Source organism: Oncorhynchus nerka, linkage group LG4 (assembly GCF_034236695.1).
Source record: "Oncorhynchus nerka isolate Pitt River linkage group LG4, Oner_Uvic_2.0, whole genome shotgun sequence".
In the NCBI taxonomy this organism is placed as follows: domain Eukaryota; kingdom Metazoa; phylum Chordata; class Actinopteri; order Salmoniformes; family Salmonidae; genus Oncorhynchus; species Oncorhynchus nerka.
In genome coordinates, this window is record NC_088399.1 from 103,673,499 (window position 1) to 103,740,593 (window position 67,095).

At 45.4% G+C, this 67,095-nt stretch overlaps 1 protein-coding gene across 1 annotated transcript; it reads left to right on the forward strand.

Moving 5' to 3' along the window:
* The first annotated feature begins 23,102 nt into the window (after positions 1-23,102).
* On the forward strand, positions 23,103-50,835 carry LOC115121417 (melanocortin receptor 5-like). Its single transcript, XM_029650505.2, has 2 exons — positions 23,103-23,387; positions 48,792-50,835. The coding sequence occupies exon 2, from the start codon at positions 48,866-48,868 to the stop codon at positions 49,874-49,876; it is 1,011 nt and encodes a 336-aa protein (XP_029506365.1). The 5' UTR covers positions 23,103-23,387; positions 48,792-48,865; the 3' UTR covers positions 49,877-50,835.
* The last annotated feature ends 16,260 nt before the right edge of the window (positions 50,836-67,095 follow it).

Genomic DNA, 67,095 nt, shown 5'->3' on the forward strand with positions numbered 1-67,095 from the left:
TATAATTGAATTAGTATTGGGTATTCATAATTATATTACCCAATGAATAGGCTTCTATGCGCTGTGGCCTCAGGCGTTGTTGCCCAGCCAGGCCATGCATCATGTGTCACATGTTGTTACCCATCATTAGAGGTCCAAAAAGCCTGTCATTGTTTGTTACATACAGTACACTATTGGTACACTATGGGGCATTCATACCCGGATCTCACAGCTAGCTAGCTGCTATCCGTGTGACTCGGCTTTCGTCGATTCCGGAGCAAACATCAATTACTCCGGAGCTAGCCAGCTCCGTCAATCACTCCTGGGCTGCAGTCACCTATCCGGACCCGTTTTACAGCCTACGCGGAGCCCCACCGGGCCTTCACAACTGGACTGCCGACGTTATCTACCCGAAGGAGATGCGGCTGGCTCCTCCGTCGCGACGTTACCTGAACGCCCATCTGCGGCCTGCTAACCGTTAGCTGTCTTACCGGCTGCTCTCAGAATAGACAATCGGACAATTTATTTATTTTTATTATTATGTTTCTTCTTGGGCCTCTATAACTATATCTATTGTTTTTATTTTTGTTGTGTGATTTGGATTAATCCCCTCTACCACACGATACCCCACTAATCTACTGACGGAATGCAAGAGGTGGCTAACAACAGACCTCCATCCTATGCTAGCTTGCTACCGATGGCCTGGCTAGCTGTCTAAATCGCCGTGACCCCCAACCAATCCTCTCCACTCACTGGACCCTTTTGATCACTCGACTAAGGATGCCTCTCCTTAATGTCAATATGTCTTGTCCATTGCTGTTCTGGTTAGTGTTTATTGGCTTATTTCACTGTAGAGCCTCTAGTCCTGCTCACTATACCTTATCCAACTTATTAGTTCCACCACCCACACATGCAATGACATCTCATGGTTTCAATGATGTTTCTAGAGACAATATCTCTCTCTTCATCACTCAATACCTAGGTTTACCTCCACTGTATTCACATCCTACCATACCTTTGTCTGTACATTATACCTTGATGCTATTTTATCGCCCCCAGAAACCTCCTTTTACTCTCTGTTCCAGACGTTCTAGACGACCAATTCTTATTGCTTTTAGCCGCACCCTTATTGTTCTCCTCCTATGTTCCTCTGGCGATGTAGAGGTGAATCCAGGCCCTGCAGTGCCTAGCTCCACTCCTATTCCCCAGGCGCTCTCTTTTGATGACTTCTGTAACCGTAATAGCCTTGGTTTCATGCATGTTAACATTAGAAGCCTCCTCCCAAAGTTTGTTCTATTCACTGCTTTAGCACACTCTACCAACCTGGATGTTCTAGCTGTGTCTGAATCCTGGCTTAGGAAGACCACCAAAAATTCAGAAATTTTAATTCCAAACTTCAACATTTTCAGACAAGATAGAACTGCCAAAGGGGGCGGTGTTGCAATCTACTGCAAAGATAGCCTGCAGAGTTCTGTCCTACTATCCAGGTCTGTACCCAAACAATTTGAACTTCTACTTTTAAAAATCCACCTCTCTAAAAACAAGTCTCTCACCGTTGCCGCCTGCTATAGACCACCCTCTGCCCCCAGCTGTGCTCTGGACACCATATGTGAACTGATTGCCCCCCATCTATCTTCAGAGCTCGTGCTGCTAGGCGACCTAAACTGGAACATGCTTAACACCCCAGCCATCCTACAATCTAAACTTGATGCCCTCAATCTCACACAAATTAGCAATGAACCTACCAGGTACCACCCCAATGCCTTAAACACGGGCACCCTCATAGATATCATCCTAACCAACTTCCCCTCTAAATACACCTCTGCTGTCTTTAACCAAGATCTCAGCGATCACTGCCTCATTGCCTGCATTCGTAATGGGTCAGCGGTCAAACGACCTACCCACTAATCAGTGTAAAACGCTCCCTGAAACACTTCAGCGAGCAGGCCTTTCTAATCGACCTGGCCGGGGTATCCTGGAAGGATATTGATCTCATCCCGTCAGTTGAGGATGCCTGGATATTTTTTTTAAATGCCTTCCTAACCATCTTAAATAAACATGCCCCATTCAAGAAATTTAGAACCAGGAACAGATATAGCCCTTGGTTCTCCCCAGACCTGACTGCCCTTAACCAACACAAAAACATCCTATGGCGTTCTGCATTAGCATCGAACAGCCCCCGTGATATGCAGCTGTTCAGGGAAGCTAGAAACCGTTATACACAGGCAGTTAGAAAAGCCAAGGCTAGCTTTTTCAAGCAGAAATTTGCTTCCTGCAACACTAACTCAAAAAAGTTCTGGGACACTGTAAAGTCCATGGAGAATAAGAACACCTCCTCCCAGCTGCCCACTGCACTGAAGATAGGAAACACTGTCACCACTGATAAATCCACCATAATTGAGAATTTCAATAAGCATTTTTCTACGGCTGGCCATGCTTTCCACCTGGCTACTCCTACCCCGGTCAACAGCACTGCACCCCCAACAGCAACTCGCCCAAGCCTTCCCATTTCTCCTTCTCCCAAATCGATTCAGCTGATGTTCTGAAAGAGCTGAAAAATCTGGACCCCTACAAATCAGCCGGGCTAGACAATCTGGACCCTTTCTTTCTAAAATTATCTGCCGAAATTGTTGCCACCCCTATTACTAGCCTGTTCAACCTCTCTTTCGTGTCGTCTGAGATTCCCAAAGATTGGAAAGCAGCTGCGGTCATCCCCCTCTTCAAAGGGGGACACTCTTGACCCAAACTGCTACAGACCTATATCTATCCTACCATGCCTTTCTAAGGTCTTCGAAAGCCAAGTCAACAAACAGATTACCGACCATTTCGAATCTCACCATACCTTCTCTGCTATGCAATCTGGTTTCAGAGCTGGTCATGGGTGCACCTCAGCCACGCTCAAGGTCCTAAACGACATCTTAACCGCCATCGATAAGAAACATTACTGTGCAGCCGTATTCATTGATCTGGCCAAGGCTTTCGACTCTGTCAATCACCACATCCTCATCGGCAGACTCGACAGCCTTGGTTTCTCAAAAGATTGCCTCGCCTGGTTCACCAACTAATTCTCTGATAGAGTTCAGTGTGTCAAATCGGAGGGTCTGCTGTCCGGACCTCTGGCAGTCTATGGGGGTGCCACAGGGTTCAATTCTTGGACCGACTCTCTTCTCTGTATACATCAATGAGGTCGCTCTTGCTGCTGGTGAGTCTCTGATCCACCTCTACGCAGACGACACCATTCTGTATACTTCCGGCCCTTCTTTGGACACTGTGTTAACAACCCTCCAGGCAAGCTTCAATGCCATACAACTCTCCTTTCGTGGCCTCCAATTGCTATACCAGTAAAACTAAATGCATGCTCTTCAACCGATCGCTACCTGCACCTACCCGCCTGACCAACATCACTACTCTGGACGGCTCTGACTTAGAATACGTGGACAACTACAAATACTTAGGTGTCTGGTTAGACTGTAAACTCTCCTTCCAGACCCATATCAAACATCTCCAATCCAAAGTTAAATCTAGAATTGGCTTCCTATTTCGCAACAAAGCATCCTTCACTCATGCTGCCAAACATACCCTTGTAAAACTGACCATCCTACCAATCCTCGACTTTGGCGATGTCATTTACAAAATAGCCTCCAATACCCTACTCAACAAATTGGATGCAGTCTATCACAGTGCAATCCGTTTTGTCACCAAAGCCCCATATACTACCCACCATTGCGACCTGTACGCTCTCGTTGGCTGGCCCTCGCTTCATACTCGTCGCCAAACCCACTGGCTCCATGTCATCTACAAGACCCTGCTAGGTAAAGTCCCCCCTTATCTCAGCTCGCTGGTCACCATAGCATCTCCCACCTGTAGCACACGCTCCAGCAGGTATATCTCTCTAGTCACCCCCAAAACCAATTCTTTCTTTGGCCGCCTCTCCTTCCAGTTCTCTGCTGCCAATGACTGGAACGAACTTCAAAAATCTCTGAAACTGGAAACACATCTCCCTCACTAGCTTTAAGCACCAACTGTCAGAGCATCTTACAGATTACTGCACCTGTACATAGCCCACCTATAATTTAGCCCAAACAACTACCTCTTTCCCAACTGTATTTAATTAATGTATTTATTTTGCTCCTTTGCACCCCATTATTTTTATTTCTACTTTGCACATTCTTCCATTGCAAAACTACCATTCCAGTGTTTTATTGTGCTATATTGTATTTACTTTGCCACCATGGCCTTTTTTGCATTTACCTCCCTTCTCACCTCATTTGCTCACATTGTATATAGACTTTTATACTGTATTATTGACTGTATGTTTGTTTTACTCCATGTGTAACTCTGTGTCGTTGTATCTGTCGAACTGCTTTGCTTTATCTTGGCCAGGTCGCAATTGTAAATGAGAACTTGTTCTCAACTTGCCTACCTGGTTAAATAAAGGTGAAAAAAAAAATATATATATATATACCTCAATCAGCCCGACTAACCAGTGGCTGTATGTAGCCTCGCTACTGTATATAACCTCTCTACTGTATATAGCATCAATAATGTTAATAACTTGCTACTGTATATAGCCCCTCTACTGTATATAGCCCCTCTACTGTTAATGCCTCGCTGTTACGAATCCCTTTTGGCCCGACAGTCTAGGGGGGATGGTAGTGAGACCCGTAACATAACTCATGCAAATTATAATTGTGACAAAGTAAAAGTGAGAACGAAATAACCAGGACAACTGAAATCTACCGTCAAACTCAGGGTTTATTGTAAAACACACGGTAATGGGGGGAGCAGGAAAAGGGGCTGAGCTGGACCCAAGGAAAGAAACAATAAGTATTCAAAAACACCCCTAAGCTAGACTAGCCTACTTTAACTACAGCTAACTAACTAACCAAAAATACAGTGGGTGGTCCGCCCAGTTCTAACTAGTGTATTTAACAAAGTCTACCTACGGGTAGTGTATGCCCATGGGCGACTTGTCTTGGTTTCTCCTTTTCCCACCATCAAACAAACACCATAACCAAAAACAATACTCACAGGTGATGACAAAGTGCTATGGAGGTGCTCAAACAAAAGAGAGGTTAATACACAACGAGAGCGTGAAACACAGAGACCTACAGACATGTTATTTACAGAGAGATTGAGCTCTAGAGCAAACAACTGATGGGGTTTTTAAACCAAGGGAAAGGAACTGTGATTGGGTAGGAAACAGGAGGAGGTGTGTCTTCTGATTGATGATTGATTGTTGACTGATTGGGGAGTGATGATTTTCACCTGTGAGGGGAGAAGGAGAGAAAACACAGGATACATACACACACACCCACAGGATACCTGTATCCGTAACCTATCTACTGTATATAACCTGTCTACTGTATATAGCATCAATACTGTTAAAGCCTCGCTACTGTATATAGCCTCTACTGTATGTAGCCTCTCTACTGTATATAGCCCCTCTACTGTATATAGCCTGTCTACTGTATGTAGCCTCGCTACTGTATAACCTCTCTACTGTATATAACCTCTCTACTGTATATAGCCTCTCTACTGTATATAGCCTCTCTACTGTATATAGCCTCTACTGTATATAACCCCTATTCTGTATATAGCCTGTCTACCCTATGTAGCCTCGCTACTGTATAACCTCTCTACTGTATATAGCCTCTACTGTATATAGCCTCTTTATTTAAATTTTTTATTTTTTATTTCACCTTTATTTAACCAGGTAGGCTAGTTGAGAACAGGTTCTCATTTGCAACTGCGACCTGGCCAAGATAAAGCATAGCAGAGTGAACAGACAACACAGAGTTACACATGGAGTAAACAATTAACAAGTCAATAACACAGTAGAGAAAAAAAGGGGAGTCTATATACAATGTGTGCAAAAGGCATGAGGAGGTAGGCGAATAATTACAATATTGCAAATTAACACTGGAGTGATAAATGATCAGATGATCATGTACAGGTAGAGATATTTGTGTGCAAAAGAGCAGAAAGGTAAATAAATAAAAACTGTGGGGATGAGGTAGGTGAAAATGGGTGGGCTATTTACCAATAGATTATGTACAGCTGCAGCGATCGGTTAGCTGCTCAGATAGCTGATGTTTGAAGTTGGTGAGGGAGATAAAAGTCTCCAACTTTCCAGTCACAGGCAGCAGAGTACTGGAACGAAAGGCGGCCGAATGAGGTGTTGGCTTTGGGGATGCTCAATGAGATACACCTGCTGGAGCGCGTGCTACGGATGGGTGTTGCCATCGTGACCAGTGAGCTGAGATAAGGCGGAGCTTTGCCTAGCATGGCCTTGTAGATGACCTGGAGCCAGTGGGTCTGGCGACGAATATGTAGCGAGGGCCAGCCGACTAGAGCATACAAGTCGCAGTGGTGGGTAGTATAAGGTGCTTTAGTGACAAAACGGATGGCACTGTGATAAACTGCATCCAGTTTGCTGAGAAGAGTGTTGGAAGCCATTTTGTAGATGACATCGCCGAAGTCGAGGATCGGTAGGATAGTCAGTTTTACTAGGGTAAGCTTGGCAGCGTGAGTGAAGGAGGCTTTGTTGCGGAATAGAAAGCCGACTCTTGATTTGATTTTCGATTGGAGATGTTTGATATGGGTCTGGAAGGAGAGTTTGCAGTCTAGCCAGACACCTAGGTACTTATAGGTGTCCACATATTCAAGGTCGGAACCATCCAGTGTGGTGATGCTAGTCGGGCAAGCGGGTGCAGGCAGCGATCGGTTGAAAAGCATGCATTTGGTTTTACTAGCGTTTAAGAGCAGTTGGAGGCCACGGAAGGAGTGTTGTATGGTATTGAAGCTCGATTGGAGGTTAGATAGCACAGTGTCCAATGACAGGCCGAAAGTGTATAGAATGGTGTCGTCTGCGTAGAGGTGGATCAGGGAATCGCCCGCAGCAAGAGCAACATCATTGATATACACAGAGAAAAGAGTCGGCCCGAGAATTGAACCCTGTGGCACCCCCATAGAGACTGCCAGAGGACCGGACAACATGCCCTCCGATTTGACACACTGAACTCTGTCTGCAAAGTAATTGGTGAACCAGGCAAGGCAGTCATCCGAAAAGCCGAGGCTACTGAGTCTGCCGATAAGAATATAGTGATTGACAGAGTCGAAAGCCTTGGCAAGGTCGATGAAGACGGCTGCACAGTACTGTCTTTTATCGATGGCGGTTATGATGTCGTTTAGTACCTTGAGTGTGGCTGAGGTGCACCCGTGACCGGCTCGGAAACCAGATTGCATAGCGGAGAAGGTACGGTGCGATTCGAGATGGTCAGTAACCTGTTTGTTGACTTGGCTTTCGAAGACCTTAGATAGGCAGGGCAGAATGGATATAGGTCTGTAACAGTTTGGGTCCAGGGTGTCTCCCCCTTTGAAGAGGGGATGACTGCGGCAGCTTTCAATCCTTGGGGATCTCAGACGATATGAAAGAGAGGTTGAACAGGCTGGTAATAGGGGTTGCGACAATGGCGGCGGATAGTTTCAGAAATAGAGGGTCCAGATTGTCAAGCCCAGCTGATTTATACGGGTCCAGGTTTTGCAGCTCTTTCAGAACATCTGCTATCTGGATTTGGGTAAAGGAGAACCTGGAGAGGCTTGGGCGAGGAGCTGCGGGGGGCCGGAGCTGTTGGCCGAGGTAGGAGTAGCCAGGCGGAAGGCATGGCCAGCCGTTGAGAAATGCTTGTTGAAGTTTTCGATAATCATGGATTTGTCGGTGGTGACCGTGTTCCCTAGCCTCAGTGCAGTGGGCAGCTGGGAGGAGGTGCTCTTGTTCTCCATGGACTTCACAGTGTCCCAGAACTTTTTGGAGTTGGAGCTACAGGATGCAAACTTCTGCCTGAAGAAGCTGGCCTTAGCTTTCCTGACTGACTGCGTGTATTGGTTCCTGACTTCCCTGAACAGTTGCATATCGCGGGGACTGTTCGATGCTATTGCAGTCCGCCACAGGATGTTTTTGTGCTGGTCGAGGGCAGTCAGGTCTGGAGTGAACCAAGGGCTGTATCTGTTCTTAGTTCTGCATTTTTTGAACGGAGCATGCTTATCTAATGTGGTGAGGAAGTTACTCTTAAAGAATGACCAGGCATCCTCAACTGACGGGATGAGGTCAATGTCCTTCCAGGATACCCGGGCCAGGTCGATTAGAAAGGCCTGCTCACAGAAGTGTTTTAGGGAGCGTTTGACAGTGATGAGGGGTGGTCGTTTGACTGCGGCACCGTAGCGGATACAGGCAATGAGGCAGTGGTCGCTGAGATCCTGGTTGAAGACAGCGGAGGTGTATTTGGAGGGCCAGTTGGTCAGGATGACGTCTATGAGGGTGCCCTTGCTTACAGAGTTAGGGTTGTACCTGGTGGGTTCCTTGATGATTTGTGTGAGATTGAGGGCATCTAGCTTAGATTGTAGGACTGCCGGGGTGTTAAGCATATCCCAGTTTAGGTCACCTAACAGAACAAACTCTGAAGCTAGATGGGGGGCAATCAATTCACAAATGGTGTCCAGGGCACAGCTGGGAGCTGAGGGGGGTCGGTAGCAGGCGGCAACAGTGAGAGACTTATTTCTGGAGAGAGTATTTTTCAGAATTAGTAGTTCGAACTGTTTGGGTATGGACCTGGAAAGTATGACATTACTTTGCAGGCTATCTCTGCAGTAGACTGCGACTCCTCCCCTTTGGCAGTTCTATCTTGACGGAAGATGTTATAGTTGGGTATGGAAATCTCTGAATTTTGGTGGCCTTCCTGAGCCAGGATTCAGACACGGCAAGGACATCAGGGTTAGCAGAGTGTGCTAAGGCAGTGAGTAAAACAAACTTAGGGAGGAGGCTTCTAATGTTGACATGCATGAAACCAAGGCTTTTCGATCACAGAAGTCAACAAATGAGGGTGCCTGGGGACATGCAGGGCCCGGGTTTGCCTCCACATCACCCGCGGAACAGAGAAGGAGTAGTATGAGGGTGCGGCTAAGGGCTATCAAAACTGGTCGCCTAGAGCGTTGGGGACAGAGAATAAGAGGAGCAGGTTTCTGGGCATGGTAGAATATATTCAGGGCATAATGCACAGACAGGGGTATGGTGGGGTGCGGGTACGGCGGAGGTAAGCCCAGGCACTGGGTGATGATGAGAGGTTTTATCTCTGGACATGCTGGTTGTAATGGGTGAGGTCACCGCATATGTGGGAGGTGGGACAAAGGAGGTATCAGGGGTGTGAGGAATAGGACTAGGGGCTCCATTGTGAACTAAAACAATGATAACTAACCTGAGCAATAGTATACAAGGCATATTGACATTTGAGAGAGACATACAGCGATGCATACAGTGAACACAGGTGTTGAATTGGGAAAGCTAGCTAAAACAGTGGGTGAGACAACAGCTAATCAGCTAGCATAACAACAGCAGGTGAGATGGCATTGACTAGGCAACTCGGCCGACAGATAAAACAAACAAGCAGAATGGAGTACCGTGATTAATGGACAGTCCAGCGTGCATCAGCTATGTAGCCAAGTGATCAGAGTCCAGGGGGCAGCGGTGGATGGGGCAGGGGGGCTGGGCTGGCGAGTGTTATCCAGGTTAAGAAAACTAACAATGACTAAATAGCTTGTAGCTAGCTAGCTGGTTAGCTTCTGGAGGTTCTTGAGTGTGTTCTAAAAATAAAGATAATAGCGATTCCGTATCACATTGAGTGAGGCAAGTTTCCGGAAGGTATAAACAATTTTTTTTTTAAAGTCGGGAAGAGATAGAGTACATATGGGCCACTGCGTTTTTGGGACGCGGCGGGACGGTTAGCAGGCCTGTGCTAACAAGCTAACAGATTAGCAGGCCGGGGTAAACAAGGTAGTAGTTAGCGGACCTGGGCTAAACAAGCTAGCAGTTAGCGTGCCGAACTAGCAAGCAAGGAGATAGCGAGGGCTAGAGAGTTAGCCTTTGGAGGACGTCGCGATGGGGTGAGTCTGTTTATTCCTCTTCATGCAGTGATATCGATAGACCGGTCGTAGTCAAGGTATTGTAGCCCAGGAGTATGCTAGGAGCTCTGGCCAGGCTAGCTTCAAGCTACGTGGGTGGAAACGCTAGCCAGGAGTAATCAACCAGGGTTGCTGTTTAGCTCGATAGCTAGTTGCGAGGATCCAGCTGAAGAATGTTCTGTTTGTGGTGGGAATCCGGGGGTAAAAAAAAATAATTAGGTTCGTTATGCTCTGGTTAGTTGATGACCGCTAGCATAGCTGGTAGTTAGCTGGCTAGCTTCAGTTGAGAGGGTCCGGTTCCGAAGTAAATATAACTACTTTAGGAAAGTAGCTACATTGGCGGGTTGCAGAAGATTATTTGGAAGCTTAGGTTTAGCAAAATGTTTTTAAGGATATGCGAAGAAAAAAATATCTAAAAAATATCTAAAAGGAAAAAGAGACGATATTTACAGAGAGACGATACGACAGGACAACTACTGCTACGCCATCTTGGATCCAATCAAGCATCTACTGTATATAGCCTCTCTATAAAGAGACGATATTTACAGAGAGACGATACGACAGGACAACTACTGCTACGCCATCTTGGATCCAATCAAGCATCTACTGTATATAGCCTCTACTGTATATAGCCTCTACTGTATATAGCCTCTCTACTGTATATAGCCTCTACTGTATATAACCTCTACTGTATATAGCCTCTCTATAAAGAGACAATATTTACAGAGAGACGATACGACAGGACAACTGCTGCTACGCCATCTTGGATCCAATCAAGCATCTACTGTATATAGCCTCTCTATAAAGAGACGATATTTACAGAGAGACGATACGACAGGACAACTACTGCTACGCCATCTTGGATCCAATCAAGCATCTACTGTATATAGCCTCTACTGTATATAGCCTCTACTGTATATAGCCTCTCTACTGTATATAGCCTCTACTGTATATAACCTCTACTGTATATAACCTCTACTGTATATAGCCTCTCTATAAAGAGACGATATTTACAGAGAGACGATACGACAGGACAACTACTGCTACGCCATCTTGGATCCAATCAAGCATCTACTGTATATAGCCTCTCTACTGTATATAGCCTCTACTGTATATAACCTCTACTGTATATAACCTCTATACTGTATATAACCTCTATACTGTATATAGCCTGTCTACTGCATGTAGCCTCTCTACTGTATATAGCATCAATACTGTTAGCCTCGCTACTGTATATAACCTCTCTACTGTATATAGCCTCTACTGTATATAGCCTCTCTACTGTATATAGCATCAATACTGTTAAAGCCTCGCTACTGTATATAACCTCTCTACTGTATATAGCCTCTACTGTATATAGCATCAATACTGTTAATGCCTCGCTACTGTATAACCTCTCTACTGTATATAACCTCTCTACTGTATATAGCCTCTACTGTATACAGCCTCTCTACTGTATATAGCCTCTACTGTATATAACCCATATACTGTATATAGCCTGTCTACCCTATGTAGCCTCGCTACTGTATAACATCTCTACTGTATATAGCCTCTACTGTATTTAGCCTCTCTACTGTATATAGCCTCTCTACTGTATATAGCCTCTCTACTGTATATAGCCTCTACTGTATATAGCCTCTCTACTGTATAAGCCTCTACTGTATATAACCTCTATACTGTATATAACCTCTATTCTGTATATAACCTCTACACTGTATATAGCCTGTCTACTGCATGTAGCCTCTCTACTGTATATAGCATCAATACTGTTAGCCTCGCTACTGTATATAACCTCTCTACAGTATATAGCCTCTACTGTATATAGCCACTCTACTGTATATAGCATCAATACTGTTAAAGCCTCGCTACTGTATATAACCTCTCTACTGTATATAGCCTCTACTGTATATAGCATCAATACTGTTAATGCCTTGCTAATGTATTTAACCTCTCTACTCTATATAGTCTCTCTACTGTATATAGCATCAATACTGTTAAAGCCTCGCTACTGTATATAACCTCTCTACTGTATATAGCCTCTACTGTATATAGCATCAATACTGTTAATGCCTTGCTAATGTATTTAACCTCTCTACTGTATATAGTCTCTCTACTGTATATAGCATCAATACTGTTAAAGCCTCGCTACTGTATATAACCTCTCTACTGTATATAGCCTCTCTACTGTATATAGCATCAATACTGTTAATGCCTTGCTACTGTATATAACCTCTCTACTGTATATAACCTCTACTGTATATAGCCTCTACTGTATATAGCATCAATACTGTTAAAGCCTCGCTACTGTATATAACCTCTCTACTGTATATAGCCTCTCTACTGTACATTTACATTTACATTTAAGTCATTTAGCAGACGCTCTTATCCAGAGCGACATACAAATTGGTGCATTCACCTTATGACATCCAGTGGAACAGTAGTGCATCTAAATCTTTTAAGGGGGTGAGAGGGATTACTTTATCCTATCCTAGGTATTCCTTAAAGAGGTGGTGTTTCAGGTGTCTCCGGAAGGTGGTGATTGACTCCGCTGTCCTGGCGTCGTGAGGGAGTTTGTTCCACCATTGGGGGGCCAGAGCAGCGAACAGTTTTGACTGGGCTGAGCGGGAACTGTACTTCCTCAGTGGTAGGGAGGCGAGCAGGCCAGAGGTGGATGAACGCAGTGCCCTTGTTTGGGTGTAGGGCCTGATCAGAGCCTGGAGGTACTGAGGTGCCGTTCCCCTCACAGCTCCGTAGGCAAGCACCATGGTCTTGTAGCGGATGCGAGCTTCAACTGGAAGCCAGTGGAGAGAGCGGAGGAGCGGGGTGACGTGAGAGAACTTGGGAAGGTTGAACACAGACGGGCTGCGGCGTTCTGGATGAGTTGTAGGGGTTTAATGGCACAGGCAGGGAGCCCAGCCAACAGCGAGTTGCAGTAATCCAGACGGGAGATGACAAGTGCCTGGATTAGGACCTGCCGCATCCTGTGTGAGGCAGGGTCGTACTCTGCGGATGTTGTAGAGCATGAACCTACAGGAACGGGCCACCGCCTTGATGTTAGTTGAGAACGACAGGGTGTTGTCCAGGATCACGCCAAGGTTCTTAGCGCTCTGGGAGGAGGACACAGTGGAGTTGTCAACCGTGATGGCGAGATCATGGAACGGGCAGTCCTTCCCGGGAGGAAGAGCAGCTCCGTCTTGCCGAGGTTCAGCTTGAGGTGGTGATCCGTCATCCACACTGATATGTCTGCCAGACATGCAGAGATGCGATTCGCCACCTGGTCATCAGAAGGGGGAAAGGAGAAGATTAATTGTGTGTCGTCTGCATAGCAATGATAGGAGAGACCATGTGAGGTTATGACAGAGCCAAGTGACTTGGTGTATAGCGAGAATAGGAGAGGGCCTAGAACAGAGCCCTGGGGGACACCAGTGGTGAGAGCACGTGGTGTGGAGACGGATTCTCGCCACGCCACCTGGTAGGAGTGACCTGTCAGGTAGGACGCAATCCAAGCGTGGGCCGCGCCGGAGATGCCCAACTCGGAGAGGGTGGAGAGGAGGATCTGATGGTTCACAGTATCGAAGGCAGCCGATAGGTCTAGAAGGATGAGAGCAGAGGAGAGAGAGTTAGCTTTAGCAGTGCGGAGCGCCTCCGTGATACAGAGAAGAGCAGTCTCAGTTGAATGACTAGTCTTGAAACCTGACTGATATGGATCAAGAAGGTCATTCTGAGCGAGATAGCGGGAGAGCTGGCCAAGGACGGCACGTTCAAGAGTTTTGGAGAGAAAAGAAAGAAGGGATACTGGTCTGTAGTTGTTGACATCGGAGGGATCGAGTGTAGGTTTTTTCAGAAGGGGTGCAACTCTCGCTCTCTTGAAGACGGAAGGGACGTAGCCAGCGGTCAGGGATGAGTTGATGAGCGAGGTGAGGTAAGGGAGAAGGTCTCCGGAAATGGTCTGGAGAAGAGAGGAGGGGATAGGGTCAAGCGGGCAGGTTGTTGGGCGGCCGGCCGTCACAAGACGCGAGATTTCATCTGGAGAGAGAGGGGAAAAAGAGGTCAGAGCACAGGGTAGGGCAGTGTGAGCAGAACCAGCGGTGTCGTTTTGACTTAGCAAACGAGGATCGGATGTCGTCGACCTTCTTTTCAAAATGGTTGACGAAGTCATCTGCAGAGAGGGGGGAGGGGGGGAGGGGGAGGAGGATTCAGGAGGGAGGAGAAGGTGGCAAAGAGCTTCCTAGGGTTAGAGGCAGATGCTTGGAATTTAGAGTGGTAGAAAGTGGCTTTAGCAGCAGAGAGAGAAGAGGAAAATGTAGAGAGGAGGGAGTGAAAGGATGCCAGGTCCACAGGGAGGCGAGTTTTCCTCCATTTCCGCTCGGCTGCCCGGAGCCCTGTATATAGCCTCTCTACTCTATATAGCATCAATACTGTTAAAGACTCTCTACTGTATATAGCCTCTCTACTCTATATAGTCTCTCTACTCTATATAGCCTCTCTACTGTACATAGCCTCTCTACTGTACATAGCCTCTCTACTGTACATAGCCTCTCCTGTATATAAGCTCTACTGTATATAGCCTCTACTGTATATAGCATCAATATTGTATATAAACTCTCTACTCTATATAGCATCAATACTGTTAATGCCTTGCTACTGTATATAGCCTCTCTACTGTATATAGCCTCTCTACTGTATATAGCCTCTACTGTATATAGCATCAATACTGTTAATGCCTCGCTACTGTATATAACCTCTATACTGTAAATAGCCTGTCTACTGTATGTAGCCTCGCTACTGTATAACCTCTCTACTGTATATAGCCTGTCTACTGCATGTAGCCTCTCTACTGTATATTGCATCAATACTGTTAAAGCCTCGCTACTGTATATAACCTCTCTACTGTATATAGCCTCTCTACTGTATATAGCATCAATACTGTTAATGCCTTGCTAATGTATATAACCTCACTACTGTATATAGCCTCTCTACTGTATATAGCATCAATACCTGTTGTATTCGGTGCTTTGATTTACGTATATGATAGAGTTTACATTTACCAGACACTCTTATTTAGAGCGACTTACAGTAGTGAGTGCATAGATTTTCGTACTGGTCCCCCCGTGGGAATTGTACCCACAGCCCTGACATTACAAGTGCCATGCTCTTCCAAGTGAGCAACACGGGACTATATATGTAGTTTTATTCAAGTAACTAACTTGAAGTCCTGCAGGCTCCATTCAAGCTATCATTAAGGAAATACTGTTGAGCAGTCTTGTGTAGCTAATTTGTTTACTCTATAAGTCGCCATCCCTATTGGATTTCTTGTTGCAAAGTGGGATTAAAATAGGTTCATTGTCAACAGTCTACACAAAGTACTCTGTAATTCCAAAGTGGAAGAAAATGTGACAATTTTAATGAATTAAAAATAAAATATATACTGTATGTTAGAAACACATTTGGAAGCGATTACAGCTGAGCTGTTACGGTTTTCTTCTGGTGAAAGAGAGAAGGACCAAAATGCAGCGTGGTTATCTTTATTTTCTTCTGGTGAAAGAGAGAAGGACCAAAATGCAGCGTGGTTATCTTTATTTTCTTCTGGTGAAAGAGAGAAGGACCAAAATGCAGCGTGGTTATCTTTATTTTCTTCTGGTGAAAGAGAGAAGGACCAAAATGCAGCGTGGTTATCTTTATTTTCTTCTGGTGAAAGAGAGAAGGACCAAAATGCAGCGTGGTTATCTTTATTTTCTTCTGGTGAAAGAGAGAAGGACCAAAATGCAGCGTGGTTATCTTTATTTTCTTCTGGTGAAAGAGAGAAGGACCAAAATGCAGCGTGGTTATCTTTATTTTCTTCTGGTGAAAGAGAGAAGGACCAAAATGCAGCGTGGTTATCTTTATTTTCTTCTGGTGAAAGAGAGAAGGACCAAAATGCAGCGTGGTTATCTTTATACATCTTTAACAAAAGATGAAAAATACAAACAACATACAAAACAAGAAACGTGAAAAACCGAAACATTATTATTATCTTCAATACCATTCATTCTTTACAACTCATAATGTTCATACATACTCAAATAATTGTATTTTAATTAAACTAATTTAACTAAACATAAACCCCAAACAAAACCTCAGGGGAGCATCTTCCCTCCCCGTCACACTACAAAATACCTTTCCCTATCTCCCCGTCCCTAATCTATCCCCTTACAAATCTAAATGACACCCAGCCCTAAACCCCCCTTCCACCTCTCCCGAGCAGCATGCTGCCCCCACTTCCTCTCCTCCCTCTTCATCCTCCCCCTCAAATCTCCTTCCACCGTCCTCACTATCCCTTCCACCCCCCAATCACTCCCTGTCTTCACCATGTTCTGCCTGGCTTCCCACAGCCCCCGTTTAAAGAGACTCATGAGAAGCCAGAGCAGAAACCTGTCCCTATCCGTCCCTCTCGCTCTCCCTACACCCCTCTCTAACCTGGCCCACGTCAATACAAAATCCCCCCTTACCAAACCTAACAACACCCGTGCCCTAGCCCATACTACTCCGGCAAAGGCACAGTCCCAAAAGACATGGCGCACAGTCTCCTCCCTGCCACAAGAGGATCTTGGACAGGTGGAGGATTGCACCAAACTATACCGGTACATGATGGAACGTACCGGCAAGCACTTATGGAGGCTCAACCAATTCAGGTCCTTGAGCCTGTTGTCCAGATCCCGCGCCTGCACTCCCTCCTAGACCACTTCCGAGATGCCCACTACAGGCGCAGGACTCCCAGCCTTTCTGACCTCCTCGTACAGGTGCCTGTGATCTAAACCTACTCGGGCAACTTCAACCTCAGGGTGCGCACGCAGCCACTTGGCCGCATGACCAAAGTGCCACGGCAGCTGTTCCGCCCGAGGACCCGTGTTAGACCACACCATTACGCTTCTCGCCTGATACGAGAAGAACACCCGCAGGAGGTAACCGGACGGGTGTATCACTGGATGAGTAAGCTCCGTTAACAAGAAAGAAACAAAAATTGTGTCCAGCTTGAGGGGGAAATGTGGTACCCCCCTACCTCCCTCCCCGATGGGACAGATCATGCGTGCCCTGGTGACCCACTCGCACCTGCCACTCCACATGAACTGAAACACAAGCCTCACTAGAGGCCTCCTCAGACAAGCCGGCAATGGGTAGATGTACGCCAAATACAAAAGAGACGGCAACACATCCACCTTTAGGACCAGGACTTTGCCCATAAAAGACAAATACCTAGCCTTCCACATTGCTAGCTTCCTCTGTACCACTGCGATACGCATGTTCCAGTTTAGCGTCGCTGAGCCGGAGGTCTCAAAATGGACCCCGAGAATCCTCAGGGCCCCCTCACAGAGAGAGAACCCCCAGGCACATCCGTTCTACCGCGCCATCTTCCGAAAAACTTGACGGAAGACTTTGCATGGTTCAGAACTGCTCCAGACGCTCGGGTGAAATCCCCAAAGATAGCAAGGGACCTTGTCAGACACGAGTCCTTGCACAGCAGCAAGGAAGTGTCGTCGGCGTACTGCGTCATCTTAACACGCAGCCCACCACTTCCAGGGATCAACAAGCCTTCCACCCCTGTGTCTGCCCTAATGGCAGCCCCCAGAGGCTCCATGTACAGAACGAAGAGGAGAGCCGAGAGTGGGCACCCCTGCCTGACCCCAGACGAGAGGTCAAAAACGTCACCCAAGTGACTATTTACACTAACTCGGCACCCCGCTCCGACATATAATGTACGAATCCATCCTATGAACTTCTCCCCAAATCCTAATCGACCTAACACTCTGAATAAAAAGGATCTATTCACACGATCAAAGGCTTTCGCCTGATCTAGCGCTGCTACCATTAAAGGCAGTCCTCTATCTTCAACCCAAGCGATGGAGTCCCTGATTAACTATAGGTTCCATCTAATAGAGCGGCCCTCTACCCCGCACGTCTGATCCTCATGGACAACGTAGGGAAGGGCTGTGTGCAACCGGTCTGCTAAAACCTTTGCAAGTAGCTTGTAATCTACACACAGCATGGTCAACGGCCGCCAGTTGCCAAGGTCTGTTACTTCCCCCTTCTTATATAAAAGTGACAGCACACCAACAGCCATTGACCCCCCCGGGACCCCCGTCTCAAGGATGGCCTTCAAGACTTTGAGGACCACTGGACCAAGTATACCCCAAAACTTGAGATAAAACTCAGCCGGCAGCCCATCCATCCCAGGCACCTTCCCTTTTCCCATCCTCCTAAGAGCGCTCTCAGCCTCTTCTAGTGAAATCTGGGCCTCCATCACTTCTCTAATGTCCTCCGGCAACCGCCTGGACAAGTGTTCTAAAAACACATTTCCCTGCTCTACATCTATTTCCCTTTCCTTAAATAAACCTTGGAAATGATCAGTTGTCACCCTGACCATATCCTCTGGTTCTCTAACTATACTACCATTTTCTTCCCTAACGCCATGCATTACCTTCCTACTCTGTCTGGCCCTAACCGACTTAAAGAACATAGCAGAACAAGTCTCATTATGTTCTAGAAAGCCACTATGCGCTCGCTCAAGGAAAGCTCGAGCCTTCCGCTCCTGCAACTCCCTGAGCTGCGCCTTTAGGGTTGCGGATCTCTCCCAGTCAAACGACCCGCCGAGGTTGCCTGCCTCGTACTCGAGTTCAATTAACCTTTGGATACGATCCACCTCCCTCCTCTCCTCCCTTTTTTTCCTCTTGCAATACCCTATTATAAAAGCCCTAATCCTCACCTTAACTAATTCCCACCACTCTAACAACCCCTCGCACATGGACCGGAGGCCTTCAAGCCTCCAAAAGAAACCATAAAACCCGTCAACAAAAGCCTGCTCCTCCAGCACATCCCGATCTAACTTCCAGTACCCCCTACCAAAGAGGCAGACTGGCGACCCCACCTGCAGGAGCACCCCGTCGTGATCCGAAAAGAAAACAGGCAACAGCCGCCCAGACAACTTACCCAAAGACCTGGGTACAAAAATATAGTCGAGCCTCCACTCAACCCCCCTGGAGTTGCGCCATGTAGGACCAGCCATTTTCGGAGTAGTGTGCAGACCACCATCTACCAGACCATGGCAAGCCATTAGCCCGGCAATGGCGCCTGCACTGCTATCCCCCCTATTCCTAAATCTGTATTAAAATCCCCCCTATCACTAATTTCCTATTTGTGACACACAGGGGCGTCAGACAGTCCACCATCTCCCTCCTGTCTGCCACCACCTGTGGCCCATACACCACCACTAATCTAAATTTACAATCCCTTATCGTGACATCCACCCCTATAACCCACCCCTGCATTACCACAAAAGAATCCTCCACTTTTACCTCCCTGTGCCCACACAAAATCCCTACCCCGATGAGTGCACCCCCAATACCCCAAACCGACTCCCCCTTGTCCCACTCCCTCTTAAACCTATTAACATCCCCTCCATCCCTCAGGTGAACCTCCTGTAAAAAACAAAAATCAAACCCCACACCCTCCAAATAACTAAAAACCGCCATCCTCTTAACAAAATCCCTTAAACCCCTTACATTTAAACTAACAAAAGTAAAATTAGACCCCATGAAAGAATAAAATAAAAACATGTAATACACTCAAATTCTAAACCCAGACAGAAAAAAAAAAAAAAAAAAACAGGAGACTCACCCGATGCTCCCCTGCTCCATATCTACCGGTGAGAACACCATCCGTACTCCCGACATCCCCCCCTCTTCCTCCATCTCACCAACCCAGGATGCAGGAATAGTGTTTGGTCTACCCGCACACTCCTCCCCCTCCCCAGTGCTGCAGCTGGTTTGGAAAAAAATCGGGGAGGCTGAGTCCCCAAACAAAAAACTCCCCACCTCCTCCTGTACCCAGTCCTGAGTCTTGTTAGGTGTGTCCCCACCCAATAGAAGTTGAGAGCCTGGGGAAACCAGCAGCAACCCAAAGGTTGCACGAGGCGAATATGTGGCCGTAGGCCATACAGCGCCTGCAAAATGGGGGCTGACGTGCATAAAACAACGTCCCCCTGTCAGCCCCCAGGGAGAACATAGCAGGAGGATGGAGGTAGCCACCATGTCCCTTTGGGTCCTCCCTGAGGAGGGCCTGGAAGCCTCTCCTTCCATTCTAAAACCCTAGGGAGTCTTTGAGGTGCCTTGCTGAGGAGACGTTATCCATGTATCTCCCCAAAAAGGCTCTCACCTCTTCGTCCTTAACGTAAGGGTTGTAAATGTTGACAGTTACAACCCTAAAGTTGTTCTTCGCCAGGCTTGTTATTTCATAGTGGCTCATCGGCCTCTCACCTCCCACTGCTCTTGCCTTTCTCAGGATATCATCGTGTTTCTCCTCTGTATATAGTGCCACGTCGTATGCTCCCTCCAACGAGTTGCCTTGGAAACAAAACACGTCCTTCACCGTCAGCTTTAGAATCCCCATCAATATTGTCCTTCCAAAAGTTTCCCGTCCTAAAGGCTCCAACTCCTTTTCCTTCCAAGCAAACCGAATCGTGTTGGCCAGCCCAATCCCAGGGACCGACCGTGTTGATGGATTTAGCACCATCTCCGCAAGGAGAATGGCGCACCCGGCTCACGTTCTCTTCTCTTCCAAAACAAGGAAAAAAGAAAAACCAAAGTGACTGAGCCTATCTGGTGCAAACAAACACAGAGACAGGAACAATCACCCACAAAATACTCAAAGAATATGGCTGCCTAAATATGGTTTCCAATCAGAGACAACGATAAACACCTGCCTCTGATTGAGAACCACTCTGGGCAACCATAGACTTACCTAGAATACTATACTAAACACAACCCCATCATCTACAAACCCCTAGACAAGACAAACACATAATCACCCATGTCACACCCTGGCCTAACCAAAAATAATAAAGAGAACACAGAATACTAAGACCAGGGCGTGACAGTACCCCCCCACCCCCAAAGGTGCGGACTCCCGCACACCTAAACCCATAGGGGAGGGTCTGGGTGGGCGTCTGTCCACGGTGGCGGCTCTGGCGCTGGACGTGGACCCCACTCCATCATAGTCTTTGTCCACCTCCTTAGTGTCCTTAGATTGGCGACCCTCGCCACCGACCTTGGCCTAAGAACCCTAACAGAGGGCCCCACTGGGCTGAGGGGCAGCTCCGGACTGAGGGACAGCTCGGGACTGAGGTAGCTCGGGACGGAGGGATAGCTCGGGACTGAGGGGTAGCTCGGGATTGAGGGGTAGGTCAGGACTGAGGGGTAGCTCAAGACTGAGGGGTAGCTCAGGACTGAGAGGAAGCTCAGGACTGAGAGGAAGCTCAGGCAGGTTGATCAAATCAAATCAAATGTATTTATATAGCCCTTCGTACATCAGCTGATATCTCAAAGTGCTGTACAGAAACCCAGCCTAAAACCCCAAACAGCAAGCAATGCAGGTGTAGAAGCACGGTGGCTAGGAAAAACTTCCTAGAAAGGCCAAAACCTAGGAAGAAACCTAGAGAGGAACCAGGCTATGTGGGGTGGCCAGTCGTCTTCTGGCTGTGCCAGGTGGAGATTATAACAGAACATGGCCAAGATGTTAAAATGTTCATAAATGACCAGCATGGTCGAATAATAATAAGGCAGAACAGTTGAAACTGGAGCAGCAGCACGGCCAGGTGGACTGGGGACAGCAAGGAGTCATCATGTCAGGTAGTCCTGGGGCATGGTCCTAGGGCTCAGGTCCTCCTCCGAGAGAAAGAAAGAGAGAATTAGAAAGAGCATATGTGGGGTGGCCAGTCCTCTTCTGGCTGTGCCGGGTGGAGATTATAACAGAACATGGCCAAGATGTTCAAATGTTCAAAACTCTGGCTCTGGCAGATGCTGGCTGACTGGTGGTTCTGGCAGATCCTGGCTGACTGGCGGATCTGGCAGATCCTGGCTGACTGGCGACTCTGGCGGATCATGGCTGAATGGCGGATCCTGGCTGAATGGCGGATCCTGGCTGATTGGCGGATCCTGGCTGACTGGCGGTGACGTGCATTATTTTCTAAATACTTCAAGCTCTGTCAAATTTGTTTTTGATCATTGCGCGACAGTAATTTCCAAGTCTTGCTATAGATTTTCAATCAGATTCAAATCCACACTGTAAATAGACTACTCTAACATTCACTGTCTTCTTGGTGCGAGACTCTAATCGCTTATAAGAAATCTCACTGTGCCCTCGAACGAACCATCAAACAGGACTAAGAACGAATCCTAAGACACCGGCTCTGACGCTCGTTGGATGTGTCAGGGCTTGCAAATGATCACCGACTACAAAGGTAAACCCATATGCGAGCTGCACAGTGACGCGAGCCTACCAGATGAGCTAAATGCCTTCTATACTAGTTTTGAAGCTAGTAACACTGAACCATGCATGAGAGCACCAACGGTTCCGGACAACTGTGTGATCATGCTCTCCGTAGCTGATGTGAGTGAGAACTTTAAACAGGTTAACATTCACAAGGCCACCGGACCAGACAGATTACCAGGATGTGTACTCAGAGCATGCGCTGACAAGCTGGCTAGTGTCTTGACTGACATTTTCAACCTCTCCCTGACCCAGTCTGTAATACCTACATGTTTCAAGTAGACAACCATCGTCCTTGTGTCCAAGAACGCCAAGGTAACCTGTCTAAATGACTATGAATTCACTGCTCGACTGAAGGACCTTACAGAAAATTATGTCTAATTTTCTCAAGCTGGGCCTTTGATGCTAGTTACTACTTCACAGCAGGGCTGTTTAAAAATAAAAATGTGAAATAATCCAAGGGGAGTGAATATATATGATAGTCACTGACTAGATTGACTTTATGGTAAATACATTTGAGACATAATTTTGCAACCCCCAATCTTCCTCATCCTAAAACATGATGCTGCATTTGGATTGTTCTGAAATAATAATTATTATTCCTTTGTACACCAAAGTACCAAATAATACTAAAATCATTTCATGACTTGAATGAATTGCTTCATGAGGTGTCTTGTCTGTGTGTAGAACATGAACAAACCAGGATCTCTCTGCTCCCTGCAGCAAGTTAGTCTACGTGTTGAGCTACCAAATCAGGATCTCTCTGCTCCCTACAGGAAGTTAGTCTATGTGTTGAGCTACCAAATCAGGATCTCTCTGCTCCCTACAGGAAGTTAGTCTGTCTATGTGTTGAGCTACGTCGATGAGCTGGAGGAGAACGTATCATATTGTTGAAACAGAGCAATATAGAGGAGGGTCGATGAGCCGGAGGAGCATGTAGTATCATATCGTTGAAACAGAGCAATGCAGAGAGAGAGGAGGATCCCTCGTCATCTATTGATACATCCAGGAATGCTGTCATTCCCTGTTCCATCCATCGGACCTGCTGGCAGTCTCTCCTCGCGCTAGAATCAAGCACTGGCAAGCTGCTATACTGGCTACCGGCTATAACAGATTCAATCCAGCTTCAGCAAGCATCATGCAGCCCCAAGGTGAGCGCTCCACAAATTACATTTTATGGATACTGGGCACAAACTGGTTGAAGCAATGTAGTTTCAAAGATTTTGTCAATATAGTGTGACTTGGAATATTCATAGAAAATCAATTGATTTGGAAAAAATATTTAAATGGTGAAATTTCAACAGCAGGATAATGTCATCATTGTAACACATATGGACAAACCTTAAAATAACATTACATTTGTACCTTTGAAACAATGTCAGATCTTCAATGTTATATCTACTATAAAAATACACCAACTCTAGGCTAGGCAGCAACTCCTACGGGATAATTGATCTATTATAGAGAGATCTATAGAGAATAATGTACTGGAGAGCTGATCTATTATAGAGAGATCTATAGAGAATAATGTACTGGAGAGCTGATCTATTATAGAGAGATCTATAGAGAATAACGTACTGGAGAGTTGATCTATTATATAGAGATCTATAGAGAATAACGTACTGGAGAGTTGATCTATTATAGAGAGATCTATAGAGAATAACGTACTGGAGAGTTGATCTATTATAGAGAGATCTATAGAGAATAATGTACTGGAGAGCTGATCTATTATAGAGAGATCTATAGAGAATAACGTACTGGAGAGTTGATCTATTATATAGAGATCTATAGAGAATAATGTACTGTTTGTAATGTTTTGCTCTGTCACACGTCTCAGAACATGGTCATCAATATCATAGATTAGTTTGCTGATAATACAAAATATGACATTGTTTTAATAGTATCATTATTATGACTATACCATAGACACAAAAGTATGTCAACACCCCTTCAAATTAGTGGATTCGGCTTTTTCAGTAAGCTATTTCAGTAGTGGAGAGATTGACTTCATCACTACTTATATTTATGAGAGGTATTGACATGTTGAATGCACCGAGCTGTCTTTTTAAACTATTGGTACACAGCTCTGACACCCATGCGTACCCCACAAGACATTCCACAAGAGGTCTCTTCACAGTCCCCAAGACCAGAACAGACTATGGGAGGCACACAGTAGTACATAGAGCCATGAGTATATGGAACTCTATTCCACATCAAGTAACTGATGCAGCAGTAAAATTAGATTTGAAAAAACAGTTAAAAAAACACCTTATGGAACATTGGGGACTGAAGCAACACAAACATTGGCACAGACGCACGCACGCACACACACACACACACACACACACACACACACACACACACACACACACACACACACACACACACACACACACACACACACACACACACACACACACACACACACACACACACACACACACACACACACACACACACACACGATAACATACGCACTATACATTCACATGAATTTAGTACTGTAGATATGTGGTAGTGGTGGAGTAGGGGCCTGAGGGCTCTTGTCCTCTACCTTCTAGACTACTGCAACTCTCTGTTGGCTGGGCTCCCCTCTTGTCCTCTACCTTCTAGACTACTGCAACCGTCTGTTGGCTGGGCTCCCCTCTTGTCCTCTACCTTCTAGACTACTGCAACTCTCTGTTGGCTGGGCTCCCCTCTTGTCCTCTACCTTCTAGACTACTGCAACTCTTTGTTGGCTGGGCTCCCCTCTTGTCCTCTACCTTCTAGACTACTGCAACTCTCTGTTGGCTGGGCTCCCCTCTTGTCCTCTACCTTCTAGACTACTGCAACTCTCTGTTGGCTGGGCTCCCCTCTGGTCCTCTCCCATCTAGACTACTGCAGCTCTCTGTTGGCTGGGCTCCCCTCTTGTCCTCTACCTTCTAGACTACTGCAACTCTCTGTTGGCTGGGCTCCCCTCTTGTCCGCTACCTTCTAGACTACTGCAACTCTCTGTTGGCTGGGCTCCCCTCTTGTCCTCTACCTTCTAGACTACTGCAACTCTCTGTTGGCTGGGCTCCCCTCTTGTCCTCTACCTTCTCGACTACTGCAACTCTCTGTTGGCTGGGCTCCCCTCTTGTCCTCTACCTTCTAGACTACTGCAACTCTCTGTTGGCTGGGCTCCCCTCTTGTCCTCTACCTTCTAGACTACTGCAACACTCTGTTGGCTGGGGTCCACTCTTGTCCTCTACCTTCTAGACTACTGCAACTCTCTGTTGACTGGGCTCCCCTCTTGTCCTCTACCTTCTAGACTACTGCAACTCTCTGTTGGCTGGGCTCCCCTCTTGTCCTCTACCTTCTAGACTACTGCAACTCTCTGTTGGCTGGGCTCCCCTCTTGTCCTCTACCTTCTAGACTACTGCAACTCTCTGTTGGCTGGGCTCCCCTCTGGTCCTCTACCTTCTAGACTACTGCAACTCTCTGTTGACTGGGCTCCCCTCTGGTCCTCTACCTTCTAGACTACTGCAACTCTCTGTTGGCTGGGCTCCCCTCTTGTCCTCTACCTTCTAGACTACTGCAACTCTCTGTTGACTGGGCTCCCTTCTTGTCCTCTACCTTCTAGACTACTGCAACTCTCTGTTGGCTGGGCTCCCCTATTGTCCTCTACCTTCTAGACTACTGCAACTCTCTGTTGGCTGGTCTCCCTGTTTGTTCCATCAAACCTCTGCAACTTATCCAAACCTCAGATGCTGCCTTGTGTTCAACCTTCCAAAGTTCTCCCGTCTCACACCGCTCCTCTGCACACTCCATTAGCTTCCAGTTTTCAGGACCCTGGTGCAACAAGGGAAACCCTACACCCTAACCCAAGTAATCTATCCTGACACCTATGGTCTCTTGGCCCTCCCTACGGAAGGGCACCTCCCGCTCAACCCAGTCCAAGCTCCTCTTTGTCCTGGCACCCCAATGGTGTAACAAGCTTCCCAATAAAGTCTAAAGAATAGCGGAGTTCCTGCCTGCCAATCTTCTGAAAATGTCTGAAACCCTACCTCTTTGAAATGTATCTTAAATAACTACCACAGAGTAAAGAAAGGTACTTCTCTCTTCCTACAAGCACTGACTGATAAAGACTTTGTTGAGTGAAAATGTACTTTCTATGATTGTGATATGTTGCTGTTCACCTGTTCACCTGTTCACCTGTTCATCTAGCTATCTGAAGATTAATGCACAAATAAGAGAGTCTGCTAAATGACTCAAATATCAAATGTAAGTAAATAATGATCAGTCATGAACACAGTCATTTCCTAACATGCTATTATCTCTGCTATGCAATAATAACTGTACAACCATCACTAACAGAGGACTTATTAAGGCCAAGATTCACTCAGATCAGCGGTAACCGCTGATAGATGAAAAAAACAATAGCTTCTGTTTAGGCGATGTCAGAGGTGTAACTACTCTTATGGTCTTTGTCAAGAAACCACACCTGACCTACAGTTGAAGTCGGAAGTTCTCATACATTTTACAATTTTACATACACTTAGGTTGGAGTCATTAAAACTCTTTTTTCAACCACTCCACAAATTTCTTGTTAAACAAACTATAGTTTTTGGAAGTCGGTTAGCACATCTATTTTGTGCATGACACAAGTCATTTTTCCAACAATTGTTTACAGACAGATTATTTCACTTAAAATTCACTGTTCCACAATTCCAGTGGGTCAGAAGTTTACATACACTAAGTTGACTGTGCCTTTAAACAGCTTGTTTAAAATTCCAGAAAATTATGTCATGGCTTGAGAAGCTTCTGATAGGCTAATTGACACAATTTGAGTCAATTGGAGGTGTACCTGTGTATGTATTTCAAGGCCTACCTTCAAACTCAGTGCCTATTTGCTTGACACCATGGGGAAATGAAAAGAAATCAGCCAAGACCTCAGAAATAGATTTGTAGACTTCCACAAGTCTGGTTCATCCTTGGGAGCAATTTAAGAATGACTGAAGGTACCACATTCATCTGTACAAACAATAGTACACAAGTATAAACATCATGGGACCACGCAGCCGTCATACCGCTCAGGAAGGAGACTTGTTCTGTTTCCTAGAGATGAACGTACTTTGGTGCAAAAAGTGCAAATCAATTCCAGAACAACAGCAAAGGACCTTGTGAAGATACTGGAGGAAACAGTTACAAAAGTATCTATATCCACAGTAAGGCGATTAAGTCTATGTCTGGTAACAGTAATGTTAATGAATTACCGTCATGTGTTTTGAAGGACTCAGTTGCTGTATATGACAAAACTGAAATGCTGAATTGTTTCAATGAGCACTTTGTATCATCTGGTAGGCTGTTTGATTCAGTGTCCTCTGTCTCTGTACAACCCTGTGTGGATGAACCAGTGAGAGCTGGTCAAACTTTTAGCTTTTTGCCATTCTCAGTGCAGGTGGTACATAAAGCCCTGAACTCCTTAGATCAGAGAAAACCTGCAGGTCCTGATCTTTTGGATCCCTGCTTTTTAAATCTGGCAGCTGATTTCATAGCTGAACCACTTACATCTCTGTTCAATCTAACCCTGGAATGTAATAAAAGATCTGGAAATCAGCATTTATCCTACCACTTTTAAAAGGGGGAGATCCAACTCTTTTAAATAATTATTGGTCAATCTCAAAGCTGTCACCCCTGGTGAAAATACTTGAAATCCTTGTAAGTGAACAGCTAAAATAGTTTTTTATTTACTAACTCTATTTTATCAATGTACCAATCGGGCCTCAGGAAGAAGCATACCACAATTACAGCAGCCATGAAGGTTTTAAATGATATCACTGAAGCCATTGACAAAGAACAGCACTGTGTCTCACTTTTTATTGATCTCTTGAAGGCTTTTGATACAGTTGATCATGCTATACTAAGGCAGAGATTGTCTTTAATGGTGTGCCCCAAGGCTCTGTACATGGTCCTCACTTATTCACTATTTATATAAATGATGGAGACAAAAATGTCCAAAATGCACAACTTCATTTTTATGCTGATGATACTGTTATTTACTGTTGTGCCTCGTCTCTTACAACAACTTTCCAGAACATGCAAACTGCATTTTATACTGTTCAACATACCTTGTGTCAATTGAAGCTTATCCTCAATACTGACAAAACTAAACTAATGGTGTTTTCTAATGCAAGAAATAGGTTGTAACCTCATATAAATATCTTGGAATTTTACCTAGACACCTACAGTTACCTAGACACCTACACTATCAGTATAGTTACCGTCCTAGACACCGACACTAACACTTGAGTTACCATCCTAGACACCTACACTATCAGTATAGTTACCATCCTAGACAACTACACTATCGCTAGAGTTACCATCCTAGACACCTACACTGTCACTATAGTTACCATCCTAGACAACTACACTATCAGTAGATATACCATCCTAGACACCTACACTATCCCTATAGTTACCATCCTAGACAACTAAACTGTCAGTAGAGATACCATCCTAGACACCTACACTATCACTATAGTTACCATCCTAGACACCTACACTATCAGTAGAGTTACCATCCTAGACACCTACACTATCAGTAGAGTTACCATCCTAGACACCTACACTGTCACTATAGTTACCATCCTAGACACCTACACTGTCACTATAGTTACCATCCTAGACACCTAAACTGTCAGTAGAGTTACCATCCTAGACACCTACAATGTCACTATAGTTACCATCCTAGACACCTACACTGTCACTATAGTTACCATCCTAGACACCTACACTATCACTATAGTTACCATCCTAGACACCTACACTGTCACTATAGTTACCATCCTAGACACCTAAACTGTCAGTAGAGTTACCATCCTAGACACCTACACTATCACTAGAGTTACCATCCTAGACACCTACACTATCAGTATAGTTACCATCCTAGACACCTACACTATCAGTAGAGTTACCCAGACAGTTACACTTTCAGTATCTTGCTTGTCTGCCATTCAGCCAGACTGTTTTATAAAATAACATGTTCTGTAGCTCTCTATCTGCTCTCTGTGGTTCTGTGTGCCTGCGAGCTTGAGTCAGCGGTTCAGTGCGTGGGTGTGAGGAAGTCGGGGTTGCGTGGGTGTGAGGAAGTCGGGGTTGCGTGGGTCCAGACAGACACTCAACAGCGAGTCAATGTTCAAAGCCTGTTGGGAGAAATTGGGAGGAGAGATATGTGGGCTCCCATTTAAATAGAATAGTAGAGGATTGAGGAGAGATGGATGAGAGACCTGAGGAAGGGATTGAGATGGAAGCTCCTATTTATATGGAATATTAAAGGAGGATTGAGGAGCGATGGATGAGTGACCTAAGGAAGGGAGAGAGATGGTGTGAGAGTGAGAGAGAGAGAGAGAGAGAGAGTGTGGGTGTGTGTGAGAGAGAGAGAGTGTGAGGGTGTGAGAGAGAGTGTGAGGGTGTGAGAGAGAAAGAGTGTGTGGGTGTGTGAGTGTGAGAGAGAGAGAGAGTGTGTGAGAGAGTGTGAGGTTGTGAGAGAGAGTGTGAGAGAGTGTGAGTGTGAGTGTGAGAGAGAGTGTGAGTGTGTGAGAGTGTGAGAGAGTGTGAGAGAGAGAGCGGGTGTGAGAGAGCGAGAGAGTGTGGGTGTGAGAAAGTGCGTGAGTGTGTGGGTGTGAGAGTGTGTGAGAGAGAGTTTGAGGGTGTGTGAGAGAGAGTTTGAGGGTGTGAGGGAGTGAGGGTGTGTGTGAGAGAGAGGGTGTGAGAGAGCGAGAGAGTGTGGGTGTGAGAGTGTGGGAGTGTGAGAGAGCGAGAGAGAGAGTGTGTGAGAGAGAGTGAGGGTGTGAGAGAGAGTGAGGGTGTGAGAGAGCGAGAGAGTGAGCGAGAGAGTGTGAGGGTGTGAGAGAGAGAGTGAGGGTGTGAGAGAGAGAGTGAGAGTGAGGGTGTGAGTGTGTGTGAGAGAGAGAGTTTTAGGGTGTGTGAGAGAGAGAGTTTGAGGGTGTGTGAGAGAGAGAGTTTGAGGGTGTGTGAGAGAGAGTGAGGGTGTGAGCGAGAGAGTGTGAGTGTGAGAGAGAGAAACTGAGGGTGTGAGAGTGTGAGGGTGTGTGTGAGAGAGAGAGAGAGAGAGTGTGTGAGAGAGAGTGAGGGTGTGAGAGAGTGTGAGAGAGCGAGAGAGTGTGTGAGGGTGTGTGAGAGAGAGGGTGAGAGTGAGAGAGAGAGAGAGAGAGAGAGAGAGAGAGAGGGTGTGAGAGAGAGAGAGGTGTGAGAGGGTGTGTGTGAGAGAGAGAGAGAGAGGGTGTGAGAGAGAGAGAGAGAGAGTGTGTGAGGGTGTGAGAGAGAGAGAGTGAGAGCGAGAGAGTGTGTGGGTGTGTGTGAGAGAGAGAGTGTAGGGTGTGTGAGAGAGAGTGTGTAGGGTGTGTGAGAGAGAGAGAGAGTGTGGGTGTGAGAGAGAGAGAGTGTGAGGGTGTGTGTGAGAGAGTGTGAGGGTGTGTGAGAGAGGGTATGAGAGTGTGTGAGAGAGAGAGAGAGGGTGTGAGAGAGTGTGTGAGGGTGTGAGAGAGTGAGAGTGTGAGAGAGTGTGAGGGTGTGAGAGAGAGTGTGAGTGTGAGAGTGAGAGAGAGAGAGAGAGAGAGAGAGTGAGGGTGTGAGAGAGAGAGAGTGTTGGAGTGTGAGAGTGAGAGAGAGTGTGATGGTGAGAGAGAGAGAGAGTGTGAGGGTGTGAGAGTGTGAGAGAGTGAGAGAGAGAGAGAGAGAGAGAGAGAGAGAGGGTGTGAGAGAGAGAGTGAAGGTGTGAGAGTGTGAGAGAGAGAGTGTGAGGGTGTGTGAGAGAGAGGGTGTGAGAGAGAGAGGGGAGGGTGTGTGAGAGAGAGAGAGAGAGTGTGAGGGTGTGAGAGAGAGTGAGGGTATGAGGGTGTGAGAGCGAGAGAGTGTGTGGGTGTGAGAGCGAGAGTGTGAGAGTGTGTGAGAGAGAGAGTGTGTGAGGGTCTGAGAGAGAGTGAGGGTGTGTGAGAGAGAGTGTGAGGGTGTGTGAGAGAGAGAGAGAGAGAGAGAGAGAGAGAGGTGTGAGGGTGTGAGAGAGAGAGAGAGAGGGTGTGTGAGAGAGAGAGAGAGTTTGTGAGGGTGTGTGAGAGAGAGTGAGGGTGTGAGTGTGAGAGAGAGAGATTGTGAGGGTGTGAGAGAAAGAGAGGGTGTGAGGGTTTGAGAGTGAGGGTGTGAGAGAGCAAGATAGTGTGAGGGTGTGTGAGAGAGAGAGAGAGTGTGAGTGTGTGAGTGAGAGAGTTTGAGGGTGTGAGAGAGAGAGGGTCTGAGAGCAAGAGAGTGTGTGGGTGTGTGTGAGAGAAAGAGTGTAGGGTGTGTGAGAGAGAGAGAGAGTGTGAGGGTGTGTGTGTGAGAGAGAATGTGAGGGTGTGTGAGAGAGAGGGTGTGAGTGTGAGAGAGAGAGAGTGTGAGGGTGTGTGAGAGCGAGAGGGTGTGAGAATGGGAGAGAGAGAGAGTGTGAGGGTGTGTGAGAGAGAGAGAGAGAGAGCAAGAGAGAGTGAGGGTGAGAGAGAGCGAGAGAGATTGAGGGTGTGAGAGAGAGAGAGAGAGAGAGAGAGAGAGTGTGAGGGTGTGAGACTGTGAGGGTGTGAGAGTGTGAGAGCAAGAGAGTGTGTGGGTGTGTGAGAGAAAGAGTGTAGGGTGTGTGAGAGAGAGAGAGAGTGTGAGGGTGTGTGTGTGAGAGAGAATGTGAGGGTGTGTGAGAGAGAGGGGTGTGAGTGTGAGAGAGAGAGAGTGTGAGGGTGTGTGAGAGCGAGAGGGTGTGAGAATGGGAGAGAGAGAGAGTGTGAGGGTGTGTGAGAGAGAGAGAGAGAGAGCAAGAGAGAGTGAGGGTGAGAGAGAGCGAGAGAGATTGAGGGTGTGTGAGAGAGAGAGAGAGAGAGAGAGAGAGTGTGAGGTGTGAGACTGTGAGGGTGTGAGAGTGTGAGAGTGTGAGAGAGAGAGTGAGGGTGTGTGAGAGAGAGAGAGAGAGTGTTTGTGTGAGAGAGTGTGTGTGTGAGAGAGTGTGAGGGTGTGTGAGAGAGGGTGTGAGAGTGTGAGAGAGGGTGTGAGGGTGTGAGAGAGAGAGAGGGTGTGTGAGAGAGAGAGAGGGTGTGAGAGAGAGTGTGTGAGGGTGTGAGAGTGTGAGAGTGTGAGCGAGTGTGAGGGTGTGTAAGAGAGAGAGTGAGGGTGTGAGAGTGTGAGAGTGAGAGAGAGAGAGAGTACACAGAGAGTACACAGCGGCAGAATACCTGACCACTGTGACTGACCCAAAATTAAGGAAAGCTTTGACTATGTACAGACTCAGTGAGCATAGCCTTGCTATTGAGAAAGGCCGCCGTAGGCAGACATGGCTCTCAAGAGAAGACAGGCTATGTGCTCACTGCCCACAAAATGAGGTGGAAACTGAGCTGCACTTCCTAACCTCCTGCCCAATGTATGACCATATTAGAGAGACATATTTCCCCCAGATTACACAGATCCACAAAGAATTCGAAAACAAATCCAATTTTGAAAAACTCCCATATCTTTTGGGTGAAATTCCACAGTGTGCCATCACAGCAGCAAGATTTGTGACCTGTTGCCACGATAAAAGGGCAACCAGTGAAGAACAAACACCATTGTAAATACAACCCATATTTATGCTTATTCATTTTATCTTGTGTCCTTTAACTATTTGTACATTGTATATATATATATAATATGACATTTGTAATGTCTTTACTGTTTTGAAACTTCTGTATGTGTAATGTTTACTGTTAATTTTTGTTGTTTTTCACTTTATATATTCACTTTGTATGTTGTCTACCTCACTTGCTTTGGCAATGTTAACACATGTTTCCCATGCCAATAAAGCCCTTGAATTGAATTGAGAGAGAGAGAGAGAGTGAGGGTGTGAGAGAGAGAGAGAGAGTGTTGGAGTGTGAGAGTGTGAGAGAGAGAGAGTGTGATGGTGTGAGAGAGAGAGAGAGAGAGAGAGTGTGATGGTGTGAGAGAGAGAGAGAGAGCGAGGGTGTGAGAGAGAGTGAAGGTGTGAGAGAGAGTGTGAGGGTGTGTGAGACAGAGGGTGTGAGAGAGAGAGAGAGGGGAGGGTGTGTGAGAGAGTGAGAGAGAGAGTGTGAGGGTGTGAGAGAGAGTGAGGGTATGAGGGTGTGAGAGCGAGAGAGTGTGTGGGTGTGAGAGCGAGAGTGTGTGAGGGTCTGAGAGAGAGTGAGGGTGTGTGAGAGAGAGAGTGTGAGGGTGTGTGAGAGAGAGAGAGAGGGGTGTGAGGGGTGTGAGAGAGAGAGAGAGGGTGTGTGAGAGAGAGAGAGAGAGTGTGAGGGTGTGTGAGAGAGAATGAGGGTGTGAGTGTGAGAGATAGAGAGTGTGAGGGTGTGAGAGAAAGAGAGGGTGTGAGGGTTTGAGAGTGAGGGTGTGAGAGAGCAAGATAGTGTGAGGGTGTGTGAGAGAGAGAGAGTTTGAGTGTGTGAGTGAGAGAGAGTGTGAGGGTGTGAGAGAGAGGATGTGAGAGCGAGAGAGTGTGTGGGTGTGTGTGAGAGAGAGAGAGTGTAGGGTGTGTGAGAGAAACAGAGTGTGAGGGTGTGAGAGTGTGAGGGTGTGAGAGTGTGAGAGTGTGAGAGTGTGAGAGTGTGAGAGTGTGAGGGTGTGAGAGAAAGAGAGGGTGTGAGGGTTTGAGAGTGAGGGTGTGAGAGAGCAAGATAGTGTGAGGGTGTGTGAGAGAGAGAGAGTTTGAGTGTGTGAGTGAGAGAGAGTGTGAGGGTGTGAGAGAGAGGATGTGAGAGCGAGAGAGTGTGTGGGTGTGTGTGAGAGAGAGCGTGTAGGGTGTGTGAGAGAGAGGGTGTGAGTGTGAGAGAGAGAGAGTGTGAGGGTGTGTGAGCGCGAGAGGGTGTGAGTGTGAGAGAGAGAGATTGTGAGGGTGTGTGAGAGAGAGAGAGAGCAAGAGAGAGTGAGGGTGAGAGAGAGCGAGAGAGCGAAAGAGATTGAGGGTGTGTGAGACAGAGAGAGAGAGAGAGAGAGTGATGGTGTGTGAGAGAAACAGAGTGTGAGGGTGTGAGAGTGTGAGGGTGTGAGAGTGTGAGAGTGTGAGAGTGTGAGAGTGTGAGAGTGTGAGAGAAAGAGAGGGTGTGAGGGTTTGAGAGTGAGGGTGTGAGAGAGCAAGATAGTGTGAGGGTGTGTGAGAGAGAGAGTTTGAGTGTGTGAGTGAGAGAGAGTGTGAGGGTGTGAGAGAGAGGATGTGAGAGCGAGAGAGTGTGTGGGTGTGTGTGAGAGAGAGAGCGTGTAGGGTGTGTGAGAGAGAGGGTGTGAGTGTGAGAGAGAGAGAGTGTGAGGGTGTGTGAGAGCGAGAGGGTGTGAGTGTGAGAGAGAGAGAGATTGTGAGTGTGTGTGAGAGAGAGAGAGAGCAAAGAGAGTGAGGGTGAGAGAGAGCGAGAGAGCGAAAGAGATTGAGGGTGTGTGAGACAGAGAGAGAGAGAGAGAGAGTGATGGTGTGTGAGAGAAACAGAGTGTGAGGGTGTGAGAGTGTGAGGGTGTGAGAGTGTGAGAGTGTGAGAGTGTGAGAGTGTGAGAGAGAGTGTGTGAGAGCGAGAGGGTGTGAGAGTGTGTGAGAGAGAGAGAGAGAGAGAGAGAGAGAGATTGAGGGTGTGTGAGAGAGAGAGAGAGAGAGAGAGAGAGAGAGAGAGAGAGAGTGAGGGTGTGTGAGAGAAACAGAGTGTGAGAGTGTGAGAGAGAGAGAGAGAGAGAGAGAGAGAGGTGTGATAGAGAGAGAGAGAGGTGTGATAGAGAGAGAGTGTGAGGGTGTGGGTGTGATAGAGAGAGAGAGTGTGAGAGAGTGAGAGCGAGGGTGTGAGAGAGCGAGAGAGAGAGAGAGAGAGTGTGTGTGAGAGAGAGAGGGGGAGGGTGTGTGAGTGAGAGTGTGTGAGTGTGTGAGAGAGAGAGAGAGAGAGAGAGAGGGAACGAGGGTGTGTTAGAGAGAGACAGAGAGAGGGAGTGAACGAGGGTGTGTTAGAGGGAGAGAACGAGGTGTGGAAGACAGAAACCAGACAGAGAAATACACAGACAGCTGTGAAGGTCTCTTAGTGCGGGCCGGGGTAGTGTGGAATAACTACAGACAGCCAGGTCTCTTAGTGCGGGCCGGGGTAGTGTGGAATAACTACAGACAGCCAGGTCTCTTAGTGCAGTAGTACAGACAGCCAGTCTGGGGTAGTGTGGAATAACTACAGACAGGGGTAGTGTGGAATAACTACAGACAGCCAGGTCTCTTAGTGCGGGCCGGGGTAGTGTGGAATAACTACAGACAGCCAGGTCTCTTAGTGCGGGCCGGGGTAGTGTGGAATAACTACAGACAGCCAGGTCTCTTAGTGCAGTCTGGGGTAGTGTGGAATAACTACAGACAGCCAGGTCTCTTAGTGCGGGCTGGGGTAGTGTGGAATAACTACAGACAGCCAGGTCTCTTAGTGCAGTCTGGGGTAGTGTGGAATAACTACAGACAGCCAGGTCTCTTAGTGCAGTCTGGGGTAGTTGAATATTTTACAGACAGCCAGGTCTCTTAGTGCGGGCTGGGGTAGTGTGGAATAACTACAGACAGCCAGGTCTCTTAGTGCAGTCTGGGGTAGTGTGGAATAACTACAGACAGCCAGGTCTCTTAGTGCAGTTTTTATTTTTTATTTTTAGTTTACCTTTATTTTACTACGCAAGTCAGTTAAGAACAAATTCTTATTTTCAATGACGGCCTAGGAACAGTGGGTTAACTGCCTGTTCAGGGGCAGAACGACAGATTTTGTACCTTGTCAGCTCGGGGAATTGAACTTGCAACCTTTCGGTTACTAGTCCAATGCTCTAACCACTAGGCTACCCTGCCGCAGTCCGGGGTAGTGTGGAATAACTACAGACAGCCAGGTCTCTTAGTGCAGGCCGGGGTAGTGTGGAATAACTACAGACAGCCAGGTCTCTTAGTGCAGGCCGGGGTAGTGTGGAATAACTACAGACAGCCAGGTCTCTTAGTGCAGTCCGGGGTAGTGTGGAATAACTACAGACAGCCAGGTCTCTTAGTGCAGTCCGGGGTAGTGTGGAATAACTACAGACAGCCAGGTCTCTTAGTGCAGTCCGGGTAGTGTGGAATAACTACAGACAGCCAGGTCTCTTAGTGCAGTCCTGGGGTAGTGTGGAATAACTACAGACAGCCAGGTCTCTTAGTGCAGTCCGGGGTAGTGTGGAATAACTACAGACAGCCAGGTCTCTTAGTGCAGTCTGGGGTAGTGTGGAATAACTACAGACAGCCAGGTCTCTTAGTGCAGTCCGGGGTAGTGTGGAATAACTACAGACAGCCAGGTCTCTTAGTGCAGTCTGGGGTAGTGTGGAATAACTACAGACAGCCAGGTCTCTTAGTGCGGGCCGGGGTAGTGTGGAATAACTACAGACAGCCAGGTCTCTTAGTGCGGGCCGGGGTAGTGTGGAATAACTACAGACAGTCAGGTCTCTTAGTGCAGTCTGGGGTAGTGTGGAATAACTACAGACAGCCAGGTCTCTTAGTGCAGGCCGGGGTAGTGTGGAATAACTACAGACAGCCAGGTCTCTTAGTGCGGGCCGGGGTAGTGTGGAATAACTACAGACAGCCAGTTCTCTTAGTGCAGTCCGGGGTAGTGTGGAATAACTACAGACAGCCAGGTCTCTTAGTGCAGGCCGGGGTAGTGTGGAATAACTACAGACAGCCAGGTCTCTTAGTGCAGGCCGGGGTAGTGTGGAATAACTACAGACAGCCAGGTCTCCTAGTGCAGTCCGGGGTAGTGTGGAATAACTACAGACAGCCAGGTCTCTTAGTGCAGGCCAGGGTAGGGCAGTTGAAATACAGATTTAGATTTAGAGCTGACAGGCAGAGTTTAGAACGATTAAGGGGTTGACAGTGAGATATTAGAGAGATGTAGGGCTGAAAGGGGGATATTAGACAGATGCAGGGCTGAGAGGGAGATATTAGAGAGATTTAGGGCTGACAGGGAGATATTAGATGTAGGGATGAAACGGATAAATTAGAGAGATATAGGGCTGAAAGAGGAGATATTATAGAGATGTATGTATGACAGAGAGATATTAGAGAGATTAAGGGCTGATATTGGAGATGTTAGAGAGATTTAGGGCTGACAGGGAGATATTAAAGAGATGTAGGGCTGAAAGGTGAAGAGATTAGAGAAATGTAAGGCTGAAAGCGGAGATATTAGAAATATTCAGGACTGACGGAGATATTAGAGAGATTTAGGGCTGACAGGGAGATATTAAAGATATGTAGGGCTGAAAGCGGAGATATTAGAAATATTTAGGACTGACGGAGAATCACTAGCCAGTGCCACTTTATATAACGTTTTCATACCATACAATACTCATCTCATATGTATATTTTCTGTACTCTATACCATCTACCTCATCTTGCCTATGCCGTTTGGCCATCGCTCAAACGGATGGGTCGTCCTCGCTCTCGTCTTCGGCTGGCTCGTACCTTCTTCCTCAGCTCATGCCCCCACAGGGCCGTGAACAGCGGACAATCTCGTCCCACTAGAAGAGGTACCGGCAACTCTAGTACTGCACCCACCATCATCTGGCAGTTCCCTTGTGGCATCACGATGTTGGCCTATACGGTTGGATACTGCTTTGTGTCCCCTTGAACACAGGAAATGGACATCTCCCTACAACGTTCGGTATCCTGATTCAGCAGACTCGTGGTTATGAGGGTAACCATACTTCCGGAGTCTAATAGAGCTTCCGTGTTGTGTCCGTCAACCTTCACCGGGACCATGGGTGCAGTTGATTCGTGGTGTGCCCAACAGGAGGTGACGTAGGTCACTGCGTGACCCACCTAGACTCTCGAGCTTGCTGATGGCATCGACTCCTCTCTAGCCGTGCAATTCCAGGCAATGTGCCCCTGGGCGCCACACTCAAAACACCACCTTTGTTCTCCATCTACCTGGGGTTGTCGCTGGTGATGCCCTACCCCAGGCATCCCTCCACGGGTTTGCGGTCCTTTGGCCCTGCCGAATGTCGGTTTGGGGTACACAGCAGTGGGGCTGTCCTTCCGGCTCCTCGAACAGGTCGCCGGCTCGGCCCGGCTCCCACTCAGCAGGGCCTGAGTGTTCTGATGCGTCTCCACTGCTTCCAGGAGGCCCTCCAAGGTCTGGGGTGCGCATGTCGTGGGGTAGTGCCCGTAGGAAGCGATCCAGGACCACTTTGTCTAGGATGAAGGGGGTGGATACGTCGGTTAGTAGCCATCCCCTGGTGATTGGAGTTAGCCGCCTGTTCGTCGTTCAGGTCCCAATTGCCTTTTGGGCATTCCCAGAGAGGAACGAGGCCCGCAGACTGGCCCACTTCTGCCTTGGCCATCCTTCCCGTAGTGCTGTCCTTTCAAACATACAGAGGTAGATTTTGATGTCGTCGTCTCCTGTTAGCCTGATTTAAAAGCTGATTTGGATGTGATTCAGTAGACGCTCCTCCTTGTAGCTTCCTGATTTCCTCAATAAGGAGGATGTTTTGTAGTCGCTGTTCCTCCAACATTCGTTCCTGAACCGCCTGTTGGACTTGTTGGGCCCGGATGAACTGAGCTATCAACTCTTTCATGCTGATGCTGCGTAAATATCAACCCTGATCTGACCACGTTGTCAGAGTGCTCACATTCTCCACCAGGGGGTTGGGTCAAAACGTTTACACAGATCAGACATGGACAGAGTAGGATTAGCTCAGTTTCAAAAGTGTTTATTGAAATAATAGTCCAAAAGATAAGAATAGGTCTCCCCCAGGAGACCCTCTCCGAGATACCGTCTACTGGGCTCCAGGTCTTACTTTATCCTGTGGGGATCAAAACCTTAACTCTCTCCTGTTACCTCTGGTACCGTCCCCAGCTATATGGGAGTCCTTTCCTCCCCCAGTCTCTCCCTTGTGTGCTGCCCTACTGGCAGCATGATGGGAGTTGTACAGCTGGTGAGCAATCAGCCCTTGATTACTCACTAATCCCCAATCAGCCCCAATTAGTTCTGGCCAGGAGAGCCCGTCGAGACCTGGCACGTCCAGCAGATGGAGCCATCCCTTTGTAATGTATACTCCGTCTGTCACCAGGCCTCAACGGGTCTCCCCCTGGTGGCTGACCTGCTGTACGCCACACAGTATTTAGAAATGATCTCAGAATAGGAGTGCTGATCTAGGGTCATGTCCACTAGTTATCTTATATCTAAACAGCTAAACTGAACCTAAATGAGCACTCATACTCATAAATATGACTGATTATGGACCAAGAGAGGACTGGGTAGGGCTGAGCAGCAGGGATCTCTTTAAAAGAAGACATCCTTTGACGATTAATGAAGCTTCTAGCTCTCATGTGATGTCCTGGCTTTGCTGGTTGGGGAAAAACGAACACATGTTCAGTCCCTGTCCCAGCATGTTGTATTTATCTCCAGGTGTCCAAGAGGAACATGCCGGTTTATTCCTTTCTCTAGTAAACCCTGCAAACAACTCTCTCCTCCTGGTTTGTTCATCAATGTATTCTCTCTCTCTCTCTCTCTCTCTCTCTCTCTCTCTCTCTCTCTCTCTCTCTCTCTCTCTCTCTCTCTCTCTCTCTCTCTCTCTCTCTCTCTCCCCTCCCTTATTTGTTCATCCATGTATTCTCTCTCTCTCTCCTGGTTTGTTCATCCACGTATTCTCTCTCTCCCTACCAGTCCTAAAATCATGCCTTAAACTGTTGTCTTACTCTGAGGCGGATGCAGGGACATTACCAATGAATCTGTCCGGTGTCGTTTTTCTCTCTCCATCAAATGCCATGTGAGGTGAATTCTAAAGCCAACCACGAACCTAAAGGTGAATCAAATCAAATCAATTCAAATGTATTTATATAGCCCTTCGTACATCAGCTGATATCTCAAAGTGCTGTACAGAAATCCAGCCTAAAACCCCAAACAGCAAGTAATGCAGGTGTAGAAGCACGGTGGCTAGGAAAAACTCCCTAGAAAGGATTTTTCTGTAGGAAGTCTGTTTCTACCTCAGACAATTTGCTGCTATTTCCGTCTAGTCATTTCCACCAATTGGCTTAATTATGTGGTCTGAATCATCCAGCACCAGAGTGTTTTGTCTTATCGATAGATTGATAGACATCCTTGGGACAGAAATTACAACTCTCTCTGCACAGCATTTTATAGTTTGTTATATTTCACCTGTCACTTAATGTGTCAAAATGTTGACAGTGTGTGAAGGCCTATTGACCTCTAGCATTTGAAAATGTTGTTTTACATGTGTTTTGTTTCATTCCCACTGGGCACAAACTGGTTAAGTTAGTATTGTGATGTTAAATCTATGTGGATAATACATTGGATTTGAAAAACGTAATCAACGTAAACTAATGTTTTGAGGGTAACATTTCAACCATAGGATCATTTCATCATGGTAACCACATTTCAACCATAGGATCATTTCATCATGGTAACCACATTTCAACCATAGGATCATTTCATCATGATAACCACATTTCAACCATAGGATCATTTCATCATGGTAACCACATTTCAACCATAGGATCATTTCATCATGGTAACCACATTTCAACCATAGGATCATTTCATCATGGTAACCACATTTTAACCATAGGATCATTTCATCATGATAACCACATTTCAACCATAGGATCATTTCATCATGGTAACCACATTTCAACCATAGGATCATTTCATCATGGTAACCACATTTCAACCATAGGATCATTTCATCATGGTAACCACATTTCAAAATTGACAACCTTCTGTAAAATATAGTGAATTTGTACCTTTGAAACAACGTCATATCTTCAACATTATACGGTGCATTCAGAAAGTATTCAGACCCCTTGGCTTTTTCCACATGTTCTTACCTAACAGACTTATTCTAAAATTGATTAAATAGTTTTTTCTTCATCACTCTACACACAATACCCCATAGTGACAAAGCAAAAACAGGTTTATTGAAATTTTTGCAAATGTATAAAGAAAATATCATTAGTACTCAGAACCTTTACTCAGTAATTTGTTGAAGCACCTTTGACAGCGATTACATCCTCAAGACTTCTTGGGTATGACACTACAAGCTCTGCCATGCTATGTTGTTGTCTTAGGTCTCTCTTTATGTAGTGTTGTGTTGTGATGTGTATTTTGTCCTATATTTTTTTTTTTAATTCCAGCCCCCATCCCCGCAGGCGGCCTTTTGCCTTTTGGTAGGCCGTCATTGGAGTAATAATTTGTTCTTAAATGACTTGCCTACTTAAAGACAGTTGTGAAGGACGCACGACAACACCTTTTACCTCTCAGGAGACTGAAAAGATTTGGCATGGGTCCCCAGACCTTCAAAAAGTTCTACAGTTGCACAATCGATAGCATCCTGACAGGTTGCATCACCACCTGGTATGGCAACTGCTCAGCATCTGACCGTAAGATGCTACAGAGGGTAGTGCATACGGCCCAGTACATCACTGAGGCCAAGCTTCCTACCATCCAGGACCTCTATATCAGGCGGTGTCAGAGGAAGGCCAAAAAAATTGTCAAAAACCCCAGTCACCCAAGTCATAGAATGTTCTCTCTGCTACAGCACAGCACACGGTACCGGAGCGCCAAGTCTAGGACCAAAAGTTTCCTTAACCTCTCTGGGATATGTGGGACGGTAGCGTCCCACTTGGCCAAAAGCCAGAGAAAATGCAGAGCGCCAAATTCAAATAAATGACTATAAAAATCTAACTTTCATGAAATCACACATGTAAGATACCAAATTAAAGCTACACGTGTTGTGAATCCAGCCAACGTCAGATTTCAAAAAGGCTTTTTGGTGAAACCAAACGATGCTATTATTTGAGGATAGGACCTCCGTAAACAAAAGAGAGAACATATTTCAACCCTACAGGTGCGACAGAAAACGCACAAATAAAAATATAAATCATGCCTTACCTTTGAAAAGCTTCTTCTGTTGGCACTCCAATATGTCCCATAAACATCACAAATGGTCCTTTTGTTTGATTAATTCCGTCTATATATCCAAAATCTCCATTTATTTGGAGCGTTTGATCCAGAAAAACACCGGTTCCAAACTTGAGCAACGTGACTACAGAATATCTCAAAAGTTATCTGTAAACTTTGCCAAAACATTTCAAACTACTTTTGTAATACAACTTTAGGTATTTTTTAAAGTCAATAATCGATCAAATTGAAGACGGGATGATCTGTGTTCAATACAGGAAGAAAACAAACTGACGCTACCTTTCTGGTCACGCGCCTCTAACAAACAGTACACTTGAAGTGACCCTCGTTTTGAACAGGGCTTCTTCTTCATTACAAAAAGGAAAAACCTCAACCAATTTCTAAAGACTGGTGACATCCAGTGGAAGCGGTAGGAACTGCAAAAAGGTCCCTTAGAAATCTGGATTCCCAATGAAAGCCCATTGAAAAGAGTGACCTCAACAACAACAAAATAATCTGAATGGTTGTTCCTCAGGGTTTTGCCTGCTACATAAGTTCTGTTATACGCATAGACATGATTCAAACAGTTTTAGAAACTTCAGAGTGTTTTCTATCCAAATATACTAATGATATGCATATCTTATCTTCTGGGGTTGAGCAGCAGGCAGTTGAATTTGGGCATGCATTTCATCCGGACGTGAAAATACTGCCCCGTCACCAAGAAGTTAACAGCTTCTGCCCCCAGACTATTTACATTGACACCACCCCCTTTTATGTATTTTATTTGATCAATTTCACCTTTATTTAACCAGGTAGGCCAGTTGAGAACAAGTTCTTATTTACAACTGTGACCTGGTCAAGATAAAGCAAAGCTGTGCGACAAATATAACACAGAGTTACACATAAACAAACGTACAGCGAATAACACAATAGAAAAATCTATGTACAGTGTGTGCAAATGTAGAAGAGCAGGGAGGTAAGGCAATAAATTGGCCATAGAGGCGAAACAATTACAATTTAGCATTAACCATGGAGTGATAGATGTGCAGGTAGAGATACTGGGGTGCAAAAGAACAAGAGGATAGATAACAATATAGGGATGAGGTAGTTTGGTGTGCTATTTACAGATTGGCTGTGTACAGGTACAGTGATCGGTAAGCTGCTCTGACAGCTGATGCTTAAAGTTAAAGAGGGAGATATAAGACTCCAGCTTTAGTGATTTTTGCAATTAGTTCCAGTCATTGGCAGCAGAGAACTGGAAGGAAAGGCGGCCAAAGGAAGTGTTGGCTTTGGGGATGACCAGTGAAATATACCTGCTGGAGCGCGTGCTACGGGTGGGTGCTGCTATGGTGACCAGTGAGCTGAGATAAGGCGGAGCATTACCTAGCAAAGACTTATAGGTGACCTGGAACCAGTGGGTTAGGCGACGAATATGAAGCGAGGGCCAGCCAACGAGAGCGTACAGGTCGCAGTGGTGGGTAGTATATGAGGCTTTGGAGACAAAACGCACTGTGATAGACTACATCCAGTTTGCTGAGTAGAATGTTGGAGGCTATTTTGTAAATGACATCGTAGAAGTCAAGGATCGAAAGGATAGTCAGTTTTACGAGGGTATGTTTGGCAGCATGAGTGAAGGAGGCATTGTTGCAAAATAGGAAGCCGATTCTAGATTTAATTTTGGATTGGAGATGCTTCATGTGAGTCTGGAAGGAGAGTTTACAATCCAACCAGACACCTACAGATACACTGCTGATTTGGCAGGTTTTCCTACTTACAAAGCATGTAGAGGTCTGTAATTTTTATCATAGGTACACTTCAACTGTGGGAGACGGAATCTAAAGCAAAAATCCAGAAAATCACATTGTATGATTAAGTAATTCATTTGCATTTTATTGCCTGACATAAGTATTTGATACATCAGAAAAGCAGAACTTAATATTTGGTACAGAAACCTTTGTTTGCAATTACAGAGATCATATGTTTCCTGTGGTTCTTGACCAGGTTTGCACACACTGCAGCAGGGATTTTGGCCCACTCCTCCATACAGACCTTCTCCAAATCCTTCAGGTTTCGGGGCTGTCGATGGGCAATACGGCCTTTCAGCTCCCTCCAAAGATGTTCTATTGGGTTCAGGTCTGGAGACTGGCTAGGCCACTCCAGGACCTTGAGATGCTTCTTACGGAGCCACTCCTTAGTTGCCCTGGCTGTGTGTTTTGGGTCGTTGTCATGCTGGAAGACCCAGCAGCGACCCATCTTCAATGCTCTTACTGAGGGAAGGAGGTTGTTGGCCAAGATCTCGCGATACATGGCCCCATCATCATCCCGTCAATACGGTGTAGTCGTCCTGTCCCCTTTGCAGAAAAGCATCCCCAACAAATGATGTTTCCACCTCCATGTTCTTCCTCCAAACACGGCGAGTGGAGTTTAGACCAAAAAGGTATATTTTTGTCTCATCAGACTACATGACCTTCTTCCATTCCTCCTCTGGATCATCCAGATGGTCAATAGCAAACTTCAGACGGGCCTGGACATGCGCTGGCTTGAGCAGGGGGACCTTGCCTGCGCTGCAGGATGTTAATCCATGACGGCGTAGTGTGTTACTAATGGTTTTCTTTGAGACTGTGGTCCCAGCTCTCTTCAAGTCATTGACCAGGTCCTGCCGTGTAGTTCTGGGCTGATCCCTCACCTTCCTCATGATCATTGATGCCCCACTAGGTGAGATCTTGCATGGAGCCCCAGACCGAGGGTGATTGACCGTCATCTTGAACTTCTTCCATTTTCTAATAATTGCGCCAACAGTTGTTGCCTTCTCACCAAGCTGCTTGCCTATTGTCCTGTAGCCAATCCCAGCCTTGTGCAGGTCCCACAATTGTATCCCTGATGTCCTTACCCAGCTCTCTGGTCTTGGCCATTGTGGAGAGGTTGGAGTCTGTTTGATTGAGTGTGTGGACAGGTGTCTTTTATACAGGTAACGAGTTCAAACAGGTGCAGTTAATACAGGTAATGAGTGGAGAACAGGAGGGCTTCTTAAAGAAAAACTAACAGGTCAGTGAGAGCCGGAATTCTTACTGGTTGGTATGTGATCAAATACTTATGTCATGCATTAAAATGAAAATGAATTACTTAAAAATCATACAATGTGATTTTCTGGATTTTTGTTTTAGATCCTGTCTCTCACAGTTGAAATGTACCTATGATAAAAATTACAGACCTCTACATGCTTTGTAAGTAGGAAAACCTGAAAAACCGGCAGTGTATCAAATACTTGTTCTCCCCACTGTAGGTATTTGTAGTTGTCCACATATTCTAAGTCAGAACCGTCCAGAGTAGTAATGCTACTCGGGCAGGAGGGTGGGGGCAGCAATCGGTTGAAGAGCATGCACTTAGTTTTACTTGCATTGAAAAGCAGTTGCAGGCCTCAAAAGCAGTGTTGTATGGTATAAAATCTCGTTTGGAGGTTTGTTATCACAGTGTCCAAAGAATGGCCAGATGTTTACAGAATGGTGTCGTCTGCGTAGAAGTGGATCAGAGAATCACTAGCAGCAAGAGCAACATCATTGATATATACAGAGAAAAGAATCGGCCTGAGAATTGGACCCTGTGGCACCTCCATAGAGACGACCAGAGGTCTGGACAATAGACCCTTCGATTTGACACAAGTAGTTGGTGAACCAGGTGAGGTAGTCATTTGTGAAGCCAAGGCTATTGAGTCTGCCAATAAGAATGCGGTGATTGACGGAGTCGAAAGCCTTGGCCAGGTTGATGCAGACATTTAGGACCTTGAGTGTGGCTGAAGTGCACCCATGATCAGCTCAGATACCGGATTGCATAGGGGAGAAGGTATGGTGGGATTCGAAATGGTCGGTGAACTGTTTGTTAACTTGACTTTCGAAGACTTAGAAAGGCAGGGTAGGATAGCTACATATATAAGTCTGTAAAAGTTTGAGTCTAGAGTGTCTCTCCCTTTGAAGAGGGGGATGACTGCGGCAGCTTTCCAATGTTTGGGGATCTCATAATTTTAGAAAGAGAGCGTCCAGATTGTCTAGTCCTGCTGATTTGTAGGGACCCAGATTTTGCAGCTCTTTCAGAACATCAGCTGTCTGGATTTGTATGAACGGAGAAGTGGGAGGGCTTGGGCAAGTTGCTGCAGGGGTTGCTGAGATGTTGACCGGGGTAGGGGTAGCCAGGTGTAAAGCATGGCCAGCCATAGAATAATTATTATGGAAATGATCGATTACTGTAGATTTATCGGTGGTGACAATGTTTCCAAAGTCACTCCTTCTTTGTCTTGGCTGTGTGCTTAGGTCGTTGAGCTATTGGAAGGTGAACCTTCACTCAAGTCTGAGGTCCTGAGCGCTCTGGAGCAGGTTTTCATCAAGGATGTCCCTGCACTTTGATCCATTCATCTTTCCCTCGATCCTGACTAGTCTCCCAGTCCCTGCCGCTGAAAAACTTTTCCACAGCATGATGCTACTACCACCATGCTTTACCGTAGGGATGGGGCCAAGTTTCCTCCAGACGTGACGCTTGGCATTCAGGCCAAAGAGTTCAATCTTGGTTTCATCAGACCAGATAATCTTGTTTCTCATGGTCTGAGAGTCCTTTCGGTGCCTTTTGGAAAACTCCAAGTGCCTTTTCAGGATATGTCAAAAGTCCCATGAATAGCCTGACAAAGTTGCCTGAACAACCTCTCCCTCAACCTTAGCGAAACAAAGGAGCTGATTGTGGACTTCAGAAGGAACAAGGCTGGACACTCCCGTATCCTCGTTAACGAGGCCGTCATGGAGAAGGTCAATAACTTCACATTCCTCGGCGTACACATCTCAGAGAAGCTGAAACGGTCAAACCGCACAGACACCGTGGTGAAGAAGGCACAACAGCAACTCTCAGCAACCTCAGGAGGCTGAAGATATTTGGCCTGTCCCTGAGGGCCCTCAGTGTTCTACCGGAGCACCATCTCTAGAGCATACTGTCAGGAAGCATCACAGCCTGGTACAACAACTCCACCGCCGTGGACCACATGGCGCTACAGAGGGTGGTACGCCCTACCAAACACACCACTGGGTGCTCACTGCCTGCCCTCCAGGATACCATTGCCTTCTGGATGATAGCGGGGTGAACAGGCCGTGGCTCGGGTGGTTTATGTCCTTCATCTTTTTGGCCTTCCTGTGACATCAGGTGCTGCATTTGTCCTGGAGGGCAGGCAGTGTGCCCCCGGTGATGCGTTGGGAAGACCCCACCACCCTCTGGAGAGCACTGTGGGTGGGAAGACCCCACCACCCTCTGGAGAGCACTGTGGGTGGGAAGACCCCACCACCCTCTGGAGAGCACTGTGGGTGGGAAGACCCCACCACCCTCTGGAGAGCACTGTGGGTGGGAAGACCCCACCACCCTCTGGAGAGCACTGTGGGTGGGAAGACCCCACCACCCTCTGGAGAGCACTGTGGTTGGGAAGACCCCACCACCCTCTGGAGAGCACTGTGGGTGGGAAGACCCCACCACCCTCTGGAGAGCACTGTGGTTGGGAAGACCCCACCACCCTCTGGAGAGCACTGTGGGTGGGAAGACCCCACCACCCTCTGGAGAGCACTGTGGGTGGGAAGACCCCACCACCCTCTGGAGAGCACTGTGGGTGGGAAGACCCCACCACCCTCTGGAGAGCACTGTGGGTGGAAGACCCCACCACCCTCTGGAGAGCACTGTGGTTGGGAAGACCCCACCACCCTCTGGAGAGCACTGTGGGTGGGAAGACCCCACCACCCTCTGGAGAGCACTGTGGTTGGGAAGACCCCACCACCCTCTGGAGAGCACTGTGGGTGGGAAGACCCCACCACCCTCTGGAGAGCACTGTGGGTGGGAAGACCCCACCACCCTCTGGAGAGCACTGTGGGTGGGAAGACCCCACCACCCTCTGGAGAGCACTGTGGGTGGGAAGACCCCACCACCCTCTGGACTGTGGTTGCCGTATCACATGGCAATCAGAACTGCAACCCTGTACATATGACTACTGTGAAGGTTTGATCACCACAAATACATACATGGATTTTCATTTACACCAACTAGTGTACAGAGAAGCACAGAGAAGAGCTACGTGAGGACACAGTTACATTCATTAGTGGAGACGTGCCTGCATATTGTATGTGTGTCACTGAAAGCCAGTCTAAGAAGGGGTATATCTCTTCTATGTGCACTATTTCTATGCTTCCCGTTTTTAAGTTTAGTTTTTGCTTCTTTTACTTTCAGCAGAAAATACAATATTTGTGGTCATGGAAAACATATTTCACAGTGGTTTAGATGGTACAATGATTCTCTACTCTAAACTTGTTTCTTTCTTCACATCAACGGAAATTAGGTGAACTATTAGAATTTTAGCAAACAGGTGCATCTTTAACTTTTTACTACTTTAATAAACATATAAGTTAATTTGTCCCAATTCTTTTGGCCCCTAAAATGGGGGGAACTATGTTCAAAAAGTCCTGTAATATCTAAATGGTTCATCCAATATGGGGTTCAAAGCCAAAACAACAACTAATGTGTCACTGTCCAAAAACTTTGAGCTCACTGTATAGTATCTATTAAAGTTAATTGCTGTCCCTCATACTAAATCCTCTTCCTCTTAATTCCCCATAGGAACAGGATGCTCCTGACAACGTGCCAGTGAGTTGAAAAGAGAGAGAGCTGAAGGTAAACTCAAAGTTATAAAGATGAACCCTATGGAGGAAATGACGACCATGTCTCTGTTCGCCAACTCCAGCGAGCTGTACTACAACCCCAACACCACTGTGGCCCCTAATTTCCTCACCAAACCCAAGGCCTGTGAGCAGCTCAACATCGCCACAGAGATCTTCCTCATCCTGGGTATTATCAGTTTGTTGGAGAACATCCTGGTCATCTGCGCCATCATCAAGAACAAGAACCTCCACTCCCCCATGTACTTCTTTGTGTGTTCCCTGGCTGTGGCCGACATGCTGGTCAGCGTTTCCAACGCCTGGGAGACCATCATCATCTACCTTCTGACCAACCGGCAGCTCATTGTGGACGACCATTTTATTCGTCAGATGGACAACGTTTTTGACTCCATGATCTGTATATCAGTGGTGGCGTCTATGTGTTCTCTCCTGGCCATCGCTGTGGACCGGTATGTGACCATCTTCTATGCTCTGCGTTACCACAGCATCATGACCCATAGACGGGCCGCTCTCATCATCGGAGCCATCTGGACCTTCTGCACGGGCTGCGGCATCGTATTTATCATGTACTCCGACACCACCCCTGTTATCATTTGCTTGGTGTCCATGTTCTTCACCATGCTAGTGCTCATGGCCTCGCTGTACAGCCACATGTTCATGCTGGCTCGCTCCCACGTCAAGCGCATCGCGGCTCTGCCAGGGTACAACTCCATCCACCAGAGGGCCAGCATGAAGGGAGCCATCACTCTCACAATCCTCCTGGGCATCTTCATCGTCTGCTGGGCACCCTTCTTCCTCCACCTTATCCTGATGATCTCCTGCCCCAGGAACCTGTACTGTGTGTGCTTCATGTCTCACTTCAACATGTACCTCATCCTCATCATGTGTAACTCTGTGATCGACCCTCTGATCTACGCCTTCAGGAGTCAGGAGATGAGGAAAACCTTTAAGGAGATTATCGGTTGCTACAGCCTGAGGAACGTGTTTGAGTGTCTCCCTGTGTGCTATAAACCTGGAGTGCCATAGAACTCTTACCCTTATAGACTCTTTGCCCATGGGTCCTACGTGTGGTTTAGTCAGCAGGATTTGGGCATGAACAGAGTGCATTGGAGTAGAAGACTGTCTTATTAAAATGTGTCTTAGACTGCCTTGTCCCAATGCAGTCTGATTAAGCTCAACTTGTAGAACCCTTTGTTCCTTAACACTAGAACTGCTAAAGCGTATATCCATCCACCGAATCAAAGCAGTCTCATCAGCCTACCCTGGCCTACTTGGAGTAGGCTACACAGTGAGAGCGTGAGTAATTGTACATGCTGAAAGGCTTTCAATACACATCAGGCAGCAGGTGAGCGAGTGTCAAAGAATGTGGGGATGAGGCAAGGGGAATAATGTCACCATGGACAACTTCTTCACTGTCATTGGAGAACCAGTTCCTTGTGGCCGGCACAATGAACAAAGTTAGACCCCTCCCTCTGTGCAAAATAAAGCACCTGAACAGCCATTATACTCCACAAAGGTGCTGAAGAATGACAAGATGACAGGAACACAATAAAAAGAAGACTATTACGCACTATAACCAAACAAAGGTATGTCAAAGTGTGTCAAGCAAGTGAAAGTTACGAAAATTGTGTCAACTGTTAGGACAAGGGATAACAGCTAAATGAAATCCAACCGATGCCATTGAGTGAAGATACACACAAGCACGAGCTGACAATAATTTACTATTTTAATCTGCTGTCATATCTACACTTATATTCATTAGAATGCCTTTATTGCTTTTGTGCTGAGTTTCACTATTTATCAAGGCCACGTGGAACTTATAATGATGTTGAGGCTGCTGATGTTTTTATCTTTTAACCACTTGACCATGCATCTTGGTATTTTGGGGTAGTTATAAAAAATAAGCTGTTACCATGTTCCAACACATATGATTTCTGTTTCATAGTTGTAGCAAAGGCACTCCACTAATAAAATTGATTGAACACAATTTATTACATTTTTTTGTCTTATGTCCTCCAGTAAATAAAATTATGAAAATGCTCTTCTGTTTTTTGAAATAAAATAAAAATAGGGTAATACCTTAAGTGTCCATTCATTAACATGAGTAACAAGTGTGTTTATAACAGAGTAGTGTCCATTCACTAATATGTAACTAAATAGTCTGTTTATAACAGAGTAGTCTACATTCACTCATATGTAACTAAATAGTAATAAGTGTGTTTATAACAGAGTAGCGTACATTCATTAATATATAACTGAATAGTGTTTATAACAGAGTAGTGTGCATTCATTAATATGTAACTAAACAGTAATAAGTGTGTTTATAACAGAGTAGCGTACATTCATTAATATGTAACTATATAGAGTGTTTATAACAGAGTAGTGTACATTCATTAATATGTAACTAAATAGTGTTTATAACAGAGTAGTGTACATTAATTAATATATAACTAAATAGTGTTTATAACAGAGTAGTGTACATTCATTAATATGTAACTAAACAGTAATAAGTGTGTTTATAACAGAGTAGTGTACATTCATTAATATGTAACTAAATAGTGTGTTTATAACAGAGTAGTGTCCATTCACTAATATGTAACTAAATAGTAATACGTGTGTTTATAACAGAGTAGTGTCCATTCACTAATATGTAACTAAATAGTAATACGTGTGTTTATAACAGAGTAGTGTCCATTCACTAATATGTAACTAAATAGTAATACGTGTGTTTATAACAGAGTAGTGTCCATTCACTAATATGTAACTAAATAGTAATACGTGTGTTTATAACAGAGTAGTGTCCATTCACTAATATGTAACTAAATAGTAATACGTGTGTTTATAACAGAGTAGTGTCCATTCACTAATATGTAACTAAATAGTAATACGTGTGTTTATAACAGAGTAGTGTCCATTCACTAATATGTAACTAAATAGTAATACGTGTGTTTATAACAGAGTAGTGTCCATTCATTAATATGTAACTAAATAGTGTTTATAACAGAGTAGTGTACATTAATTAATATATAACTAAATAGTGTTTATAACAGAGTAGTGTACATTCATTAATATGTAACTAAATAGTGTGTTTATAACAGAGTAGTGTCCATTCACTAATATGTAACTAAATAGTGTTTATAACAGAGTAGTGTACATTAATTAATATATAACTAAATAGTGTTTATAACAGAGTAGTGTACATTCATTAATATGTAACTAAACAGTAATAAGTGTGTTTATAACAGAGTAGTGTACATTCATTAATATGTAACTAAATAGTGTGTTTATAACAGAGTAGTGTCCATTCACTAATATGTAACTAAATAGTGTGTTTATAAATAGTGTCCATTCACTAATATGTAACTAAATTTATAACAGAGTAGTGTCCATTCACTAATATGTAACTAAATAGTAATACGTGTGTTTATAACAGAGTAGTGTCCATTCACTAATATGTAACTAAATAGTAATACGTGTGTTTATAACAGAGTAGTGTCCATTCACTAATATGTAACTAAATAGTAATACGTGTGTTTATAACAGAGTAGTGTCCATTCACTAATATGTAACTAAATAGTAATACGTGTGTTTATAACAGAGTAGTGTCCATTCACTAATATGTAACTAAATAGTAATACGTGTGTTTATAACAGAGTAGTGTCCATTCACTAATATGTAACTAAATAGTAATACGTGTGTTTATAACAGAGTAGTGTCCATTCACTAATATGTAACTAAATAGTAATACGTGTGTTTATAACAGAGTAGTGTACATTAATAACTCCAACATAAGCGTATGTAAACTTCTGACTTCAACTGTATACAGAAATAGAATTTTAAAAAACAGTACACTTCCTATGCATCATGTAAATACTCTAAAACCGGTTCATCTCTTTGTCTAATTGCCTTAATCTGTATTGATTTGATAAACACAGGATAGGTGTAGTATTTCATCAAATGAGAGACTTCATTTCAACCAGTAGAGAATGTGAAACGCTTAATTGAAAGATGCTCATTATCCAGGTGTTATAAATACATAATACATGCATTATACATATTATAATTGTAATATTATATTATAAATACAAGTTCAATCTTTACTTCAATGCAGGTCTGTTGTGCATTGTAAAAATAGAGGAAGAAAGAGGTGGGGAGAGAGTTGTAAAAGACAAAGGGGAAGAGCAGGGAGGGCAGCATTGGATTAATGAATCACAGTGCTATCCTAATATTCCCTCAGTTCATCACAGTTACATAATAGTGTCTCCAGTTGTGTTTCCTAACCAGCCTTGGGCTCCCAGTCAGCCCGAAGGTTATGTTAAGAGCGGGTGAGGTGGTGATGACGGGACTGGGGTTGGCATCCTCTCTCACATCAAAACATACCTGCAGACGAGAGACAGATGGAGAGAGAGAGAGAGCATGTTTAAGCCTTGTTTTGGTTTTTATTCTAACACTGTCAGTCATCATAACCATCAGGAGGTGAAATGCAAAACTGACCTGGGATCATTAACTCTGGAACTACTGCATCTCTACCTGTATTTCAGTGTAAAGCATCTCTTTAATAATACTTCCTATCGACCTGACCAAGTGACCTCTCACCTCTGATCATGCTGTGCCCTCTACGTAGCCAGTTCAGATGTGGGAGGGCTTCCCCGACAAAGCTGATATAACCTAGAGGATTTAGGGAGAAGGGGAGAGAGGGATAGAGTAAAGGAGAGAGACTGTTATTGAGAAAATCATGTAGTTAAAGTGAGTGTTCAACAGGAATCTGTGTGTCTGGCCTAACCCGGTGTCCACACTAAGTGTCTGCAGAGTACTTCATGCTGAAAAACATGAACGGACACACGAGGACAAACAATATAGCGTAGTTATAGAAATAATGAAGTGTCTTACTATTCTCCATGGTTGGCCCTCTTGCCTATTCTTTGATGGTGGAAGGAGCCACAGTTATACACCGGAGCCTGCTTACTGCACAACACAACCAATCAATCAGATTGATACATGAGTGTGTAGGTGTGGGTTGTAGGGTGTCTAATTGTTCTAAATTTTTTCAATATGGGTGACTTAAAATAGCCTGTTTTATTTTTGTACAGACATCACACCCTTACCTAAACAGCCCCCTCACCTGAGAAGTAGAAAACAAAGGGAGAGAAACTGAGAATTTAATAACTGCAGTTGACATAGCTAAGTTAATGGAAGGATACTCTAATTGCAATGTGAATGGCTCTTAAAAAAGCCTTCGGTTGTGCATAGTGTAGTCTATGCTGTTACCAGGGAACAACACATTCTTTGAAAAAGTAGGAGGTGAAGATCTCCCGCACACAGCCTCTCTTGCTGCGTTGTTGGACGCCATCCTTGAAACATCCTGCAGAGCAGCACACTTCTCCTCTGGCACACAGCAGCGAGCTGCAGATCCCCTCCTGGTCCTTATGTCCATCCTCATGAAGTTATGCAGGACGCAGGACGCCTTCACACTTCTGAATTCCTCCAGGAGGCAGTCCCAGATGGCCCTGGTCACCGGACCTTGCAGTGTTACACGGTAACTTTAGGCAATCGTTTTGAAAGAATCTCCAGTGACAGGGTATCTGTAGGAATATGGAAGACAATGTCATTATTAGACTGTTACATCACCAGGTTATTGTGGATTACTAAAGTATAATATCCCTGATAACAAATCATGATAATATTGGATAGATAGTTGTATTTGCACACACATGTGCGTGTGTAGCAAATCAAATCAAATCAAATTTTATTTGTCACATACACATGGTTAGCAGATGTTAATGCGAGTGTAGCGAAATGCTTGTGCTTCTAGTTCCGACAATGCAGTGATAACCAACAAGTAATCTAACTAACAATTCCAAAACTACTGTCTTATACACAGTGTAAGGGGATAAGGAATATGTACATAAGGATATATGAATGAGTGATGGTACAGAGCAGCATACAGTAGATGGTATCGAGTACAGTATATACATATGAGATGAGTATGTAGACAAAGTAAACAAAGTGGCATAGTTAAAGTGGCTAGTGATACATGTATTACATAAGGATGCAGTCGATGATGTAGAGTACAGTATACACGTATGCATATGAGATGAATAATGTAGGGTAAGTAACATTATATAAGGTAGCATTGTTTAAAGTGGCTAGTGATATATTTACATCATTTCCCATCAATTCCCATTACTAAAGTGGCTGGAGTTGGGTCAGTGTCAATGACAGTGTGTTGGCAGCAGCCACTCAATGTTAGTGGTGGCTGTTCAACAGTCTGATGGCCTTGAGATAGAAGCTGTTTTTCAGTCTCTCGGTCCCAGCTTTGATGCACCTGTACTGACCTCGCCTTCTGGATGATAGCGGGGTGAACAGGCAGTGGTTCGGGTGGTTGATGTCCTTGATGATCTTTATGGCCTTCCTGTAACATCGGGTGGTGTAGGTGTCCTGGAGGGCAGGTAGTTTGCCCCCGGTGATGCGTTGTGCAGACCTCACTACCCTCTGGAGAGCCTTACGGTTGAGGGCGGAGCAGTTGCCGTACCAGGCGGTGATACAGCCTGCCAGGATGCTCTCGATTGTGCATCTGTAGAAGTTTGTGAGTGCTTTTGGTGACAAGCCGAATTTCTTCAGCCTCCTGAGGTTGAAGAGGCGCTGCTGCGCCTTCTTCACGACGCTGTCAGTGTGAGTGGACCAATTCAGTTTGTCTGTGATATGTATGCCGAGGAACTTAAAACTTGCTACCCTCTCCACTACTGTTCCATCGATGTGGATAGGGGGGTGTTCCCTCTGCTGTTTCCTGAAGTCCACAATCATCTCCTTAGTTTTGTTGACGTTGAGTGTGAGGTTATTTTCCTGACACCACACTCCGAGGGCCCTCACCTCCTCCCTGTAGGCCGTCTCGTCGTTGTTGGTAATCAAGCCTACCAAATCAAATCAAATCAAATGTTATTTGTCAAATCAAATTTTATTTGTCACATACACATGGTTAGCAGATGTTAATGCGAGTGTAGCGAAATGCTTGTGCTTCTAGTTCCGACAATGCAGTGATAACCAACAAGTAATCTAACTAACAATTCCAAAACTACTGTCTTATACACAGTGTAAGGGGATAAGGAATATGTACATAAGGATATATGAATGAGTGATGGTACAGAGCAGCATACAGTAGATGGTATCGAGTACAGTATATACATATGAGATGAGTATGTAGACAAAGTAAACAAAGTGGCATAGTTAAAGTGGCTAGTGACATAAGAATGCAGTCGATGATCTAGAGTACAGTATATACATATGCATATGAGATGAATAATGTAGGGTAAGTAACATTATATAAGGTAGCATTGTTTAAAGTGGCTAGTGATATATTTACATCATTTCCCATCAATTCCCATTATTAAAGTGGCTGGAGTTGGGTCAGTGTCAATGACAGTGTGTTGGCAGCAGCCACTCAATGTTAGTGATTGCTGTTTAACAGTCTGATGGCCTTGAGATAGAAGCTGTTTTTCAGTCTCTCGGTCCCAGCTTTGATGCACCTGTACTGACCTCGCCTTCTGGATGATAGCGGGGTGAACAGGCAGTGGTTCGGGTGGTTGATGTCCTTGATGATCTTTATGGCCTTCCTGTAACATCGGGTGGTGTAGGTGTCCTGGAGGGCAGGTAGTTTGCCCCGGTGATGCATTGTGCAGACCTCACTACCCTCTGGAGAGCCTTACGGTTGAGGGCGGAGCAGTTGCCGTACCAGGCGGTGATACAGCCCGCCAGGATGCTCTCGATTGTGCATCTGTAGAAGTTTGTGAGTGCTTTTGGTGACAAGCCGAATTTCTTCAGCCTCCTGAGGTTGAAGAGGCGCTGCTGCGCCTTCTTCACGACGCTGTCAGTGTGAGTGGACCAATTCAGTTTGTCTGTGATGTGTATGCCGAGGAACTTAAAACTTGCTACCCTCTCCACTACTGATCCATCGATGTGGATAGGGGGTGTTCCCTCTGCTGTTTCCTGAAGTCCACAATCATCTCCTTAGTTTTGTTGACGTTGAGTGTGAGGTTATTTTCCTGACACCACACTCCGAGGGCCCTCACCTCCTCCCTGTAGGCCGTCTCGTCGTTGTTGGTAATCAAGCCTACCACTGTTGTGTCGTCCGCAAACTTGATGATTGAGTTGGAGGCGTGCATGGCCACGCAGTCGTGGGTGAACAGGGAGTACAGGAGAGGGCTCAGAACGCACCTTGTGGGGCCCCGTGTTGAGGATCAGCGGGGAGGAGATGTTGTTGCCTACCCTCACCACCTGTGGGCGGCCCGTCAGGAAGTCCAGTACCCAGTTGCACAGGGCGGGGTCGAGACCCAGGGTCTCGAGCTTGATGACGAGCTTGGAGGGTACTATGGTATTGAATGCCGAGCTGTAGTCGATGAACAGCATTCTCACATAGGTATTCCTCTTGTCCAGGTGGGTTAGGGGCAGTGTGCAGTGTGGTTGAGATTGCATCGTCTGTGGACCTATTTGGGCGGTAAAGCAAATTGGAGTGGGTCTAGGGTGTCAGGTAGGGTGGAGGTGATATGGTCCTTGACTAGTCTCTCAAAGCACTTCATGATGACGGAAGTGAGTGCTACGGGGCGGTAGTCGTTTAGCTCAGTTACCTTAGCTTTCTTGGGAACAGGAACAATGGTGGCCCTCTTGAAGCATGTGGGAACAGCAGACTGGTATAGGGATTGATTGAATATGTCCGTAAACACACCGGCCAGCTGGTCTGCGCATGCTCTGAGGGCGCGGCTGGGGATGCCGTCTGGGCCTGCAGCCTTGCGAGGGTTAACACGTTTAAATGTCTTACTCACCTGGCTGCAGTGAAGGAGAGACCGCATGTTTTCGTTGCAGGCCGTGTCAGTGGCACTGTATTGTCCTCAAAGCGGGCAAAAAAGTGATTTAGTCTGCCTGGGAGCAAGACATCCTGGTCCGTGACTGGGCTGGGTTTCTTCTTGTAGTCCGTGATTGACTGTAGACCCTGCCACATGCCTCTTGTGTCTGAGCCATTGAATTGAGATTCCACTTTGTCTCTGTACTGACGCTTAGCTTGTTTAATAGCCTTGTGGAGGGAATAGCTGCATTGTTTATATTCGGACATATTACCAGACACCTTGCCCTGATTAAAAGCAGTGGTTCGCGCTTTCAGTTTCACGCGAATGCTGCCATCAATCCACGGTTTCTGGTTTGGGAATGTTTTTATCGTTGCTATGGGAACGACATCTTCGACGCACGTTCTAATGAACTCGCACACCGAATCAGCGTATTCGTCAATATTTCCATCTGACGCAATACGAAACATGTCCCAGTCCACGTGATGGAAGCAGTCTTGGAGTGTGGAGTCAGCTTGGTCTGACCAGCGTTGGACAGACCTCAGCGTGGGAGCCTCTTGTTTTAGTTTCTGCCTGTAGGCAGGGATCAGCAAAATGGAGTCGTGGTCAGCTTTTCAGAAAGGGGGGCGGGGCAGGGCCTTATATGCGTCACGGAAGTTAGAGTAACAATGATCCAAGGTTTTACCACCCCTGGTTGCGCAATCGATATGCTGATAAAATTTAGGGAGTCTTGTTTTCAGATTAGCTTTGTTAAAATCCCCAGCTACAATGAATGCAGCCTCCGGATAAATGGTTTCCAGTTTGCAAAGAGTTAAATAAAGTTTGTTCAGAGCCATCGATGTGTCTGCTTGGGGGGGGATATATACGGCTGTGATTATAATCGAAGAGAATTCTCTTGGAAGATAATGCGGTCTACATTTGATTGTGAGGAATTCTAAATCAGGTGAACAGAAGGATTTGAGTTCCTGTATGTTTCCTTCATCACACCATGTCTCGTTAGTCATGAGGCATACGCCCCGCCACTCTTCTTACCAGAAAGATGTTTGTTTCTGTCGGCGCGATGCGTGGAGAAACCCGTTGGCTGCACCGCATCGGATAGCGTCTTCCCAGTAAGCCATGTTTCCGTGAAGCAGAGAACGTTGCAGTCTCTGATGTCCCTCTGGAATGCTACCCTTGCTCGGATTTCGTCAACCTTGTTGTCAAGAGACTGGACATTGGCAAGAAGAATGCTGGGGAGTGGTGCGCGATGTGCCCTTTTTCGGAGTCTGACCAGAACACCGCCTCATTTCCCTCTTTTTCGGAGTCGTTTCCTTGGGTCGCTGCATGCGATCCATTCCGTTGTCCTGTTTGTAAGGCAGAACACAGGATCCGCGTCGCGGAAAACATATTCTTGGTCGTACTGATGGTGAGTTGACGCTGATCTTATATTCAGTAGTTCTTCTCGACTGTATGTAATGAAACCTAAGATGACCTGGGGTACTAATGTAAGAAATAACACGTAAAAAAACAAAAAACTGCATAGTTTCCTAGGAACGCGAAGCGAGGCGGCCATCTCAGTCGGCGCCGGAAGTTAGCATGTGACAGTAACAGGATCATATCAAGGATAGCATCACAAATTAATATATAAATACCACTTGAGGCTTGATGATGAGTTGATCATTTGAATCAGCTGTGCAGTGCTGAGGAAAAAACAACAATGTGCCCCTTTGAGTCCCCAGGACTGAGAACCACTGCTCTTCATTGGGACCTCTTCATCTGTAGACAGGCTTTCATAGCTCTCTTTATCTGAGGACAGAAAACCTCACAAGAAACAGACTTCATTATACTCAAATTACATCACATTGAATATTATGTTACTATAGTCTCAGTCTTCACTTCTAGGGACTGGAAATACACAAGTACCTGCCCTATCGAGAATAGCCTAGTCTCTCACTTTGACAATTGGGGCTGCTATCCTTTCACTCTCGTTCATGGTTGTTAGCTACCATAGCTACCTACACATGCATTTGGAGTTGTTTTTTACAGTGATTAGCTAGCTAATATGAAGTTAGGCAGCTGTTGATATTTAATCACTTAGCTAGCTATCTATACAGTATGTAAAGTTGGCTAGATAGCTAGCTAGTCAACTAGTTAGCTCATTTAGCAGCTCATATGAGTTAGCCTGCACTGTAGCTAGTTATCAAATAATTCATAGTTTTTACTTACTTGAATAGGTTCTCCAGCCATGTGGACAATTAGAAACAGGGAAGCAAAGTGTGTTTGTCACCAGAGCGTTTTAGAGCATATTACAATTTAACTGTTTACCCTTTTAATAACCAGACCTTCATACAAACTTGCTATGCTGAATTCTTCACGCACAATCAAACTTGCTGCTATATGCTGCCATACGCTGCCAGCACGCCCACAAGCAAGTCACAATGGGCGGCCTAAAAGGCACGCAGCAATTTACCGCTTGTTAGTGAACATGCCCTGTCAGGCGGCATTGGCAGAGAGTCAGGCGGAGAATGACTCATTGAAGAGGGCGAGGAACGAGATGATGTCACAATCCATGCCAGGTACACCTGTGAGCTCTGGAACTCCACCTCCGACAGGCAGAGTCAACATACGTGGCGGGTTCGTCAGGTTGTCGGTTCACCCTGACATTTCCATTCCTCTTCTGACAACAGAACTTGACCAACTGCTCACCAGGCAAGGCAAGGGCCGTCCGGATCGTTGTGCTGTTCTGCTATTCCAAGGTTCTGTAACCGAAGAGAGATACCATGAGTGGGCACCAACTGGGATGGATCCTGAGGCAAATGTGACTTACCAGTGAACCTGGTGAACCATTAATACTGTCTCAGAAGTTTTTGTCCATGACTGATTCAACCCAAAAAAGCATTAAAGACAGAGATAAAGAGTACTTGAGGTCACTGAGAAAGTCTAGACATGGCCTGCTCTCCCTTATGTAAGGAATTAGGCACTATACCATGTTTTACTACAGTATGTACTGTGTGCTATGTTTACTTGTCAGACTGCACAGTAGCCTAATAAACAAATGTAGGCGGCTTCTATCTTCAAAATGCATTAAATGCTTTATTATCCAAATGTTTAAAGTGCGTGTGAATGACCTCATGCAACCACAAAATGTTGGATAAAGCATACACTGTGCAGTACTGTAATTCTTCTTTAGCATCTTTATGCTTTAGCTAACAAAATAATGATGAAAATACTCTTTCAAAATGCAGATGTTTATTTCCTTATGGATCCATAATGGGAATATGGGAATAAATATCACAGAATGACACAAAAATTGGAACTAATGAAGGTAAACAAATTGTTGCTTACTGGAAGACAGCAGAGGTCAGAGGTCAAGACAGCACTGCTCTGAGACAAGCATGGGGTCTGGTCTTGATGAATCAATGAGATTTTTATTTTCACTGAATCTCCATTTGTGTATTGGTTAGACTACAATTAGGGTGTGGAAATGTTATGTTCTTGGTACTGTAGCCTACTCCCGACTGTCATGTTGTACAGCGCCATATTTTCCATTCCACCCTAACGGAAATCCTGAGGGTTTCATTTTTTTTGGAATAGAAACACCATAATATTAATCAAATGAATTAACCTCTTGGGGCTAGGGGGCAGAATTTTCACTTTTGGATAAATAGTGTGCCCAATTTGCCAACAAAGTGGTCAAAATGATATATTTTCTGACCTTCGCAGGTCTACCATGAACCCAACTATTTGTATTTCTGGACTGACTAAAACTCTTTCTAAAAATATCATTATCCAAAATGTTCAAATTCATTAACCAACCGATGAACAAATGTTTCCCAATCCGTAAGTGGAACCCGAGAATGGCTGAACATAGCATCCTTCCAGATGGAGCAGGAGGAAGTCTGTTCCTCTTGGTTTCAACAAATCCTGCAAGGAAACATGTACATTTAACTCAGACACAGGAGCGTTTTAGAGACGGACATTAAGTGATGATTGAAATGGAAGTAATTCTATTCAATTATGAAGGATATTGGAACCTGGAAAGCTTAGTTAGTTATCATGTTCATAGAAACATTTGAACATGAAATAATAAATGGGTCAATGTCAGAGGAGGCTGAAGGGAGGAGCGATGGGATGACGGGCTCATTGTAATGGTTGGAATGGTATTAATGGACCGGAATCAAACATATTTATTCCATTCCAATACTTACAATGAGCCTCTCCTCCTAATGCTCCTCCCACCAGCCTCCACTGATCAAATCAAATCAAATGTATTTATATAGCCCTTCGTACATCAGCTGATATCTCAAAGTGCTGTACAGAAACCCAGCCTAAAACCCCAAACAGCAAGCAATGCAGGTGTAGAAGCACGGTGGCTAGGAAAAACTCCCTAGAAAGGCCAAAACCTAGGAAGGAACCTAGAGAGGAACCAGGCTATGTGGGGTGGCCAGTCCTCTTCTGGCTGTGCCGGGTGGAGATTATAACAAAACATGGCCAAGATGTTCAAATGTTCATAAAGGACCAGCATGGTCGAATAATAATAAGGCAGAACAGTTGAAACTGGAGCAGCAGCACGGTCAGGTGGACTGGGGACAGCAAGGAGTCATCATGTAAGGTAGTCCTGGTGCAAGGTCCTAGGGCTTAGGTCTTCCGAGAGAGAGAAAGAAAGAGCGAAGGAGAGAATTAGAGAACGCACACTTAGATTCACACAGGACACCGAATAGGACAGGAGAAGTACTCCAGATATAACAAACTGACCCCAGCCCCCCGACACATAAACTACTGCAGCATAAATACTGGAGGCTGAGACAAGCCCAGCCTGGCAGTGTACATGCCAAGAACTTATGGGACTAGCTGACGAGGCTACATAACTGCACAAAGTGAAAGTTAGATTCACCTTACATTTACATATTCAAACATTTCTGACAGTACTCCTCATTTCAAACTTTTCCAAAGTTCTCTAGGTCAATCAAAATCAAATCAAATCAAATGTATTTGGCACATACACATGGTTACCAGATGTTAATGCAAGTGTAACGAAATGCTTGTGATTCTAGTTCCAATCATGCAGTAATATCTAACAAGTAATCTAACAATTTCACAACTACCTAAAACACAAAAGTGTAAAGGAATAATTAAGAATATGTACATAAAAATATATGGATGAGCAATGGCCGAACGGCATAGGCAAGATTCAGTAGATGGTATAGAGTACAGTAAATATACATATGAGATGAGTAATGTAGGGTATGTAAACATTATATAAAGTGGCATTGTTTAAAGTGACTAGTGATACATTTATTACATAAATATGCAGTAGATGGTATAGAGTACAGTATATACAGTGGGGCAAAAAAGTATTTAGTCAGCCACCAATTGTGCAAGTTCTCCCACTTAAAAATATGAGAGAGGCCTGTAATTTTCATTATAGGTACACTTCAGCTATGAGAGACAAAATTAGAAAAAAAATCCAGAAAATCACATTGTCACATTGTAGGATTTTTAATGAATTTATTTGCAAATTATTGTGGAAAATAAGTATTTAGTCACCTACAAACAAGCAAGATTTCTGGCTCTCACAGACCTGTAACTTCTTCTTTAAGAGGCTCCTCTGTCTTCCCCTCGTTACCTGTATTAATGGCACCTGTTTGAACTTGTTATCAGTATAAAAGACTGTCCACGACCTCAAACAGTCACACTCCAAACTCCACTATGGCCAAGACAAAAGAGCTGTCAAAGGACACCAGAAACAAAATTGTAGAACTGCACCAGGCTGGGAAGACTGAATCTGCAATAGGTAAGCAGCTTGGTTTGAAGAAATCAACTGTGGGAGCAATTATTAGGAAATGGAAGACATACAAGACCACTGATAATCTCCCTCGATCTGGGGCTCCACGCAAGATCTCACCCCGTGGTGTCAAAATGATCACAAGAACGGTGAGCAAAAATCCCAGAACCACACGGGGGGACCTAGTGAATGACCTGCAGAGAGCTGGGACAAAAGTAACAAAGCCTACCATCAGTAACACACTACGCCTCCAGGGACTCAAATCCTGCAGTGCCAGACGTGTCCCCCTGCTTAAGCCAGTACATGTCCAGGCCCGTCTGAAGTTTGCTAGACAGCATTTGGATGATCCAGAAGAAGATTGGGAGAATGTCATATGGTCAGATGAAACCAAAAAATAACTTTTTGGTAAAAACTCAACTTGTCGTGTTTGGAGGACAAAGAATGCTGAGTTGCATCCAAAGAACACCATACCTACTGTGAAGCATGGGGGTGGAAATATCATGCTTTGGGGCTGTTTTTCTGCAAAGGGACCAGGACGACCGTGTAAAGGAAAGAATGAATTGGGCCATGTATCGTGAGATTTTGAGTGAAAACCTCCTTCCATCAGCAAAGGCATTGAAGATGAAACGTTGCTGGGTCTTTCCGCGTGACAATGATCCCAAACACACCGCCCGGGCAACGAAGGAGTGACTTCGTAAGAAGCATTTCAAGGTCCTGGAGTGGCCTAGCCAGTCTCCAGATCTCAACACCATAGAAAATCTTTGGAGGGAGTTGAAAGTCTGTGTTGCCCAGCCACAAAACATCACTGCTCTAGAGGAGAACTGCATGGAAGAATGGGCCAAAATACCAGCAACAGTGTGTGAAAACCTTGTGAAGACTTACAGAAAACGTTTGACCTCTGTCATTGCCAACAAAGGGTATATAACAAAGTATTGAGATAAACTTTTGTAATTTTCCACCATAATTTGCAAATAAATTCATAAAAAATCCTACAATGTGATTTTCTGGCTTTTTTCTTCTCATTTTGTCTGTCATAGTTGAAGTGTACCTATGATGAAAATTACAGGCCTCTCTCATCTTTTTAAGTGGGAGAACTTGCACAATTGGTGGCTGACTAAATACTTTTTTGCCCCACTGTACATATGAGATGAGTAATGTAGGGTATGTAAACATTATATAAAGTGGCATTGTTTAAAGTGACTAGTGATACGTTTATTACATGCCATTTCTAATTATTAAAGTGGCTAGAGATGAGTCAGTATGTTGGCAGCAGCCACTCAATGTTAGTGATGGCTGATTAATTAACAGTCTGATGGCCTTGAGATTGAAGCTGTTTTTCAGTCTCTCGGTCCCAGCTTTGATGAACCTGTACTGACCTCACCTTCTGGATGATAACGGGGTGAACAGGCAGTGGCTCGGGTGGTTGTTGTCCTTGATGATCTTTTTGGCCTTCCTGTGACATCGGGTGGTGGAGGTGTCCTGGAGGGCAGGTAGCTTGCCCCCGGTAATTCGTTGTGCAGACCTCATTACCCTCTGGAGAGCCTTATATGGTTGGGGGCAGAGCAGTTGCCATACCAGGTGGTGACACAGCCCAACAGGATGCTCTCGATTGTGCATCTGTAAAAGTTTGTGAGTGTTTTTGGGGACAAGCCAAATTTCTTCAGCCTCCTGAGGTTGAAGAGGCGCTGTTGCGCCTTCTTCACCACGCTGTCTGTGTGGGTGGACCAATCGTCTGGAATTGGAAACTTGATGATTGAGTTGGAGGCATGCATGGCCACGCAGTCATGGGTGAGGGCTGAGAACGCACCCTTGTGGGACCCAAGTGTTGAGGATCAGGGGGTGGAGATGTTGTTCCCTACCCTGACCACCTGGGGGCGGCCCATCAGGACGTCCAGGACCCAGTTGCACAGGGTGGTGTCGAGATCCAGGGTCTCGAGCTTAATGACAATTTTGGAGGGTACTATGGTGTTGAATGCTGAGCTGTAGTCGATGAACAGCATTCTTACATAGGTATTCCTCTTGTCCAGATGAGTTAGGGCAGTGTGCAGTGCGATTGCGTCGTCTGTGGACCTATTGGGGAGGTAAGCAAATTGGAGTGGGTCTAGGGTGTCAGGTAGGGTGGAGGTGATGTCCTCCTTGACTTGTCTATCATAGCACTTCATGATGACAGAAGTGATTGCTACGGGGCAATAGTTATTTAGCTCAGTTACTTTAGCTTTCTTGGAGAAAAAAAAACATGTATTTTTTTTAACTGAGTTTTCTAGGGAACAGGAACATTGGTGGCCCTCTTGAAGCATGTGGGAACAGCAGACTGGGATAAGGATTGATTGAATATGTCCGTAAACACACCAGCCAGCTGGTCTGTGCATGCTCTGAGGACGCGGCTAGGGATGCCATCTGGTCCGTCAGCCTTGCGAGGGTTAACACGTTTAATTGTTTTACTCACTTTGGCTGCAGTGAAGGACAGCCCTCAGGTAGCGGGCATGTCGGTGGCACTGTATTGTCCTCAAAGCGAGCAAAGAAGTTGTTTCGTTTGTATAGGAGCAAGACATCTAGGTCCTATTTCCAGTCTGTTCAACCTCACTCTCGTATCGTCCGAGATCCCTAAAGATTGGAAAGCTGCTGCTGTTATAACTGTTATAGACCTATATCCATCCGTACCTGCCTTTCTAAAGTCTTCAAAAGCCAAGTTAAATAAAGGTGAAATAAAAAAATAAAAAATAAAAATGATAGTATGGTGTATGGGTAAATAGTTATACCCTGGGCGGCAGGGTAGCCTAGTGGTTAGAGCGTTTGACTAGTAACCGAAATCCCCGAGCTGACAAGGTACCCACTGTTCCTAGGCCATCATTGAAAATAAGAATTTGTTCTTAACTGACTTGCCTAGTAAAATAAAAGGTACAATTTAAAAAAATATATTAAAAAAATATGGTATGGTATATGAGTAAATGGTTGTAGTTTTTTTAATGGTGTGGTATATATGGGTAAATGGTTGTAGATAGATATTATGGTATGGTATATGGTTATTATGGTTATAGATGGTTGTTATTGTATGGTATATGGGTATATGGTTTAGATGGTTATTATAGTGTGGTATATGTTATTGTGGTTTGGTATGTGTGTAAATGGTTGTAGATTTTGTAATGGTATGGTATATGGGCATATGGTTATAGATGGCTATTATGGTATGGGTATATGGTTATAGATGGTTATTATGGTATTGTATATGGTTATTATGGTATTGTATATGGTTATAGATGGTTATTATGGTATTGTATATGGTTATAGATGGTTATGGTATGGGTATATGGTTATAGATGGTTATTATGGTAATGTATATAGGTATGTGGTTACAGATGGTTATTGTGGTATGGTAGATGAGTATATGGTTATCGATGGCTGTTATTGTATGATGTATGGGTGTATGGTTATAGATGGTTGTTAATGTATGGTATATGGGTAAATGTTTATAGAATGTTATTATGGTATGTTATGGTACAGTGTATTGGTATATGGTTATAGATGGCTATTATCGTATGGTGTGGTAAATAGTTGTAGATGGTTATTATGGTATGATGTATGGGTATATGCTTATAGATGGTTATTATGGTTTTGTAGATGAGAATATGGTTTTAGATGGTTATTAT

What these genes read in the sequence shown, in the direction of transcription:
- LOC115121417 (XM_029650505.2), top strand. Translation starts at nt 48,866, where the DNA reads ATGAACCCTATGGAGGAAATGACGACCATGTCTCTGTTCGCCAACTCC.